The 72,089-nt window shown below is 41.7% G+C and overlaps 1 protein-coding gene across 3 annotated transcripts; it reads right to left on the minus strand.

The window, feature by feature from the left end:
* Nucleotides 1-13,867: 13,867 nt before the first annotated feature.
* Nucleotides 13,868-54,737, minus strand: fgfr2 (fibroblast growth factor receptor 2). Of its 3 annotated transcripts, none has more exons than XM_079248975.1 (18): nt 54,186-54,737; nt 51,871-52,123; nt 45,592-45,849; nt 45,234-45,308; nt 40,051-40,220; nt 37,482-37,605; nt 32,867-33,057; nt 31,592-31,736; nt 29,156-29,349; nt 28,064-28,203; nt 26,078-26,199; nt 25,109-25,219; nt 22,630-22,820; nt 21,818-21,940; nt 20,704-20,774; nt 17,365-17,502; nt 16,869-16,974; nt 13,868-15,510 (listed from the first exon to the last, which is right to left on the minus strand). In XM_079248975.1, exons 2-18 carry the CDS (start codon nt 52,046-52,048, stop codon nt 15,346-15,348), a joined length of 2,502 nt encoding a protein of 833 aa, XP_079105101.1. In that variant the 5' UTR covers nt 52,049-52,123; nt 54,186-54,737; the 3' UTR covers nt 13,868-15,345. The 3 variants fall into 3 exon arrangements, with proteins under 3 accessions (XP_079105101.1, XP_079105103.1, XP_079105102.1); XM_079248977.1 differs by lacking the exon at nt 31,592-31,736 and adding an exon at nt 32,478-32,616; XM_079248976.1 differs by lacking the exons at nt 45,234-45,308; nt 45,592-45,849.
* Between the last annotated feature and the right edge of the window lie 17,352 nt (nt 54,738-72,089).

Consider the following 72,089-nt stretch of genomic DNA (forward strand, 5'->3'; position numbering starts at 1 on the left):
ATGCATTCTGTCCCCTAGTAGTGCAAAATATTTTCCAAGAAGGTTGTTGATGATCAGCTACATACATTTATAGTCCTGGTTGGGAGTTCTTATGAAAGTTTAATGTGATTAAAGTAAATCCAAGCAACAGATAGCATAAAATACGTCAGGAATTACACTGAAGCAGAGACTGTATTACATTGTATGACCTTATTTATTTTTATCTGGACCAGACAGCTTAGAAATACTGTTTTAAGGGGCTAGTTAGAAACAGCAGAGCGACACCTCTTGCATTTATTTGTATGTTAAGCTTATTAGCCTCTGCTTGCTTCATTACTTTTTCTGGCACCAAACTGTCTAGCTTCTAGCTTCTAGCTTCTAAAGTGGCTGTTGGTGAAGGCCTGATCTCGGTCCCCTGCGTTCCCCTGAGTCTGAGCAGATAGCATCGTGCCAAGAACAGCAGCAGCAGTTAGACCCAGAAATTAAACCGCCAACAATCTTCCCAGTCCTACTCATAGCCCTGACTTAATTGGACCATAATTTTACTGTATGCCACAAAGTGGAGACATCAGCCATGTGGGAAGCAAGAGGTGGGGGTGAATTCAAGATTAATGGCAGTTCCAAAAGTCCCATTAAAGGATTGCAACAGCTTTCCAGGGTTCACGGTGTCATTCACTCACCCACAAAATATTTTGATGCAGGTTGGCATTCTTCTGTGGGATCGGTCATTTAAGATCAATAACCTTGAGAAAGCATTACTTCAAAATATGGAAGTGCTTGAAATGAAAGCATGGAATTGCCATCAGCCTGGAGAAAGGGCACAATGACTTTGTGGAAGTGAGTCCCAGAGCTTCAAGAATGGGAAAATGGGTCAAAAGATTACCATCACTTCACTCTATTTTCACTGGAGCCTTACCAGTTAGCTTATTGGAGGAGCAAGAAAATGTAGCCAGTGTGCAAATATTACCTCATCAACTTTCAGGGAGGTGCAAGATGCATGTTTGTGCCACAATAGGCAACTCTGAACTGATTGGATCCCACCCAGTTTGTGCAGAGATTTTGTCATCTCTCCATTTTTTTATCTCCATTTGGCAAAAAAGAAAAAAAATAGTTGACATGTAAACAGTCCCAAACCTCACACCTAAAACAGGAATGTATTCCAAAGCAATTGGGGAAAAAAAAGAAGGAAGGGAGGGGCACTAGTTAATAGGTTTGTAATTCTTTCATACATAACTGCAACCACAGGCAAACACTCCAGTCCCAATTTTGGTCAAAATGGTGTATTTTAAAGCAGCCAGCTAATTAACAAGGCAGCAAATTATAGCATAGTAAATGGGAAAGGCTGTTGTTGGACAACCTCCACACTTAATGGTTTTTATACTTTGCATTCTTTCATGGAAGGAATGTAACGGGGTTCGAATACAGCGCCAAGAATTACAGACTCAATTTCCCAGTGCCTCTTTCTCTCTCTGTACTGTAGCATATCCCATCTCTCCTTCATCACACATTCCAGTCAATAAGTCTTTGTCCATAACTTTCTGGCGCACAGCTTACACAGACATGCATTTGGGTGGGTGTGCGTGTGTGTCTGTATGCATGTGTGTGTTATTATTTGTGCTGTCTAAATGCAACATGCTGGTCTCTTTTATTGCTTACACATATTTAACAACTTTTCCTGCCCTGAAGCTAGAGGAAGACCAAACATCCTCCGTCATAAATTTTCTCCCAGAGCCCAACCTGGAAAGCGTGCCACACAGGAAACCATAGACAAACACACACACACATACACACAAGTTGAGAAGAGAGCAAAAGAAAGAGCGCAAAACTACATTTTCATTAGATCAGAGAATATTTCTGACTTGAACACATGCAGAAATGAAACAGTTTCAAAATTAGTCACGAAACTCAGCTGGTTACAGCTTGTAAGAACAACATGTGAAGCATTTTAGTCTATCACTCCTTATTCGCATAAACATCATATCAATCATGGTGGATGTTGGGGCATTTGTGACTGCTCCTCTTCACTTCACCAGCCTAATGGGAAATCAAATTTGGGGAATGTTTTTACCTCATTGCTCATCTCCAGGACGCCCACCCAATTAAATGGAATCAATTCATCAAGACATGATTCATCCTCCACACAAATTCCTATTTACCTCAACTGTGATTGATGAGTATCATTATGATGATTAAATTTAGTCTTGAATGTGTTCGTATGACAGCTGTCTTTGGTTTCTCTGTCTCTGTGGTTCTGCACTCTACTCGAATTGACATGACTGTGAGGAGTTATTAGAATTAAATTGTAGATGGGAAGTGCATACATACAAGCAGTCCAAGTATCATGTGGAATGTGTTATGAGGACTTCTTAACAGCTTTGTTTGTGGTCTTGTATGTTTTGGATTTGAACAAAAAAAATTTTTTTTAAAAACACAGCAGATGACCGGACATTTTGGAATTTGTGGTTGGCTCTTTTGTTACACATGCATGTTTGCAGAGCCTTCTCACACTAAGGCACTGGTGAGGAGCTCGAGAGGGCCCAGTCTTGCTATCTAGTATTTTTGTGTTTTTTATATCCAGATTTGCGATTAAGATTCAGGGGATTAGGAACTAAAATAAGAGTTCTGTCAAAAGCCGAGTTTAACACTATTCGTGTTTGTGGAGATATTTATGTCAGGAAAAGCAGCTTTGGCTGTTGAGTCTAGAGGCTTGTTTATTTGTCCTTTGAAAAAAGAAATACTAGAACTGGTCAGACTGACGCCTAAGACATAAGATGTAGAGAGAGGAGGGAGAGAGAGGAAATTCTGGTGGTGCAAATGAACTGCCACACAAAAGTGTACAAAAATACAAAAAAAAAAAAAAAACAACATGCAGATGTAAATAAAACTTAGTTTAAACAAAAATATACCAACTAAATAGTTTAAGGTTTATGTCTGACATGCTGAATTTCATGGTGTTTTTATTGTCGCATTCCTTTTTAGGGTTATCTCCCCATTGCCATATATAAACTAAAAAAAAAAAAAAAAAGTACAAATCCCCCAACTGAGGTTTGCATGATTTAAAGCATTGCTGTTAGGATCTCTAAGCGGCCTAACATGAGTCTTTTGTGGGCATTATGTGAGACATGTAGAAGTAGGAAGAGAGGGAGAGGGTGGTAAAGATCAGTGTGGGCTATAAAGAAAATACAGTTGCTGATATGGGACTTCTGCTCTAATGGAAATCGTCTGATTAGAATAACATACACACCAAACTCTTCCTTTCTATTTGCTCCTTTCTGTCATGTGGATTTCCCATTTAGTCCTTCATGCTGATGTATTTTGGCAGTTTTATTATATTGCACATCTTATAAACGGCTGCAGTAGCACTTGGTGTCCAGTGTTTTGTGGCCTGGGGAGCAAGTAGATACAAATTCACTGGTCACTGGTGAATTCAATAAATAATATAAGTTGCAAGACTGTTGCTTTCCATCTGGTCTGACAAAAAAAAAACAAAATAAAAAAAAACTTAAGGTTATTTTGAGAGGCTGGATCAGGAATTTCTAGTTTGTGCTAAAGCTATCTGGAGATGCTCTCTTGTCACCTACACTAAGTGCTGATCCTGAAGGGCTTCTATAGCTCCTACAATCCACCCCACGAAACTTATTGCCATGAGGTCTGGGAAGGCCATAAAGTCTTTTTACAAGGTGACATGAAATAAAAGCACAGGGAGAACAGAGGAGGTGCTGGGTAGTAGTCGGGCAAAGAGGACGATAGCATTTCTCCTTTGCTCACTTTGTGGCTTTAATGTTTGTGCTTTTCCTTTTAGATTATTTCTACATTTGCTGGAGAAGGACTGCATGTCCACATTTATCCTTTATGTCTTTTTGAGGCAGCATGGCTGCCTTGAATGAGTCGGCTGGTGAGCCGTTCCATGTCTGCCATCACCCATGTCCACTTACACACAATCTGGGCCACAGTGGGAATGAAGAGGGGATTATGACTCTGTCTGATCCTGGAGGGGCATGCACTTAACACTACTGTAAACAAAAGGGGCCATTTGAGTTGCTCACATAGGGCTGAACTTGAGGCGAGGGACACAGTCTGACTCCATACAGACTTTGGTATTTTATTTTAATCATTAATAGAAAAGCAATGCTGTGGACACTTAATTATTCCCTTATATGTGTTACTCAAAGTGCTGCTTTTTATCATTTAAATGTTAAAGGCAGTTTCGTACTAATCACACCACATCTGTTATGCCTCATTTCTTCTTTCCTTCATCAATGGCTGAGAAATGAAAAACACTGGAAAAACAACAATGCCACAAAAACTACAGTTTGAGAGCCTTTCTGGCATATTGTGTGAAGAAAGACAACTAAGACCCATATGTCTAGTCTGCTGTGTAGTGCGAGCACAAGCATAACAGCTTAACAAGGACATAAGAAGAGCAATGATAATGTTAGTATCCATGCTGCAACCGTCAGCCCTGATCTGTGAGTCTTTGAAGGATTAGTTTAATTTTTTAACTTTATGCTATTTTGTGACTCAAAAAGCTGTGAGAAGGAATGTAGTTATTTTCATAAAGTGATCAAAATGGATGGGCTTTCTCTAAACTACAGCTGAAAGCACGTCCAGTTATCCTGTTTGATGGCAGCAACCCATTTGGCCCATGATTCAGGGTCAGAAGGTAATCTAGAAAATGGTGGCACAGTGGCGTAGTGGTTAGCACTGGGACCTAACCATAGACTATAAAAAAAGATGGACGGAGCCGCCGTGACGTCACCCATAAGTTCCTGAGGAGCTGAATCGCAGCTCGGTGGGCGGTTCCTACCATCGCCATCTTGGCAGCGTCATCTCGCCCGGAAAATACAAATATGGGCAAAGAGGTGGAGCTGAGAGGGCAGCCGTGAGCGTCACGGTGGATGATTGACATCAAGTGAGCTTTCTGTAGCTAAAAGCTAACTAAGCTAACCCCGAGATAACGGGAGCTAACCAGCTAACGGAGGTAAGCGGGCTAAAGCTAAGTCACGTTGTTAACCGGCTAAAAACCGTGGTTGTTTTACGTTCTTCTGACTTGAAGCCGGAGATTGGTACCTGTCAATCAAAAGGACACGCCCCTAAATATGCCGAACTTCGAGATTAAATTACTTTAGAAGAGTTAGAAAAATTTCACTCCCCCCACAGTTGTCATGAAGGTAAACCTGACCTATTAAACCAAAAATGGATTTTTGAACCAGGCTGTAAACATGTTTATTTCTGCCGTGAAGTTGGCCTTTTGAAGATGGGAATCTATGGGGATTGGCTCTGTTTTGGAGCCAGCCCCTAGCGGATGTAGGGAGAACTGCAGTTTTGTGCACTTCCGTATAGGCTTCATTTTTAACCACCGGAGGTTGCCACTTGTTCCTAACCTCACAATTTCAAGCCTCAACTGGGGGAAAGTTTAAACAGTGGCCTTTCTGTGTGGAGTCTGCATGTTCGAAGACATGAATATTAGGTTAATTGTTATGATTAATTGATTACTTTTCACATGGAAGTCACTTTGGATAAAAGCGTCTGCCCAATGACAGTGGAATAGAGTAGAAATCCCATCACGGTGAAGCCGATTGGAACATCCCAAGGCATTACACCAATGTATCGTTATTTACTTTAACACGAAGAGCAAGCTGTTGCAGTCGAGCCAGTGTCAGAATGGCTGCTTTGTTTACCTTTTTGCCATCACCAACATGCAAGTCATGTGATCAGTGACAAAAGCTGAGAATGGTCTATAGAAGAATCAGCTGTGGAGTAAACACACTCCTTCACTAGGCCTACTTTTCCTACATTATATAGGTCTGGATCCAAAATGTAAGCAAATCCAATGAATGGCTGAGTCAGGAGTCCTTCTGTCTCCAGAGCACTGCTTTAATGTGTTTGCAGCAACACACTGTGTGCTGATCATTCCCATTTGCTCCTGCTGATGACAGCCAGGGCAAAGACTTCTATAAACATAATAAATCACTTTTGATGATAGTGACTCATCTCCCTCTATTTTTTTCTCTTCTTTCATCAGTCTGTTTGTAAAGACATTTGTGAGCCAAATGCAACCTGAGCCTGTTTTCTGACTGTAATTCAAACATCATTATCATCATCATAATTATCCAATAGAGACCTCATCAACCAGATCAAATTCATGAATTTTTCTTGTAGAAGCCACATTGTAGGGATAAGGGTTTAGTTTTAACCTGTGTTCTGCAGCTCACGGTGAGGCAATCTTATTATTCTCCCATGGGAATGGTAACATTAGCTGAATGTCTGGAGTAAAAGGATTTTAGCAAAGCACCAAAAGTTTGTTTTTGCAGCCTTTTAGGTGTGTCTCAGCCTAACCTAACCATCTTAGCCTAGCCTGGCTCCATGCAGCTTACAACACACTTTAGGAAGGGCCTGTCATTCCAGATGGTAAAGCTTCTGCCAGTGAGAGGGTCTGAAGGCCTGGCTGCTGGCCTACAACCACAGCCTCTGAAAGGCAGAAACCTCTGGCCTTTCAAAACCAGGACAAAGTGCCTTTTCAGGGGCCTTCTCCCCACCCCCCACCCCAATACCCCCACCTACCCACCTCTTAAGTGCTCAATCAAGGGCTAGCCACATCATAAAGCCTAGGATTGGGTTTATTCTCAACATAAATATGCTGGGGTTCATATATTCATGTGTTTCCAACTGGAACATTTAACCCTTTATGGCCCAACTCTTGTAAAAATGGTAGGATTTTTAAAAAATTCTATCTTCATTAGTCACTTTAACAAAATGTGACAAAAGATTTTTTTTTCTTTTTTAGTGCGGGGGAGGGGGGGGGGGTACCATTTATAAATATGTGATATGTGTAAATTATTTTAGTGCGATGTTCTGCTTTCTGGTATTGGTTAGGGTTTTTATCAACAAATGTTTACCTTAAAGTGACACCAAATGTTTCAGAAACTGTATCATTTATGTGTGTATATGTTTGTGTTTGGCTTTATAGGGTGAAAAAAGATCAGACAATAAGGTTCCGTCTTAAAGCAGAAGATCAGCGCTTTAAAAGACAGAACTCACATTTAAGAACCTAAAGTCTGCCTTGGAAAATGTGAGAAATTGACCAAAACGTCAAACTTAAAGCAGATGGATGCCAACCAGCAAGTGAAGCCACAACTCTGTGTCCAAATCTAAGCAAACAGTGAACTTGGTTCACCTCTCTGCACATTTTTTATATCAAACATAAAACACTCTCCCAACGCCCATCATTGTTCATGCATGAAAAAAGCCGAAATCCGTAAAGTTGCAACACTTCACGATTGGCAGGTGGCAGTAAAACTCAAAAGAAAGAAGAATGAGTAGAGCCAAAGAGCTTTGAGATGGGTGATTAAGTCAGGAGCTATAATTATCTCATCTTGCCTGGGCAGGACAGAGTGAGCTCTTGTTGTTCCTGAGCGGACGGGCTGCTAGAAAGGCACATCACTCACTGCACACTTTTATTTAATGACCTCCTCGCTGTAAAGCATGAGGAGGGGAAAAAAAGTGTATTTTCCCTGTTAACCGCCCCCAAACTTTCAGCAACACGCAATCACCCGAACAACAGAAGTCAGCGAGTTAGAGAGGGATGGAGTGGAAGTCACGGGTAGAGTGTTTAATAGGGGTAAAGAGCAAGAAGGATAAATCTGACGTGGTGCAAACACAGGCACAAAAAGAATCTACTAAACATGGGAAGAATGTCTAAAATTGACAGATTGGGTAAATGGTGGAGGGGTGAAAGGGGAATGAGCTGTGTTGGCACTCAGAAAAATGGACTTCTTGTTAAAGCTGGAAAGAGTGATGCAGGTAAAAGGGGGAAGACGGTCTTATACTGATTTACAAACCCTGACAGTCGCCGTGGCATTGTCATGGTGATCATTTGTCATTTACAGTGTGAGCGCAGCCAACCTGACGAAGGTAGACGCCAGACTTTGCAGCTGAGTATGCACAACCTTGATTCCTGAAATCTGGTGGGAGATTTCAACATTGCAGACTAATTTCATATGGTATGTAACCAGGAAAATATCTGTCTCGTTCACAGCGACTGCAGGTTAAACAGCAAAATGCCTCTTGAGGTAGTAGCTTGGCTCTGAACTACTGCGGACAACATTCTCTGTTCTACTTCAAATTTTTGGAGTCTAAACCAATCCGTACCTCCCCGATCAGTCGATCCTTCTTCTTCCTGCTTTTTATCCCCTTCCTTTTCTTCCTACTTGTGCTCCCCGTCCTTCAGCCCCAATGTGTGTGTGTGTGTGTGTGTGTGTGTGTGTGTGTGTGTGTGTGTGTGTGTGTGTGTGTGTATGTGTGGACTCATGGGAGCCATAGCTCTGACAAACTGCCCTCCTGCACAGTTTCAATTAAACATTGTTTATGGGCAGTTCTTTGTTTTTTACAAGCTTTTTTTTATTGGCCCAGGCCTGTGTTTACTTATGACAGTAACAGTTCTGCATGTACAATGTCGTATATCTCCATCCAGGCTGTCTCCTGTCACCGAGCCAGAGGAGGCAACACACTCTTTACTGTCAACCATGCACTAAAAGCCACCTTTCTGTCCTCCTCCCCGTAATGTGCAGTGCTTCTGTTAAGGGAAAGCTTTTCTCAAATGAAATAAGTGCTCTTATGTTACAATATTTACTAAATAACATAATGCATTTCCATAGTGACTCTATCTTAATCAGAGGTCCGTAAAACTCAGCCGCATGAGCATCTCAGCAAAGCAAAAGAGAAGATAAAACTGAGAGAATTGAGACATTTGAGGCTAAAAGTTGGGATATTTGAAAATGTTGCATTGATTTAGTCTTTCTATAACAACAAGCTGTTTGTGCTCAAAACTCTGCTGAAAAAAACACGTTTGACACTTTGGCAGGACATCATCAGCCCGCGTCAGGGTTTATGGCGTTTGATGTCACCACTGACATCATCAGTGCAAGACAAGACTAGGGGGAATATGTCCGACTGGAGGGATGAGTGCTGTGACTGGCATCTCTGGGTAGGGAACATTATGACTAAGCTCGTTTATAAAAACACACCCACACTTGTAAAACATGGCACGTTAGCTAAGTGTAACAAACTTCACTACTTCAGAGTCTAACATCCCTTTCTCCAGCGGTTCTTACACTTCATGAAGCACAACAGCTAATCTAAACGCACACACAGGCAACAACAACACAGAACATCCGATGTGGAAAGATTAACAATTAACAATCATTAACAATTTTATGACTTATTGTTGTGTTAATAAAAATATATTCTTATAGTATTCGGGGATTTTTTGGAGGGAGGTTGGTTTTTATGTTGTTTTTTGTGGCATTGTTTCCATTTGTGTTGTTTGTGTAGTTTTTAATGTTCCTGCAGTCCTGCTTTGGTTTTAGTTTTATTGTTGTGTTTGTGTGATGGACCAGCAACCTGTCCAGGCCGTTCATGCCTCTCGCCCAGCGCTTGCTGGGATGGGCTGCATAGAAAATTAACGGATGAATAAATAAATGTTGTGTTTTTCTGAACTGAACTTACTTTTGGGTTAATGCCACTATCTTTTCTGTAATGTGCTCGTGTTTATGTTTCTTTTTCTTTGAAATATTGATGGTGAAATGGTTTTGCGTTTTCCTTGTTGCATGTTTTAAAAAAAGTCAAGTTATTGCTTGCTGTGTATGTGTGTGTTTGTTGTTGTTTTGCATTTATTGTTGTGTTTTCTGAAATTATGTTCTAATTGTCGTTGTGTTTTATGCTATAATTGTATTTCCTGACATTGAGCAGAACCAGTGTGTTTTGAGCGTTTACGTATAATTACTAATGTTGTCATAACTAACCTCTTTTCATCTGACCAAATTCTCACAAATGGACTCATTATTCCGGTGAATTCTGCTTGGTCAACAAACAAAAGCAGCATAAATTCTGCTTAAAGTTCTTGAGTTCTGGCAGTTCTGTACCATTATCTTCTTCTAAACAACCCATTTTCAGCTTGTCTTTTTCCAGTGCTCCAAGAGCTGTTGCCTCAGACTTTGACACACAGCAAAGTCAGCATTTAAACTAACTGCAAGTGGAATATGTGATTTACAATTGCTAAGACACAATTTCTGAATGTTTGAAAAGATCTCACAGGGTAACAAACCACACACAAGCTGGATCCAACGCACACACAAGCACACAGTCGACTTGTTTATCCTTCCATGCAGAACAAGACACGGTGCCTTGCAAGTCCTTAATCAAACACAAGTAGACCCCCCCACCCACTCGTGAGCACTGACCTAGCGATGAACCATTCATTATCTGCAACTCAGAGCAAATTGTAGGTTGAGGAGTCGAGCATTGAAAGGAACAGACTCAGACACTGTTGGTCAACAGGAAAGTGGTGGTAAAATATGAAATACTTTTGAGTGTTTGAAGTAAAGTATTAGAATAAAGATGTGAGTGGAGAACACGTTCTGTACGAAGGTAAAGGATTTTAGACCCTGTGTAATGGTCTCCCTTATCAAGCGAAGGTAGACTTTGGTGAGGGATGAAAGTGTTTTACTAGGGATTAAGCCGTGGATGTGGCGGTCACACTGCAGCTTTGTTAAACTTTAAGTCACCCTCCTGCTACACAACCTCCTGGTCTCCTACCCCTCCTCCTCTTTTAGAGCTGGTGGGGTCTTATCTCTTTTGGATGCAGGCTCCTCTGGCTTCACACAAAGCCTCATGTTGACATTCCAGAGGACCGAGCCTTGCGCAAACACACCAGGCCCTGACAGATGGCTGGGCAAGGGTGAGCAGGATAGGATGAAGGACGCAGAGGAAGACCAGGGAGTACGGGAAGCAAAAAAAAAAAAAAAAAAAAAGCACAATGACAACCAAAATGACAGGCAACACAAATAAAGAGCATCCTTTCTCCTGCTCTTTAAATCCAGCACTTCCACAGCTAAACATTGATGCTTGAAAGTTTGTCAACTTTTTTAATTTCATGTCATAAATAGATAAGTAAGTTTTGTTATTTTTTTCTAATTTTCAACTTATTTGTCTTCATCCGCACAAAGACTCAAGCGTATTTGAAAATATATCACTTTTATTTACCTTCTGGTTGAATTCCAGGAGGTCTGATAAAGCTTTAAGCACCACTGTAAAATTGTCTCCTTTTGGCCTCCATCTTCTTCCCGGTCTCCCTAAAGTCATTCAAAGCTAACATTTGAGGGTCAGTGGGTTAATCTTCAGGGCATTAGGCAACCCAAAGCCCTCCAAATGAAAAACTCATTTAAGGCTGTGACTGAGCGTGGTGGCCCGTGTTTATCGGCGGATGGCAGGAAAGTATTCCTGCTCAGCAGGCCACATTTTTCTAGATGAGAGTTAAGTTCAGCATATGAGGCTCAATGATTAATGGAGATTAAATAAAATGTGTTCATATGTGCAATGTGATTTAGCAATACAATCTAACTTAAACAAAATACATAAATCAAAAATACATGTTAATTAACAGCTTTCTGCAATATATTTATTTTTGAGTGACTATAAGGCCATCAGACCTTTTATCAAACCTCATAAATAAAACCAGCAATTGTGTGTTAAAGTGCACTGAAAGTAATCAGAGCGGTGTCATGTCTGAGAGATATCTCAGAAAGAACAATCTAATCCTTTATTTGGTCTCCATGGAGTTCACCCCTCCCTGTGTGTGCCATCAGCCTGCAGCACAATAGACAGTCGTTCTGATAAAAGTCTGCAAAAGCCAGTGTGGATATCCGGCTCCCTTTCTCTCCAATCTACCCTTTAATAAGGGTGTATTGCTGTGGTTTATCCTGCCACTCTTTCTTTCCAGTTCCCCTCCAGTCCTCCATAGCTGCTTTCTTCCCCCTTATTCTATGGAAACACAGGAATGTTCCCGACTGACTTTTCCCTCTGAGCCTTTTTCAGGTTTCCAGGGACATGAGGAGACAGGTCTGTTCGAAGGAGACTTAAAACTGCTGTGCGCGTATGTTTATTCAAAACAAGTTGAAGCTTGGTAATAGAGGGCTGTCCAGGTTTGTGTTCAAGAACATCTTTTGTACATAATAGACCTTTTAAATCAGTATTTGTTACAATTCACATCTCTTTTTTTTTTTGCCCAAAGCATGAACCCTGCGTATACTTTGATGAATTTCTTTTTATATGAAGGGGGAAAAAAAAGACACTTGCAGATCAAAATAAGTTCTCAAACAATCCTAAATGGAGCGTTTAGTTTTTAGTCTTCATATTTGTGATCTGAATGAAAACGTTTTTTGACATACTTGACAGATTGCCGTGCGGTTAAATAGACATAAATACACCTGACAAAATGAACTGCAATAACTTCTGTTGTTATTTATGTTCTATAAAACCAACATTTTATCTCGGTCTTTTTGTATACCATTTTGATTCAAGTATTCTCACCAGTAAGTGCTATTGACATTAGATTTAAAGCACTGCTGCCTCATACAGGACCACATGAGGCTGTTGACCATGAGCAGATTCAGGGGTTGGCTAAAAGGGCACTGGCTCCTGATGAAATTTGATTAGCTCCAGAAATGACCGTGTCCAGATACCAGTAGCTTGATAAATGAGTAAAAGCTACAAACTGTGGCACTTTCAACACTTCTTACAGCTATGGAGATTAAATATCTATATTTTTTCTTAGATTAAAGAAAAAGGGGTAAATGTCAAAGCTAATAAAATGTTGGAAATGAGAAACTGGTATTTCAGATGACACATAAATGCTGCAATGCCCGAATGAACTTGAATACTGTTTGATAGTTTGTTAAATCTGAACTTGGATGTCAGAACTTTTAAATTAAATTTTAAAATTACAAACTCTTCTTTATTTTATTTATTTATTTAATTTTTTTTAACAAAGTGCTGGAAAACTGAATGTTTGCATCTTTGCTCAAACCACAAACTGTAGCCACCTGCGATATTAACATGTAATGGTGTGTGAAACTTGCATACATGCTCCTGAAAAAGAATTGCGTATATGCGTTGGCGATATACACCTCCTTCTTGATGTGACCTCGAAATGACTCCTTACTTGTAAGAACCTGAGACCTGCCATAACTACTGACTCAAACTGGACCATCCACATGCCCATCTTATCCTGCTCAGGGTTGTGTTTGCAGAGTCTAAAGGCTTTTATTGGTTCAAAAACCTTTTATTTGTGAATTTCTTTTACAATATAATAGATATAATTAAGTACTATGTCAGTACAACTTTGCCTCGTGTCATGGCCTGTTGGGTTGGTCCATCACTGCCATTTTGCCTGAGGTTGATAAGAAACCACGACTACAATAGTACGTGCACATTCATAGCTGTCACAGTCGATCAGTGGCACTAATAGATCTGCTATGATTAACTTACATCAAATCAGGTCAATCAGCTACTCACTCTGCTGAATTAAATCTGTTGTGATAAGAAAAAAAGGGAAAATCAATCAGCTAATCAGAGCCTGTTTGGCTGATCAAAGTCAGACAGTCTGAGCCACAAAGCTTCGCTATCATGACAATTACAAGTTCCGTTCTTGTTAGCGAAATTGCTTTGACTACGGTAGAAATCCTAATTTGAACAGGTTTTCTTTTTTTATTGTGCTGAGCTTAGCTGTTTTACATCTGGACATCTGAAGGTGAGTTTTTATTATCACACCACATCTATCTGATACAGATCTACGATTTCAATCCAGAAAATCCTCATCTACTCTCGGAGGTCCTGCTGATTTGTCCAGCTTGTCTAAAACTGCGTGCAGATGTGGTGGAAAATATCTTTGCTCACATAATAGCAGGCATGAAAACCGAAACTTCTACACCCGCAAAAACAAAGCAAAAAATATGCAGTTCTATGATGAAGCACCTTTCTGTCGCAGACAAATAAGACGGATTCATTCTATGCAGCTTAAACAACAAGTGAAGACAGATATCTCGGCAGGGATGTTTTTATTTTTGCACATCTGGCATGAAAACCTGAAAAACAACATCTTAATGTTGGTCCAGTAGAAAAGAAAGAAAAGAAAAAAAAACACTTGAATGATTTAATCATTTGATTTTCAGGAATTTAACTCTGTCATGTGAATTTTAAATCTATATTTAGTCTAAATGATCATGTGGACTGCTGGTAGGTATTTCCAAATTCGTATGCCCTTCAGTTATATATAAATATGAAAGAATCTCATTTCTAAAGCATAGCTAAGAAAGAATGTGGATAGAAATGGCATCAACATCTACATATAAAAGGGATTAGATGACTATAAAATGTACATTTCTTTTTCAATTTAACTTAATATTCACATTCATATATAAAACTTACAAAACCTGAATCTTTCAAACCCTCTAAAAAATTTTTTTTTTGTTACTGCTGAAAGATCATTTTAAATTACCGTACACTTAATGGATTATTTCCGTAAAATGAGCATCATTAATGTCATTGTTTCCGCCATGTTGTTTACAATCCTTTTCGACTTGTTTCAAAATACGTAAGTCAATAAATTAACATGCTACCTCAGTCCCTGAAAGCCAATACTCATCCGTGTTACTGAAAAAGAGAAGGAAGAGTGTTTGTGTGTGCGTGTGTGAGGAGAAATAAAGGACACATAAAACTGTTAGCAAACCTGCATCGAACTGAAAGCAGGGTGGGGAAGTGGGGAGGGAGGTTATTTCCAAGTCCATACAAAAAATAGTTCACTGTAAATATATAATATATTTTTATACATATTTGAATATATTTACAAATATACCCAGCACTATACATTATACTGTGGATTCTGTCTCCAGAATAATCAGGGAGGTTGATCTAGAGAACTGAAAAAGAAATGCATCAATATTACAAAATAAAACAGGAGAGACATTTTTATATTCACTCTCCTCCTATTTCTGTTTTGTTAGTTGAAGTTCTGTCAGTCCATTTCCTATTTGTCTTCCTTTTCTAGTCCCTTTTTTTTTTGTCTTTTCTTTCCTTTTTGTCTGAAGTTTGCAGCAGTCCATACATTCCTCCAGAAGCAAACAACGGTCTTGGAATACCAGCCGCTGCAACTGGATCGCCAGACAAGCAACGTCGTTGAACTTCTGGGTACAAACATGAGAAATCTTGTGTGTTTATATGAGAGAGGAGGAGGAGGAGGAGGAGGAGGAGGAACATGCCTTGGGAATGTCTTCTCATTCAGTCAGTACAAAATAGCTTCTGCAAGGTCCCTGTCCTCTCCTTTAAGACCTCAATGTTAGCATGTATGTGTGTGTGTAAGTGTTTTTGAGTGCATGGCAGTGTGAGTGTGTGACAGCAGTGCTGCCACCAGCCCAGTCCCATCTGGGCCCATTAGTCCACTGGGGCCCACAGAGAGGAGTGGGGGCGGGAGGGGATTCCGGAGAAGGTGTTTGAGGATGCTGAGGTTGGGAAGAGAAGGAGGCTGAAGGCTCATCTTTTGGCATTCCCATTGATGGACTGGTACTTGGGAAGGCAAGGCTCGTCTGGTAAGGGGTCGTGGGAAAACACAGAGTCGTCACCGGAAGAGCAGGAGCTGCGAGTGTCAGGGAAGCTGGGGGAATACTGCTCTGTGGGGGCACACAGGTCCAGATACTCCTGAAAACACAGACATAAGGGACGGTTAGAGGATTTATGCTTGGATAAAATTAGAAAGATGTTTCCAAACAAGTGAGAAGTACCGTAAAACAAAAAGATTTAAAGTGAGCAGAGGAGAGAGAGAGCTCAGAGCTAAAACTCTGTCAACAAAAGCAGGGATTTTCCAGAGGAGGGTTAGTGATGTGGAGGGACTGTATCACCTTCATATGATATTTATCTAAACTATACCAAATCACTCTGGGAGGATTTATGAAATGGAACGGGAAAAAAAAATTATCTTAAACTGGATACTGTATGAAAATATTTGCAGGAATAAAAGGTAATAAATTGAATGTTGGAGTTCCAGCTGCTCCAGTGGAGTTTGAGGAAAAGAGGACAAATTTAGGGAACTGGGGCAGGAATGTTAGCCGTTCTAGCCCTTTTCTTTCACATAAGTTCATTCCAAACAGATCTGATATCCAACACTGAAATGCCTGACATAAACACTGAGAGATGGTTTGGGGAAAAAGGAGCTGGCAGAACAAACCAAACCACCATAAGAAGGAAGATGAAAACCACAAGAAATCCTGTTGTTAATTTTTGACTGAGTCCAGTTTTGTGCAGTTGTTTGTGTCTGCGATCTTTTCCGTCCTCTTCCTTGACTTTCATGGCTGTTACAGGGACTAGCTGTAAAAAGGAAGAGTTCTTGGGGTTTTCTAGAAAATGAGCACTGGCTTCCATTTTCCCAGCTCAACACGAAAAGGCTCATATTACTAAAGATCTCCACATCTGCCAGCGGTTTGGGTAGAAAAGAGGGAAAGGAGGGGGGAGGGGGGGCAGGAGAAGGCTAGCAAAAGGACCTTTATTACAATTTAAAAGTTCAAACTCAAAGCTGGGCTTTGTTGGCATAAATTCATGAAGTTCCAGCTCCAGAGCAGACGAGTCTTGACAGCTTTCCATTGATGGCCTCTTTTCAGGTCAGCTTACGGATATCACACAAGACAGGGAGAGGAATGGAAAAAAAAACCAAGCCATTACAGGGAGTAAGGCTTGGATGTGATGATTGGGCAAATTCACTGGGACACAGTGCCTGTGCTGAGTCTGGATCAGACCTACAGTTTTTTCTGCCTTCTGTCAACAACACACCATATACCTTTGGTAATATATCCACTGGAACCCTGATACTCTTGCAAAAATGTACTTTTTGCAGCCATTTACTTTCCACATTATATCTGACTGTTTTACAGCAATGAAATGCCATCCACCCCTCTTTGCCAGGGTGGTGTGCGAAGCTTGAATTCCCCCCCCCCCCCCAGGAAGGAACTCATGAGAGGAAAGGTGTGGAGAGGTATGAAGAAAAATAACATAGCTGCACTCACCTCGTTGGTGCTCAGGGTGAGGATTCGATCCAGATCCTCTACTAGCTGCTTAAAAGTGGGTCGCTGAGATGAAATGGCATGCCAGCAGTCTTTCATCATCATGTATCTGAGAGACAAAGGAAAATTTAATTTAGGATTGATGCTTCTGTAACAAGGAACTGATAAATAAATGAGGATAAAAGGTGTCTGTGATCATTTGCCCCGCTAAATATTTTAAAAATGGCATCATGCACTGCCTTCTCTTCTGTAGTTTTTCTTGGCAGGGTGGCAGGGCTTCACCATTGTATACTGAGTGCATAGGTCTTATTGTGAATGAGGACACTGATAGCAGACAGCCACAGCTGTGCAGAGGCCCAACAGAGTGGACACAGAGCCCCAGAGTCATGGATCTGATAGAGACTGGGCTGCATGGAATACTCATGTGAGAGCTACCATGCATTTGATCAGCATATGGGTTTGAGAAGATGCTGATGTCGCAGAAAAGTGCCAAACTTACAGCTCGTTGGTGCAGTTGCCAGGCTTATCCATGCGGTGGCCCTCTTTTAGTAACTTGAAGAGCTCCTCGACTGGAATGCCAGGGTAGGGCGAGCCGCCTAGGGTGAAGATCTCCCACATCAGCACCCCAAATGACCAGCTGAGAGAAAAAAAAAACGCAGCTATAGATTAGTTGAGGCAAAAGATTTATCAAAAAGGTTTGTGGAAAATTTCTATTTTGTCACTAGATTAAGGGATCGAACAATTCTACTACACTATACTATAACATCAGTGGTATCAGTGCCCACTTTCTGCAATCCAGTGACTTGTGGTGCATAGCCGCTGCCAGCGCTACTCTGGCCCTGCTCTCAATGATGGCTTTTGTGCCCTGCTGGCTGGTCACACAGGCTGGCATTGTCCGATCACACCACACCAAAGCAAACACTGGACCACCCACAGCAGACAGACTACAGAGAAGCACACAACAAAAGATGCCCAGAGATGGAGATAGTGACAATTAATCCTTAACTGCTTCCTCATCTTAGTGTCCGGTTGTTAAAAAAAAAACAAAAAACAGTGACTCCATGTCATCGCTGTCAAGCTTCATGTTTGAATGTTTATTTTAGCAATAAAGAGTGCCTCAAATGATCATTCTCGATTCATGTACACACAAAAGCACTATTATTTCACATTTACAACCACAATGAGGGCACACGTATTCAGGCTGCCACAGACCGCATTTGTGGTGCAGCAAGCAAGACAAGCATGCATGTACGTGAAGGTTGGGCATTTATCAGTTCTTCCATCTGTTTACACAGTCACCCGGCCAGGTTTGTTCTCTCCACTATCATCTGTTGTATCTTTGCACTTGTTGACACTCATCTCTCCTTTCAGCGTCACTTTGTAACCATCTCTCAGAGCTTGTCATTCGGTTGTGCTGTGCATGTTCGTGTCCACTTGCAACCAGCCATGACGTACAAAATAAACACATAAAAAGGGCATGTTTGGGGGTCTCTTTAACTGACTCGACATTTGGCATTCCTGGAAAGCGCTTCTGTGTATGTGCGTGTGTGTGTGTATTTATGATAATCAATTTAAAGAAACATGAATATTCCATCAGAATGGAAAACTGATCAGATGATAAATAAACTTTTTCTAACATGCAGTGAAACATTTGATCTGTGATTAGTTCATTAATCTTAGCCGTTCTATTATAAGCACAAGTTTTCATGTCGCTGTCCAAAACATGATTAATCACAAAAGTGATTAAATAAACCCTTAATTTTAAATGAAAGTACTATATATATATATATATATATATATATATATATATATATATATATATATATATATATATATGTTTCCATAATTACATTATACACCTCTGCACCAGTAGCACCTTCATAATCCCATTATATGAAAGACACAAGCTTTTCTGCCTTTTACATGCACCATCTTGCGTTGTCTTAATCGTTCTTTGACATGTACAACCAGCCTGTTTAGCTGTTGTAATAACTGACATGCTGTGCTGCTTAAGGACTCAAACCTTATGCACTAACAGTTGTTTCACTGAGATTTTCCCACACCCATGTTTAGTATACGTTGCAGGTGATTAGACCACTGGGTTTTTTTTTCAGTCTTGCTGTTACATACTGATGATTATTATTGGTATAAATTTGGCATCCTTGCGTGATAAGACTCAGCCCTTGGAGAAAACACCTTGTATACCCAATTGTGACTCCCTTACCTATTACTAAATCATGATGTAATCTTCCAAAAAATCCTAATTTTGTCATCTATGCACACTTCTCTTTCTTTGTCTCTCTCTTAATCTTATTTGAGTGTGATGTTGGCATAAAATGTTCATATTGTTTATATTAATTTTTTGATTCATATTAAGATGGGAAGTGAATCCATAAAAAAAAAAAAAAAAAAAAAAAAAAACCTCATGTTTTTGGACTAGTACGTGGTAAATTAAGAAGATTCCTTGCATTTCAGATTTGCTGACATTTTTATACGTGCATCCCAATAAAAACATTTGAAAAAAAAGGATTTTTAACATGGTATTATACATAAAACAAACCCTGACCGTCATGCTCCCAATCTGAAGTAGAGAAATAAGTCAGCACTCGAACCGACACCACCCTGAGAGCTGAGCCCTACGGACCCATTTGTCAGAACAGCAATAAGAGAGATTCATTGGAATTCATGTATTCATTTAATCTGATGTCATGTATAGATCGCCTGTGCCTGGCGATGTTTGAGCACAACTCCACCCCACCCCATACTCATACACACAAAAAGCCAATTACTACAAGCGAGTGATGAATTGTAATTAGTGGTGAGCTGATACAGAGGACTACACCAGCCACTTCTTGCCTGTTCTTTCCAGCTAAACCACCCAACCCCCCCCGACTCCCAGTGTTTTCTCACATTATTGATTGGTGCTGCAGAACCTGAAGGGCATCATGTGTATGCGGTGCACATATTATTTATATGGACAAACAAGTGCGCAGAGTCATGGGAAGGAGAGTGGTTCTCTCAGTTTAGCAAGATGTTTAGAGAGCTACTGGTGCAGGACTTAAACACACAGAGACATACAAAACTTCCCTTTCCAAGGGTCAGCATGCAAGGCATTTATCTAATTGCCACATACACTTTCTGCCGGCAGTGTCTGGACTAGAAACTTCAAACAACATTGTCAGAACGCATAAGACTCAAACAGCAAAAAGAGAGGGACGCCCTGCCCTTGTTCTGTTTTTAGAATGAGTACTCTTGATCTTAAAAAAAAAAAAAAAAAAAAAAAAAAAAAAAAAAAAGAAGGGGGAGAGACAGAGACGGGTCAACAATTCACATACCAGATGAATTAAAATAAGAATGCAAGGATGAAAGGGGGTTATTTTGATCATGGAGCTGCTCCAAAACGACGAGCAGCGTGTTCAAAGTGTTGCTGAATGAGCAGAGAGTGAAGAGGGGTTAAAGAGAGCGTGCATGAAGGCCTGCAGTGGAGGGCCGCAGCATTGTTGCATTCAGACATGTATGGAGGCCCAGAAAGGTGGGGAGACTTCCGAGCTGAGCCGGAGGAGCATCAGAGGGGGGAGGAGGTGCTGGTGGGCTCAGGGCTTCTTCCAGGCTCTTTGAAGCCAGCCAGATTAGTAACACGGCATTGGTTGCAAGTCTAGCGTGAAATCCTCACTTTTGCCACAGACTGGCCAGCACTGGCCCCCTATAGCCCCCCTCCCACCCACCCAAGAGCACAGCACCAAAAAAACTCCACTTCACCAAAAAAACAGCCCTTTCAATATGACTGCATGACAGTGTGAGCGACTTATTTCACGTGCGTGTAAACTAATGTACTTACACATCACTCTGGTGTGTGTAGACCCGGTCAAAGAGCGCCTCTGGAGCCATCCATTTTACTGGGAGACGACCCTGGGGACAAACACAGGTTAAAGTTACTTAAATCAAAACTATGCAAGTATTAGAACTGAGCTGAATGTTTGAAATCATTCACTTCTTGGATCATCTCAGAACTTGGGAGGAACAACTACTGGAAGGAGAATCTCCCAGAGGAGCATTTACATTGTCAAAAAAGCAGAGCTGATAAAGAGGGGCACAGATAGAGGAAGGTTTATCTCAACAAACCATTAAAAACAGGCTAAAAAGCTAAACAGACTAGACCTAATATCTGTGTGTTAAAGCTTAATGCCAACAATAATCTCACAAAACACAAAATCTTTTACAAGAAAATATTAATGCAAATCAAATGTGTTCTACATTAAAAATACAATTTGATAAGTTTCCAGTTATTAAATAAAAGCTAATTTACACTGTTTTATTCCTGCAAGATTGAGGTAAAAAAAAATCATCAAAAAGAAAGAAAAAGAAAAAGAAAAATCCCCACAAGGACAGCTCTGTCTGAACTGGTTTAATGTGATGTAGGAAATCATCCCAGTAGCCCTGTCCGCGTCATCAGTACCATCATCATCTATGAACTGAATATTGTTGCTGTTGTTGTCAGCTAGTTCTCAGCATGATTCTGCATGCAATGAAAAGGCAATCATGCATATCAAATGAGGATGCGCAGGCAGTGCTGCTCTGTGGTGGGAAAGAAAGACACCACTGGGCCACTTTAGAGATGTCAGTTATGTTTAGACCGCTCCCCTCTCCCCTCGTTCTTTGCCTCTCTTTGGGGCTAATTGTATGAGTGTCGATGAAACCAAAAGAACAAGAGGCTGAGGGGGTAAACGAGGCAGAGCCTCCAGAAGCACTACATTCAGAGCCTGCCTGGGAACCTGCAGCTTCTGCCAAGACACCAGCACAGGAAAATGAGTGAAGCCAAAAAAAGAAGGAAAGAAGAGAATTAGAGAGCAGAATGAGAAATGTGGGCTAATCTCACACTGATCCTTGAAAACATACTCCAATCCCCAATATAGCTCATCCGTCAACCTGTGGTATTTATGTAGAGGACTTACATTGGTCGTCTTTTTATAGTAATCAATGTTGTGGACATCCCTGGCCAGGCCAAAGTCAGCGATCTTCATGACGTTGCTCTCCGTGACCAGGACGTTCCTGGCTGCCAGGTCTCTGTGTATACACTGGGTTGCAGAGGGGGAAACAAGAAGGTTATGGATGAAAGCTGGGAGTCATAACCCGCAAAAAGTAAAGGGAGGAGTGGAATAACGCAGTTCCTTAAATTTACTCCATAACAGGTGTACATCTAATTTGGAAAGGTGTTCAAATATTTGGTGGTGTATGTAATCGTTCAGTAATCTCCTGCATCGAGGTAGCACTTGACTGAATAACATGACGCCACACTGACTACACCAGCATGAACATGTCAGGATAAACGAGGATTCCTCACATAGCTTGCCACATATATGGTTGGTTGGTTATGCATCAACGCACATGTGCAAGCAAAAACATATGTATGCACTCCTAGCATGTGTGTGCGTGTGAGACAGTGAGCTTTGTCGCATTCCAACAGTGAGAGGGAGCGTGAGGCTGCACTTGGCTAACATGGCCGTACCCCCACCCCCCATTGTGAAAACTTTACAATTCTTCCACACAGAGGGGCTTTTGTCATAGAATCAGAGACAATGCAGGGATCTGGGGTCTGAATAGTGTTTTCAGGAGACAATATTCCCACAGTGATGCACAAACAAGCTTCCTACGTAAAACCTTCCTGGATGTAGCCGTCATACCCTCTGAGCACCGGCACAGAAAATTACATTGGCAGACAGCGTGAGGGAAGTTGATGTGTAAGTTTCTGTGTGTGTCTTCTTACCTTCTGTGATGCTAGGTACTCCATGCCCCGTGCCACCTGATAAGTGCACGAGACCAGATCTTTGAAAGTGAGCTGCTCGTCGGAAACACGGGCAATGTCGTAGGAGTATTCCATGCCTGGTGGCCGGCGGGCTCTGAGGTACTCCCTTAGGTTACCTTTGGAGGCGTACTCGACTATCACATAAAGAGGGCCTACACAAGTGACAAGCCCTAAATTAGTTCTTTAAACTTAGTCATGAAGGATTCTCTTGGACAGAAAATGAACATAATTCCAACGGTATTTTAAATGAACACAACACACCTGAATAATCAAACTTGAAATTTACCTTAGTATTCATGGATGTCCAGGGTGTCAAACAACAAATAACAGCTAGCATGCTATTATTTCTCTCTTATTATGCAAGCATAATAAGAGAGAAATAGCATCAAAAAGCTAGAAGGCCTTGTGTTATCCTACATGTCTGACCTAGTATGATTACTCATTTTACTTAACGTTTTCTAAAAATCAAGAGGGCCAACAAATCAGCCTCTGAAGCATATTAAAAGAAATTATAAACAAATAAAATTAAACTTTATTTCAGTCCTAACAGTTTACATATCACATCATTTTAAAAACATAATCTCCTCATTATCATCTCTTAAAATTAATTAAACCCAGCTTCAGATGACACATTGAGACATTATTTATTTAGCAAACACTGAGTGAAAACTCAGTGTGTGAAACGCAGCAGTTATTTAAACTAATCATTTTCTGTTTGACATTAACAGTCTCTCACATCTTTGTGGAGTAATTCTGACCCACTGATCTTTGTAGCAGTAATTCAGTTCATTGAGATTTGGGGGAGTTTGACTATGCACTGCTCTCTTAACATCCCACCACATCATTTTAATCAGGTTGAGGCCTGGACTTACTGGTTTATTGCAACATTCATTCTTGGTTTTTCTCTTCCAGCCAGTATGCTGTTTAGGATTAGTAACATGTTGCATGACTGAGAGTGCATTCAAAGCAGGATATTCTGGGGTTCCAACTGAGCGATGGCGTTATATGTGACTCTAATATACTTTGGTATACATGGAAGTGTATGGTTCACTGAATGACTATAAAGCAGGGTCAGTAGTAACTAGATTTGGCCTGGGACCAAAAATTTTCTGACCACCTGAATGTCAGACCAAAATGACCTCTTTACAGCTAAAACAGGGTTTTTCTTTGTATTTATACATCTATTTATATATTATTACATAATATAATAATTCTATTCTAATGGAAACTGTAAAACATGTTATTTGTATCCTGTGTGCTCCATGCACAAGTGTTTTTATATTGTTATATTTTTTAACATTGTGTGGGTTCCAGTGTCTTTTATTCAAGAGTAGATGTGAAAGTGGGTCAGGAAGATGTCGGAATTGAACCTTACACCTGGCTGTGTCCGAAGCAGCTTTTTACCAGGTGAACTAAACAGCTACATGAGCGTTCAGCACCAACAAAACCAGTTATTTTCCAGGTCTTCCCGTCTGGTAGTTTTGGGCCTGAAGTGCAAGGCTGCTGCTAGATTCAGGGTAAACTCCAATTACTTTACTCAGCAGCGGTGAAGCAGACACAGGTCTCTGCTGGAACTAGAAGAGCTGTGTGGTTTTTAATGCTAAAGCTTGTAGCATTAACCCATCACAGCTAACTTCCTCTGCTCCCGATGCAGCTGCATCAGCCACGCAATGCATCAGCACAACACTGTAAACAGAACCATATCTGCACATTGACAAATCACTCTTGTGATATGTTTTTATCAACTGAATCTCCTTCCTAAGGGCTGCATGGTGCCATAGTGGTTAGCGCTGTGGCCTGACAGCAAGAAGGTTGCTGGTTAGATCCTCGGTTGGGCCTTTCTGCGTGGAGTTTGCATTTTCTCCCCATGTATCCATGGGTTCCCTCTGCGTATTCTGGCTTCCTCCCGCCGTCCAAAGACATGCATGTTAGGTTAATTCGTTAGTGTAAATACCCCATAGGAGTGAGCCTAAGTGGTTTGTCTTTGTGATGGACTGACGAGCTGTCCAGTGTGTACTCCATCTTTCGCCCAAAGACTGCTGGGATAGGTTCCAGCTTCCTCGCAACCCTTCATCAGACTAAGTGGTTCGGATAATGAATGAATGAATCTCCCTCCTACAAAAGCCATAGCTGTTAAAAATTAGCAGCTGTTAGCCGCCAAATTGTATGGAAATGGATTCAAACCCCTTTCAAGACTGATGTTTATCTGAGATAATTGCTGGTGTCTTTCATCCTTGACAGCATGGTAACACACACTTGGATGCATCAAATCAGCAAGCTGCACAGTTGCTGATGATCAATAATCCAAGTACATTTTCTGAGTAGCAGCAAACTGCTACTTACCCTAAGCCAAGTGTGTATTGTTTTTCAGGGGCATTGTTTTAAGGAAAAATAAACATTCCTATCTGGCTGAACTTTGTTAGATCTCTAATGAACTCACCGTCCTGTGTGCAGGCTCCCAAAAGGTTAATGATGTTCTTATGTTTCCCAATCATCTTCATCATTTCCATTTCTGACACCAGGTCAGACAAATCTTTCTCAGTGGCATCATCTGACAAAAAATAAATAAATAAACATTGATGGCTGTTCAGAAACATTCAGCAAAACAAACATATCCGCAGTCCTGTGTCTTTATTTTTATGTCAAACCACAGGGCCATTCAGTCACACAACACCTTGTTTTGTAGGTGCTTTTGATTAAGTGAGGCTGACAGACAATGTGAGCTAAAATTACAGCAATGAGGGAAGCTCCTCCTCCTCACTCTGACTACAGAGGCAACCTTTCAGTGCCAGGGGGAGGGAAGGAGCAGAAATTAAAAATGTTCAATCTAGATTCACTATCTTGTGCACAGGCTCCTTTTGTCATGAACTGATTGAGCCTGTAGAAGTTCAGTAATTTGCCTGGACAGCTAGGATTGCATTTCTTGCATTCCTCTGAGCTATTATCATATCTGGAGTCATCCTAAAGATCAGATTGCTATTGTCATGAATCCTGTAAGTATACTGCTATACCTGCAACCCCAAACCAACCCCCCCCTTTTTTTTCAGTAATCACAACAGCACTGCTAAGGTGACTTGCTTCTTTGTGTGGGTCCTGACTGAGCTTTAGACGGCTGCTGCTCTGGGGTCAGGTATGTGACCGCCCCTAACCCTTACCTACCCAGCCCACCTTCCTCTAGTCGTCACTCAGCAAGCACCAATAATGAATAATAACTACAGCCCCAGGCTCCACCTTGCACCTCTGCTGAACTCTCACCGCAGCATAAATCACCTACGAAACATTATCAGCTTGCTCACAGGACATAATGAAGCAGTGTTCATCTGATCCGAGTGGTCGGATTTTAAGCGCTAGTCAGATGTTAGACAACACAAGCTCACTGTGATCGTGCAGCAGCAGGAGAATCACTTACCTTTCAGCATCTTGACTGCAACTGTAACAGCCTCCTTGGGTTTATCCTTATCGACGCCCAAGGCCTCTGCCATTACTACTTGGCCAAAGCAACCTTCACCTAGAGGTTTGCCCAGGGTCAACCTGCAGCCACCACACAAAAACCCAAAGGGAGATACAGAGAAAGAAAAAAAAAAGTCAAGAAGGTGATTAGTGGCTGAAACACAAACTGAAACCGACCTGACTTTCTGAAACCAGGCACTCAGTCAGTTTCTCAGCCTGACCATATCTTGTCTTTCTTGCTACATCCCTCTTTCTTTTTCAGTCAGGTTGCATCACTGTGAGTGCTTTATTGGCTTGGTGACTTCAGTCTGCGCCAGGGCAGTAGGTAAGAAGGCAGACGTGCCAATGATAATCATTTGATAAAGCTGTAGAGAGCACCTCACTTCTAAACTGTTTACCCTGTCTTGGCATGTTCGAATATACACTCCCTACAAGTCATTACACAGAGCTTATCTTAGCCTGACACGTTAGCCTGTGACAGATGGAATCTGGCTCTGTTTGCCACAAAAGTGAGCCTGACTGTAAAACCAGTTGGATATTTAAGCATGATTTAATTATAAGGGATGTCATAATAAGTGGTGTTAAATTTGCTGGAGCACTCTCTGATTTGCTCTGTCTTTTTTTATCTGATTGACATGTGTTGCTCCCACCCATAAGACCAAGTGTCCGGGCTATGTAAACACTCAAGCTGCGGTACGCAAAGCCAAGGGTCTAAGGCCGGCGCCCTGCTGTAGTAACACAATCCCCTATCTGTCCGCGCACACTCGCCACACTCAATGGCAACCATTCTGTCCATCCAACCACACTTAATCGATGTTATTTTTCCTCTACAAAAACCGCAAGCGTTAGCATTCCTCAACATTCCACAATCCCAACATGATCCCTCAGGCGCTGGGATGACAAGCGGGAAATAAAGAGCCAAACAAAGAAGGCACAAAGAGATTTATTCAGCCTAGACAAAACATCCCCCTTGGTGAGTTCATCAATTAAAATCAGAAGTTTTCACCAGAATGCCAACCTGCATGCACACACAGAGTCTAGAGTTACATCTGAAATGTTTTTTCACTCATGAGCAATGGTAAGATTTATGATTCCAACTCTTTTTACAGCCTCTCTAACAAAGGGTTTGTGTTTACAGTTTGGGGTTTTTCCCTTTTCTTTTAAAACCTGAGGCCTTAGTTGGGTATTAAACTTCTCTAACCTTTGTCATCCTGTTAAATCTACCCTAAAGCTTACCACTGGCCACTGCAACTGTGACTAACCGAAACCTCAGCTCGGCTAATACCTCTGGTATGATACAAAGCGAACACTCCCAGCCCAAACTTGTAGATGAAAGCTGTGAGTGCTAATCGCTAATTAGCGCAGATTTACTCCTTACGGAAGCATGTGTGGGGGACTGCGGGGGTGAGTGAGAGTGCAAAGTATAACAGGAGTCAGGTCATTTTACAGCAGCATACACAGATGAATCAGTAGCCTTTATCTCTGCCACCACAACCATTACTTGGCACTTAGTCATCATCGTCTTCAAAAAGAACCATAGTTATCGTAGTTATTTAGCAGCTGAGGAACAACTGGTGAGATATTCTTTGTGTTGCCGTGCCGTTGTGTTATCTGCTCTTAAAGGGCACCTTGTTAGCTACAGATAGCTGCGAAGATGGTTTAGGGTGTCATGCATTCCATCAAACAGGTACTATGTACAGGCTCAAAATCCTGTCACTGTTATTATAAGTACCCACAGATCAGCTTTCTTAGTAATTTTATGCAGGAAATGAATCAAATTTGCATAATTGGGTATTTTGCATTTTCAAAAAAAATAGTAAGATTTTTTTCTTTGAAGCATTGCATTTGGATATATAAAATTAGGAATGCAACACTAGTGAATAGATAAAAAGAAAGTGGTAAATGCCATAGAACTGCAAGTAATCACACAAAACAGACATCGTACCTGTCTCGTGCAAACTCCCACCGTGGATCCTCTGGAAGGTCGTACTCAGGGATTGGTTCATCGTGTGCAGAGCTCCGCCGTGTTGTGATACGCACCAGAGGGGTGCTAGAGTTCATGGAAGAACTTGAATCTGCCGACACCTATGGGAAAAAGGAGATTGGCTGATCACCGCAGTCTGGGTTCATGGACCAGTTAAAGCTCCAAGGCATCGCTAGAGGAGTCGGGAGTGTGTGCGTGCAATTAACTCTCGTCTTTTTAGAATGAACGCGGTTGCTTAGTCTGGCACATAATCAGAGTGGAATATACTTAATTACCGAAGTTATTAGTTTAACATTAGCACATACTGTGTCTTGAGGCTTCAGATTATATTTCATCAGTGATTAAAAAGTAACCAACAACAGCAATTTTGATGAATCCGTAATATTCCCAGGGTTCAGGGCTCAGCTCTCCTTTCTTCCCCCTAACCTTACCTTGAGATGGTATTCAGGCTCTCAGCGAAGTGCAATCCAACACTTTCTGTACCTTTATGTTTCCCTTAAGGGAAAAGCATACCTCATATATGGGAGGGGGGAAACCCTGGTTGCAGTCTCAGGCAGCAGTGCTAACTTGTGCAAGAATACATACTCGAAATGTGTCCATTCTTTAAAACAGTGTTTACTGAGATATGTGGAATTCTGTAGTATATATACTCTATGTAATTGTGTTGTGTTGTTCTCACTTTCATAGAATAGAATAGAATAGAATAGAATAGAATAGAATAGAATAGAATAGAATAGAATAGAATAGAATAGAATAGAATTATTACTGTCTTAAAAATGTATCAACTATGCTACATTTTTGCAGATGGAAAGCAAAGGGTATATCTTATTAAAACTGTATTTATGTTGCCTGTCTCAAGTGTTTATGAGACTAAAACATATAAGTGTAGTCCTATAGGCATCCAAGAATTTAGGAAAACTACGGTACAAAACTAACTTAAGTGATAAGGTCTTTAGACATTAAAGTCCCTGTTGTCTCTGTTGCAGTGTATTGTATGTTTTCTCCTCTAGGGGTGTTAGATGCCATTAGAACTCTTTATCTACTTTCTGTTACCTGGCGGCGCAGAGGAATCTGCTTGGTTAGCTTGTGGACTGTGGGCTGGCCACCAAAGTCGGGCTTCTTTGCAGTGTTTCTCATGCGACACACCACCACGATGCCCACCATGCAGGCAATAATGAAGACACCAACACAGTATATTGCAATCTCCACATAATCTGGAGAAAAGGGCTCTGGGGATTTCTCAATGGCTGAGGAAAAATAATAAACAGTAAGATACGGGTCAGGAAAAGAAGAGGAAGAGTTTCTTACACACATTTTTCATCTGTACTCACACACGTGGGTATCACACAGGCAACTACTGAGATGACTTGTGCATAAATGTAATTGCAATGAGTAGACAGATCATGAAGAAATCATTTTGTAGCATCTCAGTGTCTGTCTCAGTGGCTATAAGTCTGCAATTTCCTAAAAAACAATCTAAACTCCTTTTAGTAAGAGTAACAATCAAAACAAATTTTAAATTATGATTCAGCCAGTACAGTAAAGCCTGCTTCTGTATTAGGTGCTGATGTTGGAGGCACTCAAGTGCACAATGTGCCCTTCAATTCAGATTGAAAACAAGGAAGATGGGTGTCTTTCATGGCTGAATGCGGCCTAAACCTTCTGTCTAGGATATGTGTGTCAGTGTGTTTGTATGTATATTAAAGGGATCATTCTATAATGCATAACGCTACAGACCACAAACAAAGCTATTGTGCATCACAGTTATTCATATAAGCCAACAACCAGCTGAAGTTGTAGCTTCCACCTGTCTGTTTCACTGTAGCAAAGGAATTCAATATGATGTTCTTGTTTTTTTCTCATGTTTTGTTTGTTTGTTTGGGTTTTTTTAGAAGACAAAGCTATTTCTTGTCAATTTAGAGCTGTGAAATACTCACATCAACTTCATAAAACGCGTGTTCTCCTTGTATATACGTGGGTTCTATCCAGGTACACACAAGATGTGTGTTTGGTTAATTGCTATGGTTAACGGATCACCTCTCCCATGCAAGTTGCTTTGGCTTAAAGCCTCTGCCAAGTGATTTTAGAATAGAATAGAATCTTTGGTGTTGGTGCATCCAAAGTTGTTTAAAAAAAAAAAAAAAAGATTTCATTGGCTATAAGCCTTTTGTCTTTTTCCAGAAGATCGGATGCAATCTGTATATTTTCTGGTGTATTTATTAGTTAACTTGAGTTTAAAGGTTTACAAAAGGTATAGATTATTTAACACATGTTGCCAAGCCAATGAGTTAAACATTTTGAATAGTTTTACATAAATAATTGTTTGTGTTTTACTTGGAAAATGACAAGGGCTTCAGTTGTAATCTCAGGAGTTTCATATTGGTATTTCCTGGTGTTTCCAGTGTAATAGTTTATGGGTTTCATATGTTATTACTTAGCCCACATGGGAATATGCATAGGATTTAGATCTTATTACCATAAACATATTTTGAAACCACATTTCCCAACAGCAAATTGTACATTTCATATGTGGCCACATAAGCTAAACTACATGGGATAACGTGAGCTTCACAAAAAAATTTTAGAAAAAAATTGCATGAGCTTCACATGTGATCTCATAGGTTTCACATTGTTATGGCTATTATGTGTTATTAGCATGACAATGTTCTAAATTCTGGAGTTCCCATAATGCAAAATATTAGTTTTACTTGTTACACATATTTCATATATTTTAATGTGTTAAATGTACCCATATGTTTGTTCTTTTTGTAAGAGCTCAAACGCCAGACACACATTAAAAGACAAAAACAGGATTAAACTAGTCTATATATTTCACATCGGGGTGCATGAGTCATTACCTGTGCAGAAGGTAAAAGTTTGGCCCTGATAATTGAGAAAGTCAAGCCAACATACAGCGAGTGTTGAGCTCTGCCTTTCCACCTTTATTTCAATACAAAGAAATAAGGATCTTTAAAGAAGCCAATTATCAGAGCCAGAAAAGGGGGTGGAGAAAATCTGGAGGCGTGTGTGGAAAAACAAATATTTCTTTGGCATGCAGACTCAGAGCCAAAGTGTGGCATTGGAAAACTTTCCCAAAAGAGTAGGAGAGAGGAGTAAGACAGTGAGGAAAAAGCGGAAGTCAAATCCTCAACAGTTTTTAGTCTAGAGACATTCGTTCTGTTGTTGGATATCCGTTTGCCTCTTGGAGTTATGACAAGTAACACTACCGTGTTATCTTTTCTGAGCTTTCAACAGCTTGCTAGTCCACATAGTATTTAATAATCCAATATATTCTCCCTGCTCTTGTGTTACATTCGCTAGGATATTAAGAGTGGTGGTTTGTTGAAAAATCTAATCTCTGAGCTGTGTGAATGGTACTCCAAGGAGAGGACTTGCCTTCCACAAGGGGTCATTGAACTTGCATAATCCAACCAAACAAGGATCAGAGAGAAAAAGTAGAAAAGAGATGACAGTATATGATTTGTATACCTGGAAGCACCGTCAAAGTAGCAGTTTGATAGGAGATCCCAATAGAATTACCCGCCAAGCACGTATACTCCCCAGCATCCTCAAATGTTACATTGGGCAAGTAGAGAACTTCTATCTCCTTATCTGTGGTGTTAACACCTGCGGTCTGGGAGAGGAGGAAGAGGAGGAAGAGGAGGGAGGGAGAGAGGGAAAGAAGAAAGAACAAGTGTAAAAGAAGAAAAAGAAGTGTGAAGATAAGGACAGAAACAGAGGAGGGCAAGTCGCGTTGAAAGATGGGGGGGAGAGAGAAAGAGAAAAAATGAGACCCAAAACACCAGGAGAGCAGAATTAGAGGAGCTGGATAGTATCCATCGCTGAGGTCCCATCTACACGAGATGATACTGGGAATGAAGAGGGGGAGGGGGGGGGACAAAGACAAAGACAAAGCCCAGTATGCCACCAACACTTGAGAAAATAAAAACCAGTGTACCAACAAATAAAAACTGAAAAGTGCCCATCACCCAGAGAACCTGCTTACAGAAACCAGTCTAATCCACCCACTTAACTGGATACATGCACGGAGAGCACTGCATCACCATACATCTCCCACTGAGATGTACACACAGAAGACAAGGTAAATAACAAGATGCTCCATGAAATTCATTATGGAGTTAATGCAGGCCCAAAGAGTCCCAAGCAGTGCTTCCATGTGCGGCATCCATCCAAGCACGCATGGGAGGGGGGAAGGGGGAAGAGGAGCTGAAAGACAAGGGTGTAACACTGGTGAGAGAAAACATCTATGAGCCCCAGGACCACCAAGAGACCACCAGCAGGACCACCACAGAACAACAGGAAAACCACAGCGGCATGTGGAGGAAGGGTAGGTGGGTCAGGTCTCAATGGTTACCTGGGATGACAGTCAGCCAGCCCGACTGGCTGGCCTCGCCTATATAATTGGAGGCTTTACAGATATACTCTCCAGCATCTTCCTCTGTCACGTTGGTGAGGGTGAGCATCTCCACATCGGAGCTGTTAATGCCTGAACGCTGCAATTTACATACACACACACACACTTAAAAAAAAAACATCAAACAACTGAGCAGAGACAAACAGGCAGATGCGCATCGTCTCCAGCTCGGAGCAGAAGAAGAATCACCGCCCAGGTTGCCATAAGGGAGGGAATGCAACAGATCCGTTATGTAATCCTTAAAATTCACCTAAAAAATCGCTACCAAACAACGGAGCAAAAAATCAAAGGATGTGCTTTTAATCAGGAGAGGATGCAAAGTAACGTACCTTTAACACTCTGACATAGGGGTGTCCATCAGGGCCGAGCCGACTGCCATTCTGCATGATGTGTTTCAGCCACTGGATGTGGGGTTGGGCATCGCTGTAAACTTTACAGACAAAGCGGGCATCCTCTCCAACATGTACAGTGGTGTTGGCCGGGAGACCAGCTTGAAGAATCGGCCGGTGAGGGGACCGCTCTGTCGAAAAGGAAGCAAATCTTAAAGAGACCTGACAGAACTTTTGCAATTTTCCCCCTACTGACAGCTAATTTGTCCCGTTCTCTCTTTTAATATTGTTGCGTTTCTTTGCTGAATCAACAACGTTGCATGTTCAAAACAGCCAGTGAGTTTTCTCACATGAAGCGAAACTCTGCTGCAATGTCACCCAGTGCTCATGATGATCAAATAGTAAAGTGCGGTTTCTCAGCATTGGAGCAAAGCTGGGTAGCAGCAGCTCCATAAATACACATCAGAGATGTCCCTGTGTCATCAAACAAGTCCTGAACACAGAGTTTTAAGATCAGAAAGTTACGTAATGCACCTTTAAATTCAAACTGGATGTTTCAGGGAGAAAGTTTGTTGTTCTGCGAAAGCAAAACTTCACATACTGCCAAAACCTTGCATAACTTTTTTTTACTAAAAAAAAAATGCATACACCTTTCATATACTTTTCATTTTGATAGAATCAGCAGATCTTCAGCAATCGGCCCTTCTTTTAAAAACAAATGTGCGGCCTGCGTGTCCAAACAGAGGGAGATCTGTGGAACAATGCCCCTTTTCAAAGACAATCCAGCCTTCACAACTACACTGAAGAGTGCACCGGCCCCCACACTGCACCACACCGAGCTGCCGCCAAACATAAAAAGTGACATCGTGCAGAGGTGCTGCAGTATCTTTCCAAAACAACACTTAAAGGTACTGTAGGTGGAGTGAGTTGATCTAAATGTGTTTATGAATGAGGTTGGGGGTTGGTCATGAGGGATGGTCAGTGGATGAGATGTGTTGTAAAGGAGAGGGGAGGGGGGGTGAAAAAGGAGGGAAAAAGAGCAAAGGAGGCAGACTTCATTATGTCACTCTGCCTGCGTTCGCCAGTACCATCAGATGGGTACAACATGACCGTTCGCTAACTTTCCTTGATTTGTTTTTATGTTTTGTTTGTATATAAGGCCCTTTTTTTTGCTGGCCTTCTCCCTCCTTTAAACTTTCCCAAACAGATAAAAGGTGAAGAACTTAAATCTAACATCGGTCTAGTGCTCAACTTTGGCATGTCAAAAACTGAAACACATATTCACAGAGCCCCAAACTGGATTGGAAAAAACTATTTAACTTTTGCAAGTTTGGAAGTTAGAGCTGACCATTTACACTGCATGATACATAGTGTTCAGTATGAGGAAACTAGTCACACAGAAACCTTACAAACGATAATAGTTGTAGAGATAAAATACTAAACAACCTTAAAATAGCTACATCACCCATGTGAGTATCTCTAACCAGCATTTCTGATGGCATAACTCTTTTTCATACATGAACAGCAAGGGGAAAAAATCTATTTAATTTTTAATTTGGTTCTGCAGTCCCTGATGTCAGCTTCTGCATCTGTACCTTACAAACACTCCAGTCTGAATCAAGGAAGGAAAAACTTCCCAAACTGGATAATGCCTGCAGAATCAAGCTGGGGTGACCAAGTCTCCTCTTATGAACGTTCCCATATTGCCAATTAAACATTATGTTTAAGCATGAGTATGGTTTAAGGCTAGGACAACATGGGCTGGGCTAGTGGTAGTTGCGGTCAAGGTTAAGTCATGCGTGTAAATGTTTGTGGCCTTCTTTTGCCACATCTATCAGGTCCAAACCTCGTGGGCTTTTGTGGGTATTAGCTTTACTGTTAAGGATATAACTTTGGTCAGGGTTACAGTTACAGTTAACAAGAACTTATGGAGGGAAAGATGGGGATGTTGTTCAGGAAAAAAACTACTAAATATGAGGTCTATGTTATGGTTTCTATTCCTTAAAGCAGATGATGCAGCTCTATCTTATATTACTGGGATATATCAAAATCTGATTTCAAAACTGAACCCATTTACGATTTAGATGAGAACTAGACTAATTTGACAGCAGCAGTACTGGGAAAGTTGCCGAAATCGGTGTGAAGCGACAGGCCAGAAGCGTTCCACCTTGTCTCATACAAGACTGGTGAACCCTGAATAACCTGGTGCCTCGGCAAACAGGGACATAAGGTTGAGGGAAGGATAGAAGTACAGGAAGAGCGCAGCAAGACCCAGGATGACATATACTTCTCCACAATGTGCAATATTGCCACAGCTCGGACTGAAAACAAGCTAGAACCTATTCTAGCTCCTCATGTGTCTCTTTGCCGTGTGTGTCAGCATGTAGATGTCCAACTGTGGCTTTTTTCTTCAGGCGCCAGTTTGAACCAGTAAAGTCTGGTTTCTTTTAGTTTTAAGAGTTGATCCTGTGGGTCATTTAGGAAAAAAAAAAAAAGAAAAAAAAAGAGAGAGATAAGATGTTTGCTCCCCTCTCTGTCCGACCCACTAGAATGGAGCAAAGTGAGGCAAGAGGTTGCAGGGGGCAGTGGCTGCAGAGCCAGACATAGAAGGGGTTTACTGCTCTGCAATAAAACTGAACAAAAACAGAAATATGCAGTCTGAAGGAAAGCTTTAGCTAACTCCAGAGCGAGGCAGAGCATGGGGCCTCAGTTGGGGACAATGTGTAGGCTTTCATGAATTCATATAAAAGTAACATAACTGCTTATTTCTTTATTTTCCCGTTTCACTGTGTACATCCATGCGGCATGTACCATACAGACACATGCTGTCTGCAGGTGGAAATATGGCTCACTGTAAAATCTACAAAGAAGAGGATAAAGGAAGCTATGATAAGGTCATGCTGTGCTGATACATGCTAATAGATATCCCTGAGCCATGAAAATTTTCATAAGGCTGAATCCCCCCCGCGGCTCATCAATACCTCAGTTTGGTGTTCTCATGTAAATTAGATCTATTAACACTTTCCTGGAAGAACCGCACCATCCTTCAAATCTAACTTCCCCCATAAATCTCTGCTGTAGGTGTTTACTGAGTGCTCTAAAGGAAATTTATATTTGTTATGAAATATCATCTCGTACACAGATCGCATTTTTAGATCTCTGATGGCAGATTTGATTTCACGCAGCAGCTGATTGATCAGACTGATCAGCTGATAGCGCAGGTAAGTCTCTTTCCACCGATTTGTAAAGTCAAATGTAAGAATGTCAGCAGAATAAAAAGTCCAATGCGATAGAAACCACCCTGTTTTATTCTATTAAGTCTAGAAGTGGAGACACAAGCAGTTACCTCACTCAAATCGATCTCTACGTCCGGGCAAGGACACACACAGACAGCACATGCACACTACTTAAACAGATCAGAACTTTACAAACCCAGCTCATGTATTGCAGGAAAGTGTGTTCCAACAGCACAATAAACTAATTTCATTATTGACATTTTAAGTATAATGCGTTGCTTCAATGTTGGTACCCAAAAAATACTATCATACACATAAATACACCCACACGTTCTATACCGCTTAATCCAATTCAGCTTTCTATGTTTCTGAGTTGAAATAACTAAACTATACACACTTGGATGATGAATCAGACTGCAGCATCTTCACGTCTACCCCGCTTATCTGTGCTTTATTGACCAGGCTTTAGAAGAATGACACTATCAGATAAACTCTGATGTGTACTGATGGTTTATAAAGTAGGTCGACGGAGGCCAAAGGAGAGCAGGTCTACATTAAATTAAGAGTAAATTTAGTGTACATGTTCTCACACACACACACACACACACACACACACACACACACATGCACATGAACACAAACACAAACTCACATCTCTAGTATCTTTATCTCACTCCCTTGTTGTCCCCGCTAGCTATCGATTCTGCAAACTGAGCAGAAAAACACACTTTGGTTTCTGCACTCCAAAGGTCAGAAACAGGAATTGACTGAGTGAGGTCTGAACTCGCTTTGATAGTGCTGAGGACAGCACTCAGTGCTCAATGAGTGACACCAAACAATAATCTCAACCAACTGAGGACCTCATCATAAATCATTCAATGTAAAAGGTTCAGTTAAATCAAGTCATAGAAGCAAAATACTACATTTTGTGTCATTTTGTGGGAGTTGAACTCATTTTAGCATGCTAATCTAGACATATGCCCTGACTTTAAATTGATCAGTTGTGGAAAAAAAAGAAGCTCAAATTAAATTTATATTTGGGAATTGTTTTAGAAAGGATCCATTACAAATAGACTAGCTTTAGGCTGCCCAAAATACAATATGGAGCAGGTTAAAACGGACCAGGTGGTCTTTTAACTAATCTCAAAATCATCCATCGAATGAAATATAACACAAAATAATGAAAACTACATCAAAACTGCTGACATATTTATCTCAAGCTTCTACACACTTGGCAGAAGTCCTTCTCTTCCACCTGCATGCAGAGTGCACCTGGGCACACAAACACACACCATCCTCACTGTGAGAACTTTTAGCACTGGGCTCCAAATCTTCCACAGGTGTATTATAGATCTGTATGTGTCATGAGGTATACTGACCCACTACATCCAGGGTGTAGGTGTGGTTGATGGATCCAAACTCATTCTCCACTAAACAGGTATAGTTGCCCTTGTCCGACGGAACGACGCTCTCCATGATCAGGGTCCAGTGCTGGGCACGCACCTGGTTCACACACACACACAGAGTCAATACACTGACATTAGCTGAGATAAAAGAGCTAGAGTAAAATGAAAAGGATGAAAAAAAAACTAAAGAGAATGACAGAGGGGATTTGGTGGAAGGTGTGAAAGATGAGCGGAGATGCGGTGAACTGGAAAACAATATTGAAGCTGATGACAAGCTGGTGAGACTGCAAACTTGGAATTTTTCTCTTTTATCATGATGAGTACGTAGAGTTTAGTGAGAACCCCTGGAAAAATGAGCAAATACAACTCACAGGCCCTCACTTTGATCCCAATTTGCATGGTCATTTGCATGTCTGATATACAATTTTGTACATGGGGTTTAACTACAGTTTAGGGGTGATTTACTAACAGTGATGGGATTGTAGAAGACACCCTATCTAAATGAGAGTTCTGTACATGACGTGGTTTGCAGCATGGCTAGTTTGGAGAGAAAGCATGGCCTGCAGCAAATAAATTTGACTGACACACAAATAAACACTATATGAGAGCAAATTCAGGAACAAGATTGTTGGTAAGACGATGTGAACAGTGGATGAAGTAAAAAGACAGTATGAAGACATTAGAAGGCAAACGAATGGGTATGCACTGTGACTTTTTAGAAACAGAAATAAAGCAGGAATGAATATGACAGTCTACTGTTTCTAATGGCTTGATTTACTATTACTAAGGATTTCATAAACTAACCCACCTACATGCTAGCTAAATAAAAGAAACATCCACTGACACTAGTTATTTTGCCACCAATTTGGTAATTATGCCTTTGGCATCACAGATGCATCGCACAATCAGCAAATACATGCGTTTGTGATTTCTGCAACACATGCTCAGTGTCTGCCAGGGGCAAAAGCTGCATATGGATGCAATCATTTGCTCCTATTACTCTGCAAAATCCACCGACTGCAAAAATAAAAGCTCTGTTTGGTTTTTACCTTTTCTCCTCCTAACAAATGTAAAATTGCAAGTGAACGCCCCATATTGTATATTTGTTGCCACAGACGTACTGACTGGATGCCGACATGCTATTTTGCACCTTTGAAAGGCAGAACCTTCAGTGTGTGGTGTTAGTAAATCAGTTGGTACATTTCATTGCATCTGCAATGACTCTGAAACTTTTGGTAGATCCGGCCCACAGAGTCCTTCATACTGTCCTACATTTCTGCCAGTCATTTCCACTCAGTGTAGAAAACTCCACCCTTGTGCTCTAAGCTATTTCAAGCATACAGTTATTCATAATTATTTGCAAAAGTAGTTTCACCTGTATGTGGAATCCACAGGTGTGAGCAACAATAGAGTTTTCATCCACAGACACAGGGACATTGTAGCTACTGCTTGTACAGGCCTTATTTTTCACACAATGGGGAGGTTCGGCCACAGGGCTGGGCTCAGCTTTTGTTAAGCCGTTTGTTGACAAGAAGACAGATATGAGCTGCCCACAATGCATCTGACAGGCTGACTGTATCATTTCTGTGGCCTGCATTTTCTTTTTTGTCTTAACTGTAATGAGCGTGCTTAAAAATAAAAGGGAGGAAACATTAACAGCTACATCAACCGGATCTGCTTCTAAACTTTCCTGGCAGGGGGGACGCTTTTCCTCATAACCCATCAGTCATTAACCAGGAGCGTCAGACTCGTTCAGCATCACCGATTCTTTTCAGAAATTAATTTCATGACTCTCCGTTTGAACTGTTATTCCCCTCCATCAGCATGCTTTTAGTGTATTTTTGCAAAAGAAGTTGTCATATTTTTTAGCTGTGTCAATTCAGAAGGGGGATTAGAACACAACTGCTCTCGTTACACTCACTAGCAGAACATGCATATAAACTACGTTACGATGACAGCTCAATTTATCACTAATCTGGTCCCAATTTTAAGAATGGGGGTGTACATTTATGGTTTTGATTATGGCTAAGATTTAAAACCCATGCAAAACATCAAGTTTAACAATTTAACAGCTAAACAACTAGTTTCTCACCAAAGCAGGTGGGACCAGTTCTCCCTGATTGAGTTACCCTGACGTTCTGAACTCATTTCAGCCCTGACACTGACTGCTTTCTCTACACGTTGGTGTCTGAAGGCATTTAACCCCTAAGTCCTGGACTTATGTTTCTAATTGATGGGGGTAAAGAACTATTTCAGGTTACAGTGGGAAGTTTCACAAAGTATCCCAGTGAGAGGAGGTGCATGGATGAGCAATTCCAATTTCACACCAGAAACCCTGCCCTCGTTTCCTCTCTCTCCAGCTCTCATGTCCAGTGGAGGGTAGAAAAGGGGTGAAAGGACGGGTGGAAACAGTGGTAGGAGGAGACAGGATCCCCCGCTTGAATATGAAAAAGTATTGTAGCATAGAAAGTAATAAAAAAAAAGCAAGAGCAATGAGTTGACACTTGAAATACAAAGTCTGATGTATTGCTGTTTATATTACCTTATACCCTCCCATGCGGTCCTCTTGGCGGAAAGGCCTGCCGTTTTTGAGCCAGCGTAGCGAGGGCTTGGGGTAGCCTCCTGCTGCACAGCGGAACTTGACTGTGTTAGCAGCTGGCACTGCATGCAACTTCTTCTCCATCTTCGCTGTTGAGGTCCAATACGGAGCGCCTAGAACCAGATGAAATGTGGTGTTGGATCATTTCCAGTGTGACATCAAGGCCATGGACGAGCCAATGTTGCAGATGAGCCAATCCTGAACAGCTCTTAACACCCTCTGAGATCCCCCCACCAGCCAAACCCACTTCCTGGCAACACTGTTTAACCCGCTGTCTGCAAACACAAGCTAGGCCTCCAGTCTCACACAGCTTTACAAACACACACACTTTACCATGAGCTCCACAGGGTGCTGCAGAGGGGGAAAGAACATCAGCTCCAAAGAGAGAAAGTCCCTGGGTGTTGCCAAGAGGGTAACTAGACCATCACATTCAATTTCATCTCATTCCACTTAGCAGGTTTTTTGCCTCCCTTCACTTCCTCCAATTACCATAGCTTCCCTGTTAGTCTGCCTGTCACTTGGCTAGATATGGATGGTGTGGACAGGGATGCTTATCGCTTCTGGAAAGTCCTTATCTATGTCAGGGGAGACCAAATCAAATCAAATCAAATCAAGGTTTCCTTATAAAGCACTTTTCATATATTAAAAATGTAGTACAACATGCTTTACACATTTAAAAACACCCCCCACCACCATACGCACACATACATACCATCATACACACACATACAGGTACATGTGATGAATGACATGATGAATTCCACATTTTCTGAATGATCTCAAAGTTTTCAATGTAGACATTTGTCCAGATTTTTATCATTGTCACAAACTATCTATCCCTCATACCAAAAATGGTTTTGCCCTCCTTGTGTTTTGTAAATTCCCCAGCTCCTTCTCCGCCCCAGCTTCTGTCAGCTGGATTTCCCTCTAAACACCGCCCCCCCCCTCTCTCTCTATTTCTCCCTGCACCTGGGAGAGTGATTGCCTGAGCAGATGGGACTTAGAGGGGAAGAAAAACTCAAAGTCAAATAACAAGTCAAACCGTCCTCCACACCATTACTTCCTCCTCGAACAGCAAGAGTACAAGCGGCAGAGGGAGTAACCACAGATAACACCACCACTGAGTAAAGTACTCAAGTACAACCAAACCCCCCCCTTTTCCTTGGATAACATTAATTTCTTTCCTGCCGGTCCAATGTGCATACTATCAGATACCTCTCATCATTTTCTCTGGCACACACATCCGGACATGTCATGGATACTTGAATAGTAAAGCCGGTAAACATTGTTCTTCCTGGATTCCTGGACTGGACGCATGCACTAGGTGCGCAGCCTATAATTATCCTTTTTTCTCTCCCTCTTTAGCCTGATTGTCTGTCCTCATCTCCATGACTCTGTCTATCCAGGCAGAGACAGATTAGGTGGAGACTGGCCAATCAGGAGGCTGCCTCTCCTAATGACCTCTGACCCTAAACTGGCAACCTGGTGAGAGGATGAAGGTGGGGTACAAAGGGTGAAGGGTGCTGTTTCCCATGCTTTCCATCCAAAAGGATGGAAGATCCAAAAGGGCAACCCTCAGACTCCTCCCCACACGATGCTAAACTCTTTTTGGCAACCCTACCCCCCCCCACATCTCCCCCTCAAAACCCCATGCATCCGGATCCTCATTCATGAATGACTGTTGATCCTCAGTTGGCCGGGGGTGAGCTAAGGTTATCTAACTCCGGCGCTGAGTCAAGGTTTTTCTCTTTCCAAGTTCCTCCAGAGAGCTAAATCTATCCATCTTCCTCAGCTATTGGCCAATAGTATTAGTCAAAAACAAATCCAGACTTTATTTGACATCTTAGTGTTGTTTGGGAAATGCAGGTAAGAGAGCCAGAAGCTAGAACATAAAAGTAGTTGCTTTCAGTTTTATCACGTTTGGACGTTCTTTACATTCTGCACCGTAGCGTTGATGAAGGGAGCATGAGAAGGGCTGGTGCAGACAGCTTGTTCAGGAACAAGCATGTTTAAAATTAAACATCCAGCTGCTAATCAATGTAGCAACGAGCAAATTCTGAATGGGTGCAGAACAAATCTGACATCCTTCTCCTGTTTCAGATGAAGACTAGATAGAAATGAAGGCTTAGATTTTATTATTTGGTAAATCGAGGCAAAGTATGTTATACCATGGTCCTGTCACTGCAGGGAAGGCCCCGCAGTGATACGGAGGTAAAAATGAAGGAAGGCTTTATTTGAAGAATTGATTTTAATCGTTCAAGGAGGAAAGCTGGAACGCATTCTTGTCAGAGTTACTGCAGACACCCGAGGTCATTTACTACCACACCACACTGTGTGTTGTAACATATAGAGCCCAGAGTGACACACAAGCTGTGTTAATATCAACACACATGTACTATTATGATTATAATTCATATTTTTCACTGTGAAATAGGGTTGATTTCTCAAATGTTTTGGAGTGATGCTTATAGTTTGTCCCAGAGCCAGAGAAATAAAAGAGTTTTGAGGATAGTTTGAAGGTTTTCAGAAAGTCCTAAAATTGCATTTAGAAGGATTTATTTTTAAAAAAAAAAGATGATGCTGTAATCACTTCTACAGATATTCAGTACTGTGCTTTTCATTTAATTTCACATCGGGTTGAAGTCATTTTCCTTTAACTAATGAAAAGTCTACATTGCTATGAATAGATAACTTAAGTATTAATATTATCTGCAGAATGTTTATCTTAACCAGAGACATTTGTCTTATAATCCGTGAATCTTTTTAAACACACTAACTTCATAATTTACATATAAACTATACCCTGTTTTCTATGCACAGTACACGTGGTGAGGGATTGAATTTAGTGCTGAACTGTCAAAAAACAGTGTATGTTTCTGAACTGTGAACAAGAATTGGGATCAATCTGAGTAACCCACTGAAGATTTGTAGCCATGGATATAAATATCATGTACTTGTTTAATTGTTTTAAAATCATTATTTTGAAAACTTTGGTATCTTCAATTTATGTTCAGGGCAACAGCTCAGGTCATAAGAATTCAGATATTTCAAAATCCTGACTGGTTCACTAATTTTGAAAACAGGAAGTCAGCTATTTTAATATCAGATGAAGACTATACATATATATACATATATATATATATATATATATATATATATATATATATATATATATATATATATATATATATATATATATATATATATATAAAAAGAACTTTGAGGGTTTTCTTTAGCAGTGCTGACAATCCAGTGCTCCTTTAAAACTAGTTTCTTTTAGATGTTAATGCCAGTGATGTGTTATCTGTGAGTTTAACATTTCAATCTAAACTAAATGTTATTACGCTGATTGATAAGATTACTTTGTGAAAATCCTAAAGTGCATACCATAAAGTAAAAGAAAAGCACAGGTATTAAAGTTGTAAATAATAATTTGTAAAGATGTCCACAGTAATAAATATTCATAACAGAACACAAAGAACAAAGATGCACGTGGCTTTTTAACTTCATCATGACATCAGGGCCCCCGTCAACCTCTCACTGCCCCCACTACACCCAGATCCTCCACACAGATCCCTGAAGAGGCTCGTCTACATCTCCACCAGTAACAACACCCACTGCTGTAGATGGACAAGCACTCTGGACCAGTTTTCACAGGGTTAACTTTTGGTTCAATCTACTGTGCAAAGTTAAATCAGTTGGCAATGTTTTGCAGAGGACTGGTGCCCAACCCGGCCGGAGACTTCCAGAAAAAAAACAAAACGCTAATATAAAGCTACACCCCTCTCTCTCAACTCTTATTCCCTCCCACGCCTTCGTGCACCCTCCTCCTCACTTCAGTCCTCGGCCATAAGCCAACTCTGAACTCTGCCCCCCCCCCTTCACCCGCCCCTCTCTTTTAATAATAATCTCAGTTTTGAATTTTCAGAAACACACATGGTGAGAAAATGCAACTGTACTGCCAGAACAGCTTTCCCTTTGTTTTCAAACAGCTTATTACCACCAGAAAGGCTGGATCTTTACCCTCTCCCTCATTTTTTTTCCCTCTTGCTGAGTTCCTCTCTCTCTCTCTCTCTCTCTCTCTCTCTCTCTCTCTCTCTCTCTCTCTCTCTCTCTGTCCTGCTTCTCCCCTTATTTAATGGATTTCAGGCAATTACAGTCAGCCCAAAAGTGGAGGAGGAGAACTCATGGTGAGACAGTGCGTGTGGAGAATTTTAACAAGATGTGGAAGCCCTAGCCATTACTCTGGACCCCTATGTGAGTGTGTATGTAGAGGCAGGCGTGTGTACGTGCCGCTGGATAAACACATTACTACCTCGCCACTGCACTGACAAAGTTGGGTAAAAACTTTCTCTTTCTCACACACATACACACACACACAGACACACACGCTGGGTCCAGGTGGGTAACTGGGTCCAGATGGACTTCTTTCATAATGGATGAGCACAGCTGACTTGACTGGCTGGCTCCATGAGCCCTGACTACCTAGGAGACACAAGCTGAAAGAATCTGAAGAATTCCTGTATTCCCTGGAGCGTCTAGCCTGGAAGACAAACACACACACACACACACACTCACACAATCTTGCAGCGTAGCCTGAGACAAGAATATGGAATAGTCACAATGCATTTAAAGGCCAGATTAGACGAGTTCTGATGGCGCTAACAGCTGTTTTATCCGCTTTCCAACCTGTCTCCATCATGTTCACACAACCTAAAACCCACTAACAAAGCCAGTTAAGTAGATCGTTCCACTTAGAGATAAAGCTTTTGAGATGCCAAACTTGTTTTTGACACACGCTGTCAGGACCCGAAGGAAAGCTAACCTTAAAGTAAGTTAGGCAGGATTTTTAAGCCTTTGATTGGAATTTTAAAGGTTTTTATGGGCATATAAAAACAAGCTTTATCATTTTGCTATGTCACATACATGTATCAATACTTGGTACGGCAGCGACTTTCTGCGCCTCTTTGTGACAGAAATATTATGTCAGAGGTGTTTCACAGGCAGTAAAAGAGAGGTTAGTGTATCTGCAGGCCCCTGCGGTCTGTTTAATTAGTCCATCTCAAGGGCATTTATAGGAGCTGGTCAGGAAAGGGAAGGCACCCATTTGTTCCTCCCATACTCACTTGACTGCACTTCATCCGCCCCAGTGTCCTCTGATCGCTCTGTATCATCCTCATCATCCCCCGACGAGATGGCATCTGCACAAAGTAACTATGGTTACTGCCACCCCTTTCAAAACCCATACACAGACATGGCATAAAAACGATAAAGCACAACAATGCGGGGTCATTTCTTGGAGAATCTCTTTGGATGATTTTGCTGCAGTACACACACACACACTCACTAGACTGAGAATATCCTTCAGTCTCCCCCCCCAACTATCAGATCTGTCCCATGGCCACCTCCTAAACTCGGCAGTCCAGACTCCAAACTTCCTGACCTATTCTGTTCATGGCCTGTCTCGCGCGCTCCCTGACTCACCTGTAACATTGACTATGAAGCAGACCGTGTCTTTGCCCAAGCTGGTGCAGGCGTACAGACCCGAATCCTTGGGTGTGGCATCGCGAATCTGCAGCACCTCCTGTTTTATCAGCGTGCGGTTGTTGGTGCCCAAAGAGCTGCCATCTTTGGTCCAGGTGATTGTCCCCGTCGGCGGCAGAGGGCAGCTCAGCTTCAGCACCTCCCCCGGGTGCACTGAGCACACCTTGGGCTTAGAAATTTGGTATTTGTTCGATGCCTCTGCAGAGCAAACGGAGGGAGGAGCAGGGAGAGGTTGAAGAGGGGGACGGAGGAGAAAAGATGAGTTGAAGTAAGAGGAGGGTGCACAAGGAGGAGAAAAGAGTGGTGGGAGAGGAAGAAACAAGCCATAGTGTAAGAAACAAAAACACCACATAACCCCCAACGGATGCATGTAAAATGAACGTCTGCAGGAGGAGAAATACAGAGAAGAGGCCCATTTTTTTTTATAAACCATCACACCAACATGTTGTTACCACAACATCCCAGTCATCTGAAATAGATCCCAATAGAAGCCTGTCCTGTTATCGAGTCTGCAGCGTGATTGGCGTACAGTATCAGTGCATGCAGTTACGTCACAGCAGCATGTGTTGAGAAATAAAAACTGATTGTCATGTGAGCAGGTAAGAGTTTGAGGCTCCCTCATCCCCTCGCCTCTTTCAGTGTAGATGCCAAGCAGCCAGTGTGTGTCAGTAAGAACGAGCATCTGCAGCCTAAAAAAAAAAAAAAACATAGTAATACAACTCCAACATGTCTGCCCGTCAAAGAGGAAAGCAGCCAGAAAGGTCCAGGATGGAAGCGTTTTTCAGACAGGGAATGTGAGCAAGGTTTGGGGATAGGAGGTGGTGGAGGTGGAGGGGGGGGGGGGGGGGGGCGGGGGGGGGGGGTCGCTCTCTTTTCACGGCATATTTCTGATTTTTGACTGCACACCTCGGCGAAAGAAACCTCGAGCTTGCCACAGCCCTGACTCTTCTCTCTTCCATCTATCTCCTTTTCTCTTTCTCTCATGACATGGCCATGGAAGATCTGCAGCCCCTGCAAGGAATCTGCGAGCCGAGCCAAGGAGCAAGAAACTCAAGTCAGCGCTCGACTCCAAAGAGCATAAAACCTACGTTTCTGGGAGAAAAACCAAGTCTGCCTGTGAGTGCATGTGTGTACATCATGTCCTCTGACAGCCTCACAGACAGAACGAGGAGAAACATGAAAAAGATTTGGAGAAATGTAAGTAGTTTAGACTTTGCTTCTACATCCGGATGGGTTTCATCCACACACACACACATACACACATGCACGCACACACATTAATGTATCCATCTATGTAATGGCTCAGAGCTCGTGCAGACAGCTGTTCACAATGACTCACAGAAAAAAACTTGAACAAAGTCAAAGTTTTCCTCTCGACTGCAGTAACAACAATGTCCAAAACAGTTTGTTTCATAAGAGGGAAGGGGGCAAAAAATGTAGAGGGATTAAAACGAGTTGAGGGAGGAAAGGAAGCGGCGATGGAAAAGCATACAAAGAAACCAGTGATGATGGTATATATGTGGAGAGTTTGGCTGAAGTCTGATAGCTGCAATTATGGAGGCAGCGGAACTCCCAGCCGTTTCTACCTCTGTACACCTTTTCAACAGCATCCCAACCCCATTATACGTGCTTGCTATGCGTGTGTTGAATGTAAAATATACCTGTGCACAAACGCACACGCAAACACACATTCGCACACACACACTTCAGCCTTGAGAGGAAGGAAAAGTCATTGAGCTACAAGCCAGCAGTTGAGACATGTGTGCAAACCTCTAAACCTTCCCCCTGGGCAAGTAGACAGGTACAGTTACCACATTGTCTTTGTGGGGGTTTTTTTTTTTCTTCCATTTTTCTTCTTCGAAGCGGAAATAATTAACCCCTCCATTGCTGCCTAAGACTGAGTGTGTGTGGTCTGATAAGAGGAGGAGCATCTGCGCTGATTGATGGGAGCTGTCCCCAGTAGCTTTTTTTACGACGCGGTTTTCCGCACCGGAGGCCTTTGCTGTGGTACGATGACAACTGTAAGTTTTAGCTTCTCTTCTTTAATTTGGGATTTTTAAAGGTTTCAACACGTTGCAGCAGAAGAGGAGACATGGAGGTGGGTATAGCACACACACGGTGCACTGTCTGTGAGAACACTGAGAAGAAAGGGAGAGAACGGAGATGCTTCCCCAGAGAGATGATGCGCGTGTGTGTGTGTGTGTGTGTGTGTGTGTGTGTGTGTGTGAGTTCTGCAAAAAGAGAGGGATGGAGGAGGGGAAAACACAAAATAAAAGGAAAAAAAAAAACACAGCAGAATGAATCCAAATGGTGCGTCTGATTAAAAGAAAGCATGCAGGTGTTAGTTCTGTCGTTATCATTTTCTTATGTCTGCTGTGTCCATCTGTCTCCCTCCATCAACCCCTCCTCCTCTTCCTCCTGCTGTTTCTTCATCCCCTCCTTCCGCCTTGCCCTCTCCTTCCCCCTTCCCACACATCCTCCACCACTCATGACCCTGCTGACCCAACCCTGACCCTCCGCTAACCTGCTGACACCTCTCCAGCATACCTGATTGTTCATGGGAACCGAGAAACGCAGGCAGAGGCACACACTCGCGCAAATGCAGCGAATGCAGAACCGAACACGCCCCGAGATACACACTGAGAAAATAATGCTCCACGTGAAGGAGGAGAAGTCAAGAGATGCATGCTGGGATGGAGAGTTTAAAGACGTCGCTGCAGAGTTTCCATATCTGCAGGGTTTGGCAGCAGTGGGAGAGTTTCTCAGTCTTCCCCACACCTCTTCTCAGTTTCTCTCCTCCTCCATCACTTCTTCATCACTATCATTTTGCCTCCTCAAACACGTCTCCACGTCACAACCCATCTCTCCGTCTTCTCCTCCGACAGCTGTTACAGGAGTCCATCGGGTGCGATAGATTCAGGCTGGCCTCTCCTCGCCTTCCCTCCATCCTCATTCACACCGTCCCGCCTGACGATAATCAGTCTCGCAGCCGGAGCGGGGGCTTAAATGCAGCAAGCAATTCTCACAGGAGTGCCCCTTGCTGTCTTTCTATCTGTCAGGGATGCAGTTCATGACAGCCCTGGACTTTTTTTCTTTTCTCATGTCAATCTTAAAGAGCCATATTACCAAAACGTCGACCCACTCATCAAATCACTTGCAGACAAATGGATTTTCTTTCCTCTGTAAGCTTCTGTAAACTTTCCTCTGTCTTTTCATCTGAAAGTCCCTGCTTAGCTCCATGATCTGGCTCCTGTTGGCATCAGAGGCAACGCTTCTCTTCATAACCCCTCATTACAGTTTGTCTGAACCCTCCTCAACCCTCCGGTCTCACTAGACTACCCCCTCTTGCTGGCATTCTTCTGATGCTGAAGCTCTAGTGACACTCAGAAGTACTACTTGACTCTTGCTTGTGACAAAAGATTATTCTGTATCAGGTCATCCACCCCATGACCATGTTTCTTCATTTTATTGAATTACCTTTGAATAAAACTTTTGAATCATTTAAGCTCCTTTCTAATCATACTTTGCAGACAAAATTAGACACCATGGAGGATTCATATCATCCTGAGAGCAATAAACTTGTTTACTCTGATCAGAAAATTACACCAACATACTAACATCTACACTTTAGATTCATTCTTGCCATAATTCTTAACAATTACCACCCCGACGCAAGCTGAGATTCATATCTGCATCCAGTCCAGCAACACACAGTCCACTGAGACCTGAGGCACAAGCTGGCACAGGTAGCAGCTCTTCCCAGCTTCTTATCAGACAAGTGTGAGGTTGAGCGGTGGAGTGACAAGCCGAGGCAAACAGCAACGCTCGGGCCGTGAGGATTAACACCAGCTAATGGCAAGCTAATAAAAGTCATTGTGTGAAAGCCGTATATTCAGTCCAGCTCTCCCCAACAGTGACCTGCCAGTCACTGTGTCGACGGACACGCCGTGTTTGTGCAGAGTTCAGTTTCACTGCCAAAGCTACGGACTCCGTGCTATCAACAAGCCTGCAGGAACTTCTGTAGAGCTGTACTCAGACTGTGTGGATAGCAAAGTGTTACAGAGAGGAAAGCCTGCAAGTCAAACAAGACAGCTTCTTATAATTCTACAGAAAAAAGTATAATTCAGTCTCTTTGCTCTGTTTAACATAAATATTATGTATTTCATTGAAAAAAGGTAAGCAAACAGATGGAAGCAGAAATAAATAAAAAAAAAACTATTCCATGGACCTGCTTGGTTCATCAAAGGAGCCTATATTCACTAATCATTGATTGGTAGAAACCGTTACCTCCATTCTTGTCAGAGCAAAGTTTGATCCAGAAAGCCTAGCCAAACTATGACCTGACTCTTTTCAGCTGCACGCATTCCTGTGTAGCATTCAGACCACATTATATGCAAAAAGAGACCTGAATCTGCCACAAAGCATGAAATGCCTTTGTTCCAGACACACACATGCACACACCTCTTGCATTCAGTGCCATTGTAATTCAGCTCTGTCAGTGTATTTTAATCACTGTGCAAACGGAGAGTGCCTGGACAAGGTAAACACTCCCATAGATACTGAAGTGGTTACAGCGACAACAATAGGTCTGTTGTGGAGGACTCAGTCAGCGTGCTCGCTCCACTTCTTCTGTTACAGCTGCCACAGGTAAACAAACTAGCAGGGCCACCAGGGGTGCAGGCGTGGGCTCTAAAGAGACACCACTGATATGCAATCTGATGCATCTAAAGCAAATTCTACTCCCACATACGCAGGCAGTGGCGTGACCAAATCTGTGGGGTAGCCTAGGGTGGGGCTGGTAGAAATTCTAAACATCTCTGTAGGGGTTGTTATTAAGACAGCAGGGACATGGCCAGCCAAAAACGTCTCCCTGACTGTGTCCCACAGGTGACACCAGAAAAAAAGAGGCAAAAACATTAAAGCTGTATACAGGTTGATTTAATAACATTCCAATGTGGGAAAAACATGTTCTTTTCTTCAAATTCAAAAGGAAAACTGATTTCAAGTTAGCTAAGGATGTGGCCTTTCAACCCCTCATCATGTGACCTCCAAGTCTACCCACTTAATCTCCAGTCACATGACTCCGCCACTGACCAGCTCTTTGTAATCTCTCCATCTAAAGGAGAAGTCAAATATGCACAAATCCTCTTAAAACTCTCCTGGAGGACTGTGTAACTCTGGAAAATGCTCTCTTTCTGGCCTCTCCGTGGCCACACAGAGTAGCGTCTGAGCCATGCGGAGCTCCAAACTCTGGAGCCGAACAGTCTGACGCAAAACAACCAAAACAATAAGAGAGAAGACAACGGGCAGCCTCTCATCATGGCAGGTAAGTATGAAAGCTGACCTCCAGGGCAAGAGAAGGTAGAGTGCATGTGTGTGTGTGTGTGTGTGTGTGTGTGTGTGTGTGTGAAGATGGGGGTTGTGGCTGAAAAAGTGATGCTCTGTTGTTGGCCTAACTTAAAATTAGAATCCTGATTAAAGCCCAGGAACAAAGGGCCTTGGAATGCAAGTTACCATCCGTCACAACAACTAGTTAGTTCGTCTTCAACTACTCTGACAAAGAAAATATATCGTGACCTTTCACAGAAGGTGCCTCTAAAAATGGATAATAAAAGAAAAACAGGCTCTAAAAACAGTTTACTGCAATTCTTTTGCAGAAGAAGAAGAAGAAGTGCAGCTCTGAATCGGACTTTCTCTTTTGTCTCATTCTCTGTTCGTCTTCTGGAAAAGACGGGCAGCAGAGAGAATGCCAGCACAAACACCATCCCACCCTTGTTCACAGCTTTCCTTGAGTTCTCCCACACAAGAAGACAAAGCTGTCTTCAACACTCAAGCAAACCCTGGACGAGCACAGGCATGAGAAGGGACAAGCGAAGGCGTAGGACCTGAACGCCTCACAGAGAGGAAAACAACAGCTTGCAGTTTGTTTGTTTTTTATTTCATTTTATTTATTTATTTGAGTATTTTCATGTGAGGCATTTTTCTTTGCGTGAAGTTTTGTTTTGCTCTGTTTTCAAACAGATGAAAGTGCATGAAGGATTCCTTCTGAGGCTGCTCAACTGTGACTGAAAAAACTCCCTGAAGGTCAGAGATCACCTTCTCTGCAAAAACCCAACAAATGCTTCAATATTTGTTTTTTTTTTACTTTGTTTGTTGTTTGTTTTTTCTTTCTTTTTAACACAGACTCTTCTTTTGATTCACCCCCCTCCTGCTGCTCACCTTCAGGTTCCAGAGTGGCCTCCACATCCTTGGTGGCGGTGGGCGGCCGGGCCACGCTGACGGTCAGGAGGGACAGTAGGACAGCGGCCAGCAGCCAGGCCCACGAGGCCATCCCATTAGAGGGGGACGGCGCTCCCCATACCCCCCTTCTCCACCTCCCCCTGGACACTGATCCCATCTGAGGGGGTCCGCCCAACCATCAACTGCTGCCGAGTCGGCCTGTCACTCACTGGAATTCACCCAATCACCTGGCCTGCAAGGTGAACGAAGGGGGAGGGAAAGAGAGAGAGAGAAAGAAGGAGGTGGGGTGCGGGGAGATGGCAGAGGGGTGACGGGAGGAGGAAGGCGTGTGAGCAGAAAGGGGAGAAAAAACATTTCACAGCTGAAATTAAGAAACTTACAGCTTACTCTGAAAGTTTTGGCACAACTTTATGTCATGTTTGGACAAACGAAGCGGAGAAATGGAGCAAAGCGACAGAGGAGGCAGAGCGTTTCAAAATGCTGTCAAACAAGCGGCGCCGCAGACATACCGAAGCTCTGACACACACACACACACACACATCTACCTTTTCACCTCATCTATAATCATATGCATTGAAATATAATGCTGCGACACCGACTGAAAGACGCGCTGCAGTCAAACCAGTTTGGTTTCTCCAAGTTGCGCAAACATCACACTCCACAAGTTCACTTCATTTAGTGGTTAAATATTCAGACATCGTCACCTGTTCTGTTTTTTTTCCCCACACTGCCTTATTTTTCTGCTCCAAATCCAATTCAAGTGTTTAATTTAGTAGCCGCTGTGCGTGGAATAATCACGTGCACTGCTCTCTTGCGCAACAGATGCGCCAAACCTGTTGCCCACGCTGCTGCATTCGTGTTAATCGATTTTTTTTTTCTTCTTTTATTGCATTCCCTGGACTTGGTGAGCTAACGAGCTCAGTTAGGCTGTATCTGAAATGTAATATTTGAGTATTGGGACGCAGATGAGCCTGTTTAGCCAGACATCTGCGGTTCAGCCGCGGTTTAGTGTCTCTGGAGGTTTGTTGAAGTCACGCTTCCCTGCGCCTCCTCCTGCTCCAGCTGGATGTATCGACTGGTTTTTACCCGCAAACACACGCGTGGTTTTACTTTTAAAAAGCGAATCCGCGAACGTGCACGCGTTGATATACCTTTTTAATTATGCACCTCTCGGGGGAAAACATGGGAGATATGCAAGCACGGTTAACGCGCACCTGATGTCGGAGCTGCATCCTTTACATTTTACAGCCACGTCTTTAACATAACCGAGGTGTTGCATTGGTTTGATGAGAGCCTCTGATTGGTGCATAAATAAATAATTAATAAAGAATCAACTAATCAGAGCACCAATCAAGCGCTGGACTTACCGCTGTCTGCAAACTTCTGCAGAAAGAGACGACCAAAGATGCATAGAAATCTCCATTTCTCTTACAGATTAGAGCCTACAGCAAGGGGAAATGTAATGTTCGGCCAATATAAGATGAAATTTAACAAATAAAATCCGTTTTTTCCTCTTAAAAAAACAAAACAAAAAACAACCGTGCTCTCTTTGCTGCAGTTCTTCGGAAATTTGCGCCATGCACCACCTCAGTCTTCATTTAAGCCCAGACTTTGAATGAAATTTCTTGGCACTGCCTAAATTCCCATTGAAATTCAAATCAGTTGGCTTTTCCACAATGGGGGCTCATTTGGAGCTGCTCAGTGATTTAGGGCTCCGGCACCAAGCAGTGAAAAAACAACTGCGGTCACGGGGTAATTGGCACCATAAATGCGATGTAGAAAATTAAGCAAAGTAATAAATAACCAGGACACTTGTTAATGGGCTCTAAATTGATGATGCAAGGTGTTGTGTGGCTCATCACCATTTAAAATAAACAATAGATTTTTTTTTTAACTGAATATGTAATTAAACACCTAGCCATATATATATATATATATATATATATATATATATATATATATATATATATATATATATATATATATATATATATATATATATAAAAATGGGGGGTGGGGGAACTGTAAGATGTTACACACAAACCATTTTCTGTTGGAGAAACTGTCCGAAGACCTAAATGAGCAAAAATTGCGCACAACGTACAGTGTTTTAGGAACTATGAAAAGTGTCTTTGGTGTAAAACTCTTAGAAATTAAGTTTAAGCCAGAAAAAGTCATTCGACCTTATAGAAGCTGAAAGAAAACAGCTGACACAGAAAAACTGTCAGGTAAGTTTCCAGAGAAGCTTTTCACTGCTGCATTTTTTTTTTTTTGCGTAAACAAACAATGCTTACCAGGGAGGACTAAAATCGTGGAGATCTCTGTTTTGGCATGCACAGATAAGGGAGGAGAAAGCATGAGCTGAATCCAGAGGGAGGAATGTCTCCAACACCACAATGCAGAAGAAAAAGAAAAAAAAAATCTAAGGCGCTGCCTTTTTTTTCAGTTTACTATTCCACAATCAGCCGGCATCGACTCTGATCAGAAGATATATCCCAAAGCCGAAAGGCAAGGTAGTCCAGTGCCATGCAAAGAAATCCGAGTTTACACCCTTTATCCTTTGAAAACAGCTCGGAAAAACATATCGCTGTCACCCCAGAAACTTTCCTCGCCGTCTCCAAGTTTTTTCCAGGGCGCAGAGCATGCCCGGAGCTCCGGAGCGGCACACTTGTCAACTAAGTAGAAAGTTTGCAGCCACTGCGGACGTGGGGTGAGGCTCAGACTCTTAAAGAGGATAGTTGTCCGAGGCAGAATGTCATAAAATCCATCCGTGCGCGTTCCTCCGGTGCGCAGAGCGTCTTTCAGGATCCTTCTCCTCTTCCGCCGACAGTCTTCGCAATGTTTCTCAGACGCTTTGTCAGGTTTACTAGTTTTTTTTCTCCTCCTTACGTCTCCACTCACAGCCCTCCTCCTTCCCCCTGGTGGGTGTCATCCCCCCCTCCACCTCATCCCTATCCCTATCCACAAGCACCCCTAGTGTAATTTGAGCCGCTTCCTGGCCGCAGTGCCTTTGGGCCCTGCCCTCCTCCGACCGTCACACTGCGGAGCTGCTTGCCAGCTCTGAGCGTCAGCGCGCGAGGCCCCTGCGCAACGCGGTGCTCTGGAGCTGCCAGACCTCAGAAACAACGCCGCTCAGTGGACAAAGCGTGGCACCTCCAACACACAGAGCCTGCTGCCCGCGCGCACCATGTCTCCATTCAGGACAAAAGTACTTAACAAGTTGAAAGTATTCAGACTGCAAAGAAAATTTAAAAAAAAAAAAAAAAAAAATAGAAACTGTCCTGGAGATTAGATGAGTGGCGAGTGGACTGGACTCTAGGTCTGAAGCAAGTTCAGGTCCTGCAGTGTTTTCAGAAAGATGTTGAATATTTTCAATAAATCTGTGATGGAGAGTCTCTGTAAGTCCACCAGTTGACAACACTTCACTCCCCACCCTTTGCACAACATACTAATAAAAAATTAATGCTTTCTAAAGACGGTTTTCCTCCCTGCTGCAACAAGGACCTAAACAAGGGATCAGTCCTGTCCACACATATCCTTATGACCTATAGTAAATTCTAATACTTTTTTTCTTCACTTTCAGCCAGTGATTTATATAACAACAATCTTATTTCCCATAAGTCCATCCATTGGCTATTCCAGCTTACTCCAGTGCAGGGTCATGGGGTAATGGAGCCTCACCTTCTACCATGAGGCAGGGTACACACTCAACAGGTCATCAATGATCTCATTTTCCTTTGAATATAAAATATCATTAGAGTCTCACGTTAACTAGTGTAATGCTCAAGGACAGATCAGAGTTTCATCTGCTAGATGATTTATATAAAATACAGTAAACTTCAGGGTGGACAATAAAAAGAATGAAGCAAATCAGTCTGTTTTCACCTGCATTGATGTATTGACATAATATGAAATATATATTAGTACTCAAATGTGCCTTCATAGGCCATTCATTCTTTTTCCAGATATCTCATCTCCATCATTGTTAATAAAGGTTTGTAAGGTACTTTCTGATTACATATTTCACACAGAGGACAAGTCACCTGCTTTCGATTAAAATGAACTTATACTTTGTTGCCTAAAAGATTTATTTTTAATGAAATGTTCATACAGATGACTGAAGGAAAGACACAAGCATCCAGCAGCATCCTGTGTGTGTTTGTACAACGCCAGAAGTTACACAGGACAGAAAGCAAAGAACAGGAAGAAATGAAAAGCAGAGCTATTTAAGTGATTTAGTGCACATTATTACAGAAGTATGACTAACTTTGGTTCGTAAGTGTCCTATAAATGAACAGATCTGTCTGCAGCTATCCCAAAGAGAGACTGAAGGCTGGCCCCCTGCGGCTGGTCCCCCATTGCCTCAAGCTGTCTCCTCCATTGGTTCAGGCGTTCAAGTACTCTGAAAGAGACACATGGGAAGGTGGAAGACTCTAATCTCTACAGGCTTTTTTTTTTATTTTTGTCTCCCTTTCACCGTTGAAGCCTTCCTTTTTTTCTAAACAAGGGAAGGAAAACGCTTCTATTCAAGCTGAAAACAGGCACTAACAAGGTGGGGTTTTTTTTTCAGACACAAAAGTTTGGACTATGAATAGAGAAATCTACGTGTGTTTTTCTGTCCTCTTCCATCTCTGTCTCCGTCAGTGAAGCCATCAGATAACAGCAAAGCTGACGGTTTGGTTTATAATAGAGAGGGAGCCAAAGGTAAGGAAGCAGTGTTGGACTCATTTTTCAAGAGTGGCACAAAATCACCCCCCGCTGTTTCTGCCTCTCTGTGTCTCTTTCCTCCCACTGCAATAAGTCTATTTACACTCACGGCTCTGGCATCCCACATTTGAAAGAACAAATCAGCTAGCAGAGTCTCACGATCCTTTGACTGAGGGCTGGATGGACTCAGTGCCCTTGCGCGGTGGTATCTGTCAACTTGTCATTGTTCCTCCTCACTTCCAGTCTTTTCCTCTGTGTGCTTTCTTCCTTAATCCTTCTTGCACCAGAAGCCTCCATGTTTGGATTGAGGGGACACACTGAAGGGAAAGAAAGCGACAAGCTCGTAGATCACAATCAGAATTTGAGATGAACATTGATTTTCTTGTCATTGCTGATAGAACTCATGAGGATGGTCGCTAATTGGAAATCTTGTCTCGTAATGTGTTAATGAGAGTGTAGATCTTGCAGCTGTGACAGCTGTGAATGCTGTTTAAGGCTGAGCTACTCCACAGTCATTACATACAACTCCTGCCGATGTGCAAATTTTAAAGAAAGTGCAGGTGGACTCATCAACAACCAGCTTTGTTCAGGTTAACATCAGCACGTAGTCATGAAGGTGTCACCACTCTTAAATGTTGAGTGTTGCATCTGTGCAGCTTGACATGTCATATCTTAGAGCTTAAATTTAAGTGTCAGACTTGTCGTGAAAATTGATATGTTTCTGTATTAAATTTACGTTTATGTGTTTTCTTAACAAATGGACTTTATATAATGAAGGACATATACTGAGGCTATTGGCCGTGCTCCTGACATAAAGGCTTTTTAGTGAGAATTAAATACTTTATTAAGATTAGATCAAGGTAATAAGATTTTGAGAATGATGGAATTTCACACAAAAGAAATATTAATTAGAGTGGGGAACTTTTTATTTTTCTTAAAACTGTGTTTAAAGGGGACTGACCACCACTTGTTACATCTGACTTACACCAGTGTTACACTGAATAAAATTAGGAAAAGATATGTCAGAACTGAGGTGGTGAAAATTAAATCTAAACTAGGTGTCCACAAGGCTCTGATGTCCATGTACCCTCAATGTTGTTGTGACCAATGTTGCAAAGCTTTTCACACACTGTGTAACCAAAATTAACTCTGATTTAAATTGTAAAAATCTAATAAAAAAAACTTTACTAATGCCAACTGAATACACACATCTGATATAAGGAAGCAGCAAGACTGAAAAAACATAATGGCCATCTTTGTGCAACAATCACACACTCTCAGAAACTTGTAAAGAAAGTGAGAGCCAAAGTTTGGTTTGCTAGCTAGCATATACAGCACAGTAAGGTGAACCTTCAGGAACAAGCATTGTACATTTCTGTGCCTATAATTAATGCATACTTTCCCTCCCACCTATGTTGAACTAAGATATTGAACACACACAACTTTTCATTTTTCTAACAATAGCATTAGTTAGCATTGTCACGTGGACATATTAGTTGTTACGGAGGTGTTAGCATAAGTCCCCATGTCTTTTTCCTTAGTCTAGCTTCAAAACATTGGTGTGTTTCTGTAAGTAAAAGTTTAAATATACTAAAAGAAGATGCTGAAGACTAAAAAAGAGAAATATTTTCCGAACAATAATATTAGTTAGTAATGTCACATGAACATATTAGCTGTCCCAAAAATGCTAGCATAGCTGCTCCAATCTTGTCCCTTTTTTAAGCATCAATGGTTGGTTTTGTGTTTTTTTTTTTTAAATAAACGTTCAAATAAGTTAAACTAAGGCTACGTTCACACTATAGGCTGAAGTGACTTAAATCCGATGTTTTTGTCCCTATGCGACCTGTAACCGGTCTTTTCTTAACAGTCTGAACGACACAGATCTGATATTTTAGAATGCGACCCAGGCCGCTTGGATATGTGGTCCTAAATCCGAGATGTATCTGATCTTTTGCCATGCGACTTCAGTCTGAACGGTCAGGTCGCATTAATCCGACTGACCCGTCATTAACACGCGATAAACGTCATTATTCTGCGTTTGTTGTTTATGAACTCTTTATCGGTAAATGTACTCACATCACTCTCCCACCAATCCTGACTGCGACTCCGTACCCAAACGTTTCTCTCTACAGTTGTTGTTGCCACAGCTCCACAAAAGTCCTTGACCAAAACTTTTACTTTCCTCTTCTGTAAACGTCTCCTCAAAACGAACCCATTCACAATGTTGTCGCTACGGTTGGACAAAACTTTTAACTTTTATTTAACTTTTACGGTTGGACAAAACTTTTAAAATGGCAAATGCTCTGCTGCCATTCATATTTACTTCTGCAAACACAAAGACGTCACACGCACACTCACTGCACGTCGCCGTGTCTTCTGTGCATGCGGGATGCTTCTGGTGCGCATGAGGTTCATAAAGGAGATCACATACAAGTCGCATTTGATCGGAAATGTGAACAGACTTTCAAAAAATTCGGATTTTACAAAAAACATCCGATATGAACAGCAAGCCCTGCAGTGTGAACATAGCCTTTGATGCTGAACATGTGAGACATTTAATTTTTACAACAGTAGCATTTCCAAGTTGCTAGCATAGTTGCCTACGTCTTTATCGTATTTATCATCACAACACTGATTCTGGTACTTCTGTTGCTGTTCACAAGCTACTCTACTAAACGCAGCAGCAGCCATCACAAATTGTCTTCAAAAATCCTAACACTGCTATATTTGTAATGACAAAAAGCAACTCATATAGCGTAGGGCCTGTAATGGAGTCAATCAACCATTATACAGTGCTTATTTACAATGGAACAAAGTCTACTCGCTCACACTGAACCGAACCAGAACACCCAAATCCCTCCCTCTATCCCTGTGAATGCTACTGTATAGAAGTTTAACAGAGATGTTCACTGTTGAAAATCACTGAGCACAAAACACGCTTGTTCTCCTTTAGGGGATCATTTTTTCTTCTTCCTCAAGGGTGCTGCAGTTAATCATGAATGGCAGGAATATATTATTGTAACTTTACTATGCCAAATCTAAGAGAGATCCTTCAGTTTTTTTCCTTCCCCAATGTATCATTGACACTGTATAATTAAAACATCAAACGTGTGTGAGTCATTTCCTGCACAAAATATGAAACAAATGTGTAGTGCTTAGCATGATAGGGGATAGGGGGATGGTAAAGAAAAGTATAGAGGCGAGCCCGAGGGTCTAATTTGAACCATGTATGCAGGGTAAGGGGATCCTAGCAGAAAGTCTGAATGGAAAGTTTAGGTGTTTGGTTAGAAAAAACAAAAGAAATTCATAGCAGAAGTGTAAAGGTGTGACTGAAAATGGAAGACTATCCTTAGAGAAATCTCCTGTTCTGGAGGTGAACTTCTATTGCTTAACTCTCCCACTCTGCTTGACATGAGCCTTCTCATAGACCCGTCTTAAGTCAGCATGTCCTCCTCCCCACTGTCACTGATACTGTAATAACCTTGTCTGGACACCCAGGCCTCCGCTGTCCTCTCCTCCCCCTCAGCAGGTAACAGAAAGCAGGGATAGAGGGTGTGGATAGAAAAAGGGAGTGGAGGGTCAATCATCCAGATTCCTCTCATGTTTCCACCTCAGTGCTCCAGAGTGTTTGAAATATCTGGGATGCCTGCAGACTGTGCTTGCAGTGGAGCTATGCTGAAAGTAGAACAAACGAAGAAGAGGGGAGATGGTGTTTCCAGTTTGAAACTGGGAGTTGGGGAGTTGTGTCTCTCTCCAAATGCAATGAGAAACAGCAAGCAGTAACACATGAGACAGAAACATGGTGGGTTCACCCCAATCTAGCAGCTTTGCTTCAGATCACATTGCATGCTTTCCCTCCCACCTGACTGGCACCATTACGTCTAATAAAAATAACACAGCTCTTTTTCCAGGGAGCAGTGAGAGTAACAGTGAGTGAAACTGACAACTTTACACCTCTATATAAAATGTGGAATGAACAGAGATTTTTCCTGGCTTTTCAGTCGTGATAAGGATTGTCTTTCACTTTTCACTCTGTCTCTATCTAGAAATCTCTGTTTTATTTCACCCTCCCTGTCTCACTGATATCCATGCCTCAACAGTCACACATCACATGAGCATTAGCATTGTGCTCACACACATACACACACACACACACACACACACACATAAATACAAACACATTACACAGCTCATTTACTTCACAGAACAGGTCACTTTTATTATTCTGGGTATGGTTCATGTTTTGTGAGCGAGGACTTAAATCTGTGTGAATACTGTTGAAGCATACTTTGTTTTTCACCTCAAGATGACTTTTAAGTTAACAGCTGCCATTTATATCTACAAATAGAAGCTGACTCCACCATCCTGCATTGCCATGTTTCCATAGTAGGTCAGGTCAGATCAGACAACCCAAACATTGACTTTAGGAATCAACTTTAATCTACGGTAGTTTTTTCCAGCATGCAAGAGAAGAGTTAAGATTTTGGTATTCATCTGAATGAGTAACAATATGTTTGTCTTAAAGAAATGTGCTTTAAAGCAATAAATTGTTTTACAGCACTAACTTAAATATAATTCAACCCCATATAAATTAGCAAATTGTTAATTTTGCACCATCAGTTAACTTTACTTAATGAGCATCGGGGTTTCCAGTTGACAATTTTAGTCACAGCTGGGAAGACACAGAGACGAGTTGTTTGCCTGCAGCCTTTCTGCCAAGTTAACTGAGAGATTTCTGGATGTCTGGCATTAGTGCTGACTGCAGTGATCTCTGCAGTTCTTCTGCCAAGCACAGCAGGAAGTCAGGTTAAACATTACAAAAGGCACAGGGCAAAACCTTTCTGCTTTTACCTGCACTAGGAGCAGCTTTGAGTGACAACTCACAGGTGTGCTCTGTAGTGCCTATAATCTGCTCTTACAAGCAGCTCTATCCGCTTCTATGAAGGAAGCTGGTGCTATCTTTGAAGATGTCCTAAAGGACTCTCTTTAGAGGCAGGATGGCTTCCATAAGACTTTCACTGCATGTTGGTAGCAGGTGTTTTACAGATAAGCACAGCCCCTATGACAGATTCTTTTCACTAAACTTAATTTTCACAGAAAGTGATCAGGGATGGACTAAAGTAGACTGAAGAGACAAACTAAAACAATTTAGGGTTCCTCTGGACTGCTTACCTTGGAGAGAGTTGTGCCTTCCCAGCATAGACATAGCTTTCATTGTGTTTATAGATTGAGGGAGGCCCAGGGAATAAATCACGGGGTCATTGAATGGGCTGTCTGACCTTTAACCCTGAGGCTGAGAAAAGACTCTGCATTATGTCTTGATGTCATCAGCAAGTCATTACTGCCAAGGCTCTCAACACCTCTACCATCCCACCCTTATGCACTCTGCTGAGTTGCTATTGGCCTCTCCTCCTGGCTGTGGCACCTAAATCACTCTGTAGGGTGGCAGTTATAGACTTGACCTTGGCTTAGCGCTGTTTTCCATCCCCTGCTCCCACATTTAACCATGTTTATTGTTTCTCCATGTTGCCTGTAGCTGCTCCGTTAGGTGACAGGGGCACGAGATATTCTCAGTTACAAGAGCAGTAAACCATATTGATTCAATGTGTTTTATGTGGACTGGATGGTCAGTTTCTGCAGTATGAAAGGAATTCCTGATGATTCTAAATACACATCTACTGTCATTTTTGGCTCTGATCTGTGCGATAATATCACCTTTTAAAAGTAACAGGTTATGTAGTTGATGTTTGGACATGTGTTAAGTGTCCTTCATGGCGGAGCATGTTAACCCTTGTGTGGGTAAAAAAAAAATTTAAAACCTGACAAATGCATTGAGGCCAAGCTTATGTTTTGTTAAGGGATGATGATGTGAGCTGAGGTTAACTATTTTGACCGTGAACGCCAATCTGAGACCTAATTTGAGCTTGAGAGGTCTCCAGAGAAGTAACCTCCTCGCCAGGACCCTGACCCTTAACCCTTTCAAGTTGCCTCTGCTCTACATCCAGACAATCAGGTAGAGGAAGAGAGGAAATGGAAAGGATATATTTATTATTAAACATTTCTACACCCTGTACCCTCACAAATAACCCAAGCATACATGACAATCCTACAATTCTCAAAATACAAGAATTGGTACTGCTTCAAGTCCCTTCCACAATTTTGCAGTGTTTTACATCACACTTTTTTCCCTACTATTTACATAGTTTCCCATAGTAACACAAAAGTAACTGTGAAGAAGGTGAATTGACTCGAGGCTTCAGGTTGCAGCATGCCCACCTCCGGAGCACAGACTGACATATTTATGTTGCTGTCTACCACATCGTTCCACACTTGCAAGTTCTAATCATATTGTTGAGCAATGGCATTCCCTGAAAAACCCATCTCTCAGCATCTACCAGATTCATTTCCATCCGCCCTCCTGCCCACAGCGATGGCAGAAAACCTGAGCTGTGCAAAGCAGGGCAGATTAAATACTCCTGCTATGCATATAAAATAACCAAGTATTCATGAGGGCACCTGGATAGACTCCTGAACAGAAGTGGATGCACCTCAGCACAAAAGAGCTTTTAGCAAATTGATTTACGTTATAGACACCTGCCAGAAAAAGCCTTTACAATTACCGCTTCATGTAAACAATCGTGTGTGTCTGAACATGTGGCAGCTAATGAGCATTTCATTCTATCTCGTTCGTTTCAAAGCTTTTCAGTGCCCAGTTGTGCATATTTCATCAGTCATGATTAAACCACTGTGGAAAATGGGACAGGGCCAACAGGGAGAACCTTCCAAGGGGGCTGCATGTTTAGCAAAGAAATTTGGTTTGTGCTGGAAAGAAAGTTAGTTACAAACAGCAAAGAAATGCATCTCTGCATTGTAAATCCAGTCATTTTAGTTGTTTTAGTTATCTAATTAAGTTTATCTTAGCTTAATTTAGCTTAGTTTCGTTTAATTTAGTTTAGCTTACTTCAACTTTGGTTTAGGCTTGTTTAGCTTGTTTTAGCTGCATAATTTCTGCTTAGCCTAGCTTTATTAGCTTAGCTTGATTTAGTTTAGTTTGGCTTTGTTTGTCCTTTAGTTTAGTTTAGTTTAGTTTAGTTTAGTTTCACTCAATAAGCTGCATAAAAATGTCATTTTTAGTTTAAAAGGAAAAGTTAGCTATTTCGTGCCCTCCTTTTGTTTTTCTTTTTTTTTTTTTTTTTTTTTTTTTTTTTTACCATTATTTACCTTTTTTAGCTAGTTATTTCATTAATCAGCCATCATATCCCCTTCTAACAGTGCAATGAAAGTTGCTTGCAAGGAATTCTCTTCCACTGCTTCAGTTTAGAATCATTGTTTCTCAGTTAGATTTGGGTTTATTTGGGAAAAACTAATCACATCTTGTGGAAACAGGAAGAGGAGAACAAGGAAAACAGAAGAAATAAGATACTTTACAATTGAAACACAGCAACGACTGCAAGATCAACGAATAACAAGCCTGTACAGTACTGAAATCTGATCCTTTTACAACCCCCACCCCCGGTTTTGGTTTGTTTTTTTCAATATATATATACTTCCAAGTACATTGAGTAATGCCTTTATTTTCAAGGGTCATACAAGTAATTGGCCTGCTAATAACAAGAATGTGTTTCAATACAAAAACCTTCTACAAATTGTTTCACCTTTTATTGAGAGAATTAAAAATGGACTATGACATCCTTTAAAAGCTGGGCGTATAACAGCATCCCAAAGTTGCATTTCAAGTCTGTGCATGCAAAACTCAAGCAAGATAACTATTACTATGTCTAAACCAACAGGCAAGTAACATCAACTTCATGCTCTTTATTGACTTAAAATGTAAATTATGATTTATAGTTTTAACTGATAAATGATACAGCCTACAGAGGCATTTTTAGTCTTCTATATACTTTATCAATGGCCACTAATAAAAATACTTATTTCAACAAAATATAAACTGAAATGAAATCTGCTATTATCTGAAGTCACAGCTAAGAAGGGGAAAAAAGTCTTTCAAAGACACAATGTGACAATACTGTACATAAATAAAGTGAGTACATATATATCTGCAAAAATAAGGTAATATACCAGCTAATACTGTAAGAGCCACATACTTCTTAGACAGCAGTTTCAAAGGGAAGCTATGAATATGAACAGCCTGTGAAAATATGAGTATATTTCTGTGATAATATAAAGGTGACAACTAAATCAATCATCGTGTAGAGTGTTTGCTGTAATTGAATGTGCAGTGAGTGGAGAGCAGCAGTGTGGGAAAACCTGAGCTTGTAATTACTCTAACAGAGAAAGTCGAGAAGACACACCTTTTTAAACTGATCCCTGAGAACCCCAATGTTCACACTGAAGGCTCCTCCTCTGTTTCTTCCCTCAACAACATGATTAAGCTTTGGTAAAGGACAACCCATCCACCCCCACCCTGTCCCACACACACACACGCAAACACACAAAATATGACGTGCAGACACCAACCTTAACTCGGTCTTCCATGCAAGTGCTGCCCAGCACGAGCTGTCACTCCTTTTAGCATGTCACTATAACTCACAGTGACAACAAACAACTGGCCCTGCTACTCTTTACCCATGATCCCTCACAGAACAGAGGAGAGAGGGGAGTCAAAGGGCATGGGGTTGAGAGGGGAGGCTATTGTCATGTATATAGACCCACTATCTGTCATATCTGCTCAAATACTACTTTAATATTTCCTTCCCTGATATAAAGTCCTGCTGGGACACCCTGCAGGGGAAAATTCCAATTAAGATTTTTGCTGTAAGGCTGTTGTTATTCCTAAAATACACAATGAGGATGACAATTTATACAGTCCTGTCAGAGGGATATGTTGAGGAATGGTAGGCTGGTGACCTCTGACCTAAAGGCAAAAGGGGCAGTTTAACTTTCACACCCCTTCTTAAATGCAGCCCTCAGTTCGAGGTTTTGTTCAATTCTGAGGAGCATTTTCTTCCCTCTCTGAGAGTTTAACAGTACACAAAAAAGCCAGGGAGGGGCGGTGAACTCACTGGAAGATCACAAATAAACCGAAAAATAGAGATGAAATGGAAATAAGTGAGAAGAGCGAGTGCTTGGGGAGAAAACAGAAAGAAAGAAAAGGAGCATGATCCAACGCAGTCAAAGTTACTGCATAAATCAAAGGTGGCATGAAAACACAGCACCTTTTTGCATTTTGCTCTCCAACCAAGGAACCAAATTGTTCTCTCATAGCGAGCAGTCACTTCTGGAGACTGATGTGCTAATAGTTCTGATCAGTTGCTGTTTATCAGCATTACTCAGAAGAGCCAAATCAGTCACGCTGTAAACATTAACCAGGGTTCAGAGAGTTGCGAGGTGGGAAACCGCTTTCAGGGAAAATCAAAGGATTTGCTCTCACACAGCACGACAAACAGAACAACTTCTCCACCTAACTACTCAGAAGTGTAAACACAACTGAGAAAGGTGTCCTTCACCTTTATACAAAACTACAAAATAGAATATAAAGAACTGAGAAGACATCCATTGATGTCGAGGTTCGTTTCTGTCCAGTTCACAGAGACGACATTTCAAACATAATTATCATTTTGCCTCAAGGAAATAAACTAATGAGACTTTTAGGTACTTAAACTAAATCAAATAAAGTTTTTTAGAAATTACTGGATCCAGAGAAGGAACCTTACTTATTTGATTGCAGTAGCATTTATGTGAAGATGAACAAACTCTTCCAGATTACAGTTTCCTGTGGTTTTCTTCAGTGTAACTGAATACGAAGGATGATTAGCTTTATGGTTATTTTGTGGAATATCTGATGTTTTCTGTGCACATCTGCAGGTTAGGACACAAAGTGGAGTGAACAGAGAGCATACTGATAACAGATGAGTTGATTTAATTTCTTCTGCCATGTTTTAAGACTAACAGTGAGCAAGCAGCCACCATCTGGGTGTCAGGCTGCTTATTAGGTGGGGGAACTGACTGCCTGTGGTGTGAGGAGCTGGGGGTGGAGGGGTAAGCCATGTGTCCCCTCTGAGGGGGGTGTATGGGTCCTGGTGGGACTTGTAGCCTGTGACCATGATGCCTGTTCCCCTGACCCAGAGCATCACCCCTCACCCCAAACAAGAGACATGCATCTAAACACACATATCCACAATACCAGGTCAATGGCCACTTGCTCAATCCATTAACACTCTGTTAGCTTTTATATGAGCTTATGTTATTAAAAGCACATGTGCAAAGGTTAAAATACAATGGAAAAAACTGGTGTCGGGATTCCAGGATTCACAATAAGGGAAAGGGAATTTCTCCTTTTCTTGGAAGTTTTGATTTCTTCTGGAAATCTTATGAAAATGGGATTCTAGCATTAGAAAGTAAATGTTAAGAAATGCAAAGCTTCAAAACTTTCCATTCTGGACTGGTCAAATAAGTATATAAAGCAATACAAATGCACTGGGAAGGCACGGATACATGAAGTGCACAAACACATTCTTGTAATTGGGCTTTAATTGTAAAAGAGTGAGTTGTGGGCCCATCTGTCCCAGTATCCGGGTTCTGTGTTTAGGAGGCCAGGGGCAGACTAGAACTAGTGTGTTATCTGAATAGGCTGGCGGCCGAGCTCAGAAAGCTGTGTGCACATGGCCTCCATGGCTAATCTGCTAATGTATTCCAGAGGTCAGAAGGGTTTCGCACCAAATCAATGGAGGGATTTACACAGCTTTCCCCTGGAATGTGCTCCATCTGCACACTGCTTCGGAGAAAACATCCACCTCTGCTTGGCCAGGATGCCAATTTTCCACAGTATTTAACTACAAAAAAGTAAAGAATAAAAAGGAAGAGTGAATTTAAAATGTATATAAATAAATGGATGCAGACACAGTTAATCATGCCAAACCTATCCAGTTATTATTTGGATGCCCCACAGAGAAAGTTAATGGTGAAAAATTCAATGCTACTGTGGCTGAGTCTTCAAGCTGCGATGCAAGACAGGGCTGCCTCTTAAAATACAAAGAGAAAATGCATTACTAAAGAATGCAGAAAAGAAGCAACCTTCATGTAGATTTGTAAATTTAAAGCGCTACCTGTCTAATCCAGTGGTGTTATAGAGCCCTATCAGCTTAAAACTCCAGACCAGCCCATCATCAGTGCCTACAGGCTCCTATACTTAGACTTAAATACGACTTCTGATACTATAAAGCTCAACTGAAATACCTTCATGCCTGAAAGCTCAACTGAAATTGGGCAGAAATGTCAGCAAAGTGGGACATCATGCTATTGAAGCTGTGGAGTTTTTACATGAGCCAGACTGCATAGTAGCGACAGATTCTCCCTGCAGCCAGACCTGCCGAAATATCTAGACGTGATTTGTACTTCAGTCAAAATACACAAGTGTGCACACCTAAAGTAGTCTGTTGAAATATTATGTGACCCAACAGCTACCGCAGCACACTCCCTCTTTTCCACTGGACTGTAAAATGTGTGTGAAAACAAATAGTAGGGAGCTTAGCACTCTAGTTTCTGATATGAGATCATTGGAGATATTTCCATCTCCTTATCTGAAATGTCTCTGTAGTTTTATGCCAGTGTATGTCAGCGAGATCTTGCAAGCGTAGGAATGTGCTGGGGCATGCACACCTACACACCTCCTGTTGTCACTGTCTTTGGATGTTGGATCAGGCCAGACTCAGGTCATAAATAAACCTGGAGAGAGGAGGACGCTCAGTCCCAGACAACCAGACTCATAGTACAGAGGCCCTGGCCTTAAATCCAGACAGCCAGGCTTGGACCAAAGCAACCACAGACACACACAGACAAACACAGAACTGGGGAGGCTCACTTTCAGTGTGGAGGTCACAAGTCAGCTTCATTTAAGTGCTTTCAGCTCCATGTGCTCCACAGGGATATCTAATGTTATTCTTTTACATACATATCTCAGGATGAGACAGACTTTTTTCAGCTCCCACCTGGAAGGCTGCTAAAAAGGAGTTTTATATAAATAGTGGATTTACTTCACATAAATAATAATATACATATATCTCGAATCATGAGGGCAGCCATCTGCCTCGACTAGTTGGGGTGGAGAGGACAGGAAAGACAGATCAACATGTACAACTGCACCTATTCAGGAAGACCTGCGGAAAAAAGGAGAGATAAGTTAGAGACGGCAATATTGTCACATATTTATACATTAATATATTAGAGAAATAGAGCGACGTACTTCTGAGTGCATCAGGTGACATCCCCATTGCTATAAGTAATGGATGGCTAGACTACCCATAACTATAAGAGCAATGAGCATAACCTGGACAGTTGGGTCCCGTACATGCAGACTCCAACTCAGGAGATGCTCATATCCTAACTATAGGAATCATGAAAAAGCAAGCAAGCAAAGAGCAACATAAAGACAGAAATGAATAGTGGTCTTTGCCAGGCATTACAACAATTTTAATTTGACATGGGTGAGATCTTGCACATGCTGTGTATAAAATCTTTATTTCTACTACATCATACGGTAAATATCAAGTTGTCCTCTGAAACTTTAAAAAAAACATAACTCTTCAGCCTCTTCTCTTGTCAACCTCCCCCTCTCTCGGAGTATCTCTTGCCTTCCTTCTCTCATCAGTCTGATCTGACTGCTCTCTTCACTGCTGCAATGCTACATGATCTGTTTACCAATCATGCGCTTTGCTGCCAGGTAGAAGAGAAATGACTAAAGACTGTTTTATTAAAACAAATGGAATCCACATACACAGCTAACCTCAAGATCATTATCTGATTGCAACAAAAAGGTGATGCAATGGTCTCAGGAAAAGCTATATTTGAGCACTGCAGTATGTTTATTGGTGTCATTTATCACATGTATGAAGATTTGGTCAGGATGACTCCCTTGTTTGTACAGCAAATCTTTTCATCGTCGTAATAATTAAACGTAAAACACAGAACACATGCAACATACAGACTAAACTATCAAGTTCACCCCCTCATCCACTCCCACTCTGCTCCATCCCTCTCAGCGACATGATCTCTCCATTCATCTGCCACATCATTTCCTTTGCACAGGGTGACGAGGGGGTCAGCTGTTTGATAAACCAACAAAAGGCCCCCATGTTAGTCCATGAAGGGCCCGGATGGCCTCTGTCACCAGTTCCCATAGCTCGCCTGTCTGTCACCCCCTTTTGACTGACAAGGCCAGTCACCCCCCCTCCCACTTTCACTGCCACGCCCACTCCAACTGCACCCCCCCCCCCCCCCCCCCCCCCCCCCGATAATGCCTCTGTTTTTCCTCTTCAGCATCTTTAAAATATGCTGGAAAGAAACATCCTCACGAAGTTGCCTCTTGTCAGTCCATCAGTCCTGGAGGAGGGGAGGGGAAGTTCTGAACACTTTCTCTCTCTGTCTTCTTTTTTCTGTCTCTGCAGGATCTTTGAAAAGCAAGAATGCTAAATCTGCCCACACTGGGCAGTGGGTGGTGTGGAAAGGCTGACACCGATGCCACCCTCCCCTCAGCTCAACACAGACGCTATTGGCAGGAGGCAATGAGCGTGTGTCCTCCATCAGGAGACCTGACCCTGATCGGTTGTTTCTCTTTACATTATTTTTAGCTCACTAGTGTGCATGTGAACTCTTGTTTTGAGTTTATATTAAATAAATAACGTATTCAAGTTGAATCAATGTAAGGAGGTGAGTCAACAGAAGTGGTCGCGATGAGGTGTACAGTGTTAGTTAGGTAACATGGTCCCCCCTGCGCTGGGCTACCTGGTTCTGTGCTCTGTGGTGGCTGCTGATTGTCCAGTGCTTGGGCGGGGGGGGGGGGGGGGGGCTCTCTGCTTCCCTCCTCAGAGTGGGAGAGTGACATTTGCATCATTATGTAACATCTCTAAGATCTACCAACTCCTTCACAATCCACGCAAACACACCTCAGCCAAGGAGCATATGATTTACCAGCTTGTATCTTTCTCTTCCTCTATCTGTATTTTTTTTTACTGTTTGTTAACATCTATACCAAAAAAAACTATGTGGTGGATTTTTTTTTCTGAGAACGTGTCTTGATCTATCTCATCCCGTTAAATTTTGGGAGTGATCTGGAAGGAATTGTGGACAGGAATTTTTAAAAGGATTCTTCACAGTATGAGTGGCAGAGAACTGTCTCCACTCTCCACGAGCTGTTCCAGTGTTGCTCATGATTTTCATAGTTATGGCTGAAGGCATCACGCACATTTATTTCTGTCGAATTTTTCTAGAGTTTCAGCATACAACTCTGCCTGCAGCATTCACTCAACCACCCACAAAAGTTAGATCAAAACATGCATCTCAATCGGGAATAGTGCGCTTTGAGTTTTGTTGTGCAAAAGTATCAGTGTTTATGTAATGTGCAAAAAAAAAAAGTGACTCATTTTCCAATAGGAAATTAACGGGATTTGATCAACGGATCATAGCCTGGTTTGGAAACTTACAGCTCAGGTTACAGCAACTTTTTAATAAAGCATGATGGTTCTATTTTGCTCCTAAACGGTCACAAAGCATTAGACTCAGTAGAACATGAGTTTTTTGCAGCACTTCTTGTGTTTGGCTTTGTAGAATATTTAATATAATCTATACAAACTCTTTATGCACTTTTTTAATTCAGTTAAGGTGTATAGAACTACAAATTGATATCATTTGAAAAAAGGAGCACATCAGGGTTGTCTGGTTTCTCCTTGTCTTTTCTTACTCGTAATGCAAATACTGGACATCTGAATTAATAACATTCAGCTAAAAGGCGCTCTGAGCCAACAAGCTGATCCTGTTTTTACAGGATAAATCCTAAGTGAATGTCGCTATCAATATTATTAATGCCTTTTCCGAAGCTTCTGGTCTTAAACATATCTTGTCCAAATGAGACTGTTTTCCATTACACTGTGCAGTGAAACAGAAATGGCAGGGATTCCTTTAAGATATGATGTAAATGTAAATATTTCAGAGTTGCTTTTGTCAAAATTGAAAATTTGCTGTTTAATAAAAGTTATTCTCTTGACTCACCAAGAAAAATTACTTTCACAAGTGATAAAAAAGAATAAAACGAAGAGTCTCTCTTGCCCCTCCTTCTCACTTATTAGGACCTTTTCCATGTCTACAGCCACACAGTTACTTCGTCTTAGAAAAATGGCTACTAGCCTTTCAGGCGTGGGCAGTCACTGCGTTGGCACACGTCAAAATTTCTTCAGAAATTTTAGCTTCTAGCAGGTAATCCTGATGATTTTCAGCTCTAATAAAGACTGGAGGATGGTTTCTGTTATTTCACAGACGTTGCACCTGGTTGTCCTATTTTATTCTGTTATTGGTTGTTTTCTATCTTTGTATCCTTTTTCCATGTTTTACCCAGTGTTTCTCTTTTTTTTACTTTCCTTTCTTTCATCCCTTCTGTCAAGTCTAGTATTAATCTGTAAATTCACTACACTTTTGCTCGATTCAACAGTAAGTTAGAGAATAAAAAACTTCACGATATATATCACATGATCTAAAAATGT

This window comes from Telmatherina bonti (assembly GCF_933228915.1).
Source record: "Telmatherina bonti genome assembly, chromosome: 11".
NCBI lineage: Eukaryota > Metazoa > Chordata > Actinopteri > Atheriniformes > Telmatherinidae > Telmatherina > Telmatherina bonti.

Coding starts and splice junctions, on each gene's coding strand:
- fgfr2 (XM_079248975.1), bottom strand. CDS start 52,048: ATGGGATCAGTGTCCAGGGGGAGGTGGAGAAGGGGGGTATGGGGAGCG. Junction 40,221..45,233: donor GGCGGATGAAGTGCAGTCAA/GTGAGTATGGGA, acceptor ATCTGGTTCTAG/GCGCTCCGTATTGGACCTCA. Junction 28,204..29,155: donor AGATTCCTCTGCGCCGCCAG/GTAACAGAAAGT, acceptor TTTTTCCCATAG/GTGTCGGCAGATTCAAGTTC.